Source organism: Furipterus horrens, unplaced genomic scaffold (assembly GCF_987537825.1).
Source record: "Furipterus horrens unplaced genomic scaffold, mFurHor1.1.pri manual_scaffold_12, whole genome shotgun sequence".
NCBI lineage: Eukaryota > Metazoa > Chordata > Mammalia > Chiroptera > Furipteridae > Furipterus > Furipterus horrens.
In genome coordinates this window covers 79,432,186-79,504,274 of record NW_028327182.1, presented here as the reverse complement: position 1 = coordinate 79,504,274, position 72,089 = coordinate 79,432,186, and the positions used below count along the sequence as shown (strand labels likewise).

General features: G+C 39.3%; 1 pseudogene; it reads left to right on the top strand.

The window, feature by feature from the left end:
• The first annotated feature begins 30,119 nt into the window (after positions 1-30,119).
• Positions 30,120-60,116, top strand: LOC149996477 (serum response factor-binding protein 1 pseudogene; annotated as a pseudogene).
• Positions 60,117-72,089: the final 11,973 nt, after the last annotated feature.

The window sequence follows — 72,089 nt, the reverse complement described above, 5'->3', positions numbered from 1 at the left end:
GGCTCAACCTTTGAGAAGCTTACTCTCTTGGCATCAAAAGATCACCATACCATCAACCAAGTGTTATGAAAGAGGTGAGCACACATGGCTAAGAGAGAATTAAAAAGGAGCATTAAAACCAGGTTGTGTTATATGAGGAAAGATTACATGGACAACTTGCCAATGGGCTAAGATACATATATTTTAAAAATAAAAATATATTAATATAGCTATTTCTATGATAGTACTTTGTAACAAACCACCTAATTTGTAGCTTCATACAACCATTTCTTATTCTTACAAAATTCTGCATCAGCTGGGAGGTGCTCCTGTTCCAAGCCTGGCAGTGGCTGAGCCCAGCTGAGTTTACTCAGGTGTCTGCAGCCAGCCCAGAGGTTACCTGCACAGGTTCTTCCAGACTGGGCTCCTTACATGTCCAGGGTTTGGCTAGGATGGCAGGACTAAGCTCATGTCTCATGATTCAAGAGTTTAGGCTGAGTATGTTCTCATGGTAAAGGCAGAGGAAGAGAAGCATACAGAGTCTTTTGAAGTTTAGTCTTGAAACACCATCCTTCCTGAGATACTCCAGTAAGTCAACATAACACAAAACACGAGACAGGAAAATAGTACCTCTTGGTGGGAAATGTTGCAAAATCACAGGACAAAGGGTGTGGATCAAGAAGGAGTGGAGACTTTGGGTAATGGTTTCAATTCCCCCATCTGAGAAGAACTTGTCAGATGAAAACAATGGAGGAAGAGCATTCAAATGGGAAGTTTGGCATTAATAAGCATCTTCTTCAGGAGAGGCGGCCATCTTGCTTTTCGTGCCTCTGGTCCTTATGATCCACGGCATCTTCTACAGCAGCCCTTTCCAAACTTCTGTGCTATGTTATCAGCTACTGATCCTATGGTTAGCCATGTATGGGAAAAGCTGAATTAGTCACCTTTACAGAGCTTTCTTTGTTGCAGGACCTCTCAAACATTTGCACATAATAATCGTTGACACTTGTTGAATATAGTAGCCCGTCCTTATTCACAGGGGATATGTTCATAGAACCCCCAGTGGTTGCCTGAAACTTCGGGTCCTACCCAACCCTATGTACACTATGTTTTTGCCTATAGAAACATACCGATGATAAAGTTTAATTTATAAATTAGGAACAGTAAGAGATTAACAACAAGAACTAAAAATAAAATAGAACTGTATAATGATATGCTATAATAAAGCTATGTGGATGTGGCCTTTTTAAGTAGACTGAAGCTTCCTTGAGCACAATCACTGTGCTCCCAGGACAGTCTCTCTGATAACTAAGAAGGGTATGGATTCATGGCAGGCAGTATATACATACTGCATGAAGACCCTGGACAAAGGAACAATTCACATCCCAGGTGGGACATGGAGATGTTATCATTCTACTCGGAATGGCATGCAACTTCAAACTTAAGAATTGTTTTTTAGAATTTTTCATTTAATATTTTCGGACCAAGGTTGACAGCGGTAACAAATTGAGGAAAGTGAAATCACAGGGAAACTGTGGAAAAGGGAAGCAGGGGACTGTACTTCCAATGTGCTAGGCACTTGAAAGGCAGGAAGTGAATACTATTATTACTCACATTTTGTAACTAGGGAACCTGAAGAAAAGAGAAGTTATGCTAATGTGCATTTGTATTCACTCAGCCATGGCTATTGTTTGCAACATCTTCCAAATATTTATCACCAACTCCTATTTAATGAGCATGTCATGACATCTCCCAGATCACATTTGGAGATTCACTTCTCTAAAGATATATATGTAAGAGATAAATTGGGCCCTCCAGCCTAAATCGATTTAGTCCAAATTTTCTTCAACTTTTTTCTCATTAACCCATTTCTTTGCACTATGCAGGCTTTCTTATCTCTATGCATATGGTAAATCCAGGGCAACCTTTTCAACAACTTAATTCTTGCTTGTGAATGCTTGATTTAACCATATTTTTCTATAGCTAATTACAAATTCACCCTGAAAACTGATGGGAATGGGTTATAAATACTTGCTCAACCTTATAAAGACTACTTTTAGAAGTTGGAGGCATCTTTACAAATAATGCAATGACTTGTAACAAATAACCTTGCTGTCTCTAAGCTCAAAGAAAAATTCAGAAAAATTCAGTGTATCCTGCTTTTCAAAGGTGGGAGTGTGGGTGTCAGCGTGTAGTTAAATGGAAAAGAACCCAGCATAGGTAAAAAAGACAATGACTGAAGAAGGTTCTAATCTTAGCTCTCATGCCTATGAGTAGAGTCCCAGACAATTTTACTTTTTGAGTCTTAATTTCCACATCTGTAAAATCAGCATCATGAATAGTCTGTCTATAGGTGGCTATGGCAGGTATCAAAAGAAATACTGGGGGTTGGAAAAAAACACTTTATATTCTAATAAGTCCTGTGCAGGTACTTTAATAGAATGACTGTCAGTGGTAAACAAAAAATCAGAAATTCATACTTTTAGACCAAATTAGTTGTTAGTCACACATGGAAAAATTCTAAGTGACCTATACTTGTTCCTTCATCTCCTCTGATCCTTGGGTTGAATGATTTTGCTAGGACACCCAGAAAAGTAGAAATGGTCTTTTCTCCTAGCATTGTGTCTCTAGAAATCCAAATACTTTAAGAAAGAGCATCAATATTAGTATGTTTTTGATGTCATAAGTGTTAAAAAAAATACATAAAAAGTTAAAGTCAACTACCCTTTTGTTACCACTGAAAGAAGGGTTAATATTACTGGCTTTAATGTGCCCAAACTATGATTTCTTTTTATTGTCCTTTACATTCTTGGCAAAAAAGAAAAAACAACTTACTGTTTGACTGTACTTTGTATTGGCTTACTACTTTACCCAGGTGTTGAGTTTATTAAAAAATAATATTTATTGACTATCTACTATGGGGGAAGCACCATACTGGGAAACACTATAGAACAGTGAACGAAAGCTAAATACCCCACTGTCACAGAGATTCCACTCTTCTGAGGGGAGACAAAGAGTACAGGCTAAGTAATGAGATATAGAGTAAGTTAGACAAACCAGAAGGGAATGAGGTTTCAGTGCTGTGATTTGGGTTTCTTTTAAGTAGCATTATCAGATGGTGTATAGTGAGGGAAGCCTCTTTAAAGTAGATTCAAGAAAGAAATGGGAAGAGAAAAGGGAGACAGAAACTATAATCAGTTCTTTTGAGGAACTTTACTCTAAAGAAGAAATATTTTTTAAGGAGGTTAGAAAGTAAGATTATTGAGATGGAGATTATGGAGAGGTGTATTTGTTGTAAACAAGAGGTCTATATGGCATTTTTCAGTCTTGGCACTATTGATATTTGGGGCTGGATAATTCTTCATTGGGAGGGGCTGTCCTGTGTTCTGTTGGGTGCTTAGCAATCCCTGGCTTATACCCCCTAAATACCAATAGCGCCTACCAACTAGGACAATCAAAAACTTCTCCAGACATTCCCAAACATCCTCTGAAGAGCAACCACGGTTGAAAACCACTGTATTCATAGGTTACAGTAAGTAGCTGAGGAAGGGTGAGAGATAAAATCATTGCAGAATCAAAATTCAAGGAACTGACAGAGCAGGGAGGCAGAAGAATCATGTCTGTATAATAAAATCTCCAAAATTAAAACAGGAGTATGTGTCATAGAATGACAGCAAGCCAGAAGCTAAGTCTTCAGTGAAAAACACCAACTGACTTAGGCATCGGTAGATTATTGCAACCAGGATAGACAGTGTGGCTGGTATCATTTCAAAATATGAGCATCAAAAATGGAAAATATTAGGGGGCTAGGTGGGAGAAGAGAAGGAGGAGAGAGAGAGAGGGAGAAAGAGACTAGAAATGTCCATGAGAAGGAAACAAGAACTCCTACCCCACCTCTGGGGGTGTAGAAACTACAGAAAAAGAAATAGAAACCACCAAAAAGGGGCTCAGAGGAAGTAGTTTCTTTAAAGAAGAGCCCAGTTTTCGTAAAAGCAAGAAAAAGAAGAAAAGATTCAGAGGTATGATTTGTAGGGAAGGAAAAATCACCCTCTACTCTCTCTGGCTGGGCCTAAGAATTAAACTGATATAGAACAGATTAACAAGAGAAACATACACATTTTATTGAATTTTTACCTGTAAATGGGAGCCTTTGCAAGAGAATGAAGTCCCGAAGGAGTGACCAGTTCTGGAAGTTTTTACACCTTTTAAACAAAGGAAAAATAAATATGTGAAGAACTGACAAGACGGTTTGGGCTAAAGGTGATAAATATCGAAGTAACAAGGTGTGTTTATATAGCCTCTGAGCTCAACATTCCTTGTCTCTGGGACAAAGAACCCTACAGGTTAATAACCGATACCCTATAGGATACTGATAAATATTGGAATAACATAAATTAATATCCTATAGTGCAATTAAAATTAATATTTGTGATTCATTTTTTAAAGACTCTATTTAGAGAGAGAGAGAGAGAAGGGAGAAAGAAAGAGATGGGGAGAAACATTTATGTGAGAGACAAACATTGATTGATTGTTTCTGGTACACACCCTGACCAGAGACTAAACCCACGACTGAGACATGTGCCCTGACTGGGAATCGATCCAGCGACCTTCAGCTTTTGCAGGATGACATCCAACCAACTGAGCCACACCAGTCAGTGCTGTAATTTTTTTGTTTTTCATAGTAGAACTCCTGTATCTGGCTATGGATAAAAAATCATCTTCAGGACTTCCAGTGTTCTCTAGTTTAATTTCTCCCCCTAAGGAGCCGTACTGTAAGCAAGTCAAGAGAAGTCCATCGAAGGAGCACACCCCTGTGGCACTGTATAATCCACAGGCCAGCTAAGCAGCACCCAACACTTCACTGAAGAGACACTCAGTACATTCTTTTGTCCAAGTTCAAGCCTTTGATTTGTTCTTGACAATACTAAATGCATCCTGGAAAGCTGTTGAGAGCCTTTCACCTGTGCGTCATCTCTCAACAGCTTTCCAAGTCACTTGTTTTGTTTCTTTTTTCTTTCTGCTACCCCAAGAATTGGCAGGCTTGTTTCCCTTCAGTAACTCAACATCTGAAGCCACAAGGGGAAGGTGGAGGTTGCTTGGCCTCTCCTACTATCTCCATTCTTGTCTAAATCGAAGTCAATTGCCAATCCTGAACTTGAGAACTGTTTTTTATATTTTATAGTTACTATAAAATAGCAAGCCTGGGGTGTGGGAACAGGGGTGAGCCAGGAGTGAAAAAAGAATCTCTTTCAATGTGAATGTGTGAGGAGGCCCCATCCATCACTGACATGTACCAATTCCCCTCCATTTTTTTTCTTGCCTATTTTGCCCCCATTTTCAATATAATTAGACTCAGAGGGACTTGATACCTGTCTTCAAATCTCTGAAAGTCTGTCATATAGAAAATGGATTAGACTAGGGCTGCTTAGTCCCATGTGGTAGAACTAGGACCAATTTTGTAGAAACTACAGGGAGACTTTTTAATCCTTTTTAGCGAAGATCATGTCCACAGAGCTGTCCAGATCTGGGAGAACCTTTTAAGGAAATTTACACAAGTTTCGTGGCTTTCTATGAAACATGAAAATAGTAGCAAATTCTGTTTGTTGACACAATTTTTACTTGTAGATAAGTCCTTTCCTCCCAGGCTGCCACTAGAATATATACATGTTCTGTTTCTCCCTTCAGATTGAGGTTCTTGGTTCCAGGTCTTCATTCCCTAACCCAGGGATGGGCAAACAGTTTTGGTAAAGCTAGAGTATAAACATTAAGCTTTGTGGGTCAAAAGGTCTCTATTGAAACTACTCAGCTCTGCCACTGTAACAAATGAGTGTGGTTGTGTTGCAATAAAACTTTATTTATGGACACCAAAATTTGACTTACCTATAATTTTTAATGCATCATATAATATCACACATCATTTGGTGTTTCTCAACCATTTAAGAAGTTAAAAACTATTCTTAGTTCACAAGTCATCCCTAAGCAGGTAGAAGTCTGGATTTGGCCTGAGAGCCATAGTGGTCCAATTCCTGCCCTAGCTTCTCATTATAACTTGTCCACAGGACACAATGAGACTCATTGACATCTCAAAGGAGGCCCTGCAGGCTGGACATCTGCTGGGATTTGGGGCAGTGAAAGTCCTAGGGCTCAATCAGAAGTCTTCATAGCATCATGTTTTGTAAATCTAAGGCGACAGTTTTAATAAGTGGTTCCATTTGAAGAGATTCTGTTGGTGTGTATGTTTTGAACAAAATACCTAGAGTAAAAGTCTGAAACTCAAGTAGGGAAGTAGGAGCAGAACTTTATTTGTGAACAAAGCCCTTTCTGAGAGTGGTCACGCAGTGAGAGGGACAGCAGGTCCACATTTGCCAGAGGAAGCTCCTTTGGAATAAACTGCTCTGCAGTCTGCCCTGCAGTGAAGTTTGACTGCTCAGACACCATATTATTGCCTTGTAAAGCCAGAGCATCCCCTTTCCAGTATTACCCATTCCAGGTTTCAAGTAGAACAGATTATAATAAAAAGTCTCTTTATAAGATACTTTAAAGATTATTTCCCATTCCATTTGGTAGCACTTATGTTAATGCCATCAAGGCAGGTCCCCAGAAGGTAGTATCAAAAAAATTCAATAGCACTTACAAGATTTCCTCAAAGGGAGGTTCTGGTGACAACTTTTCAATTTGGAGAAAGTAGTAAAAGGGATTTCTAAGGTACTTATCTCTACTTTTACCTCTGTGTTTCAGTATGTGAGGCTTCATCCATCACTGACATATACCAATTCCCCTACTTTTCTTTCTGTTCTATTTTTTTTTCCATTTCCAATATAATTAGACTCAAGGGGACTTGATATTTGTCTTTAAGTACTTGAAAGTCTGTCATATGGAAGAAGGATTAGACCAGGGCCGCCTGGTCCCATGTGAGAGGATAAGAACCAATCCTGCAGAAACAACAGGGAGACTTATTTATTCCTTATTGTAAGCATCATTTCCATAGAGCTATCCAAATCTGAGATAAACTCTCCAAATTTCAAGTCACTGAAGGTTTTCATATAGAGGCAGACTACTACTTAGAGGGAATTTTATAAAGAGAATTCAAGCATCCTAAAATAGTTGAACTACCAATTCTAAAATTCTAAAAGTCAGTGAGTTGTTGGCAACTACATAATAGTAGCAGCTCCATTATTTGGCTACTTATTATTGTCAGATACTGTACTGAAATCTATATACTAATGTAATACAATAACAGGGTTTATGCTACTAGTATTTAAATGTTATAGTTGATGATACCAAGGCCTAAGAGATTAGGTAACTTGCCCTAAGTAACACAGCTAGTAAATGACAGAGTCTAGATATTATGCTTCTTTAATTATACTGGTGGAATGCAGTGAGCTTTAAGGACTGATTAGTGTTCCATGATAGTTTTTAAGTTAAGCCAGACAAAAGTAAAGGATATAGACTATATGCATGGAATGCCTTGTGGCTGTTAAAGTGAATGTACCAACATATATAAATCACAGGAGCATGTTGAATGAAAAAAAAAAGGTAACAGAACAAAATGTATAATATGACACCATTTGCAAGAATCTCAACCATGCAAAATGAAATCACAAATTACTCAGGGCTACAGATAAGGACATTAAGATATAAACATAGGTGGGAATAAAATATACCAAAGGAAGTTAAAAATCAATAAAATGAGGAAAGAGATTAGAATTGAAGAAAGTTAAAAGAATCTTTAATTACACATCTATAAGATACTCTGGTTCTTTAAAAATGAGATGTGTGTATATAAATATATATAGAGAGAGTGATCTGAATCAAAGATTGCTACAATGATAAAACTTTTCAAAGCAGGTGCAGATAATTGCATTATTTTCTATACTTTCTTGATGTTTGAAATATTACATTTAAAATATTTATGACAAAATTAAATCAGAGAATATTTTATGTAGCCATATGGCAAAGTAAATACATATTAGTCTTCATCTCTCCCATCTCCAATGCCCACAAAAATGACAGCAAAGAAATAAATAGGCCATAAGCCCCCGAAGACAGGAAGAAGAGGGAAGGTTCAAAGAACAAGGGGGAACAAATCTGCGTAGAAGGGTGGTATATGAAGCAGCGTATCTGAGAAAGCTGAAGCCTAGACCTCTAGGGTAGATGTCTACAATCAAACATAAAACATATTCAGCAACTCAAGGCAAATGTAATAAACTCAATCATTTCATTAGCTCAACAAATATTTATTGTGTGGCTAATATGTGCCAAGTGTTGTTCTAAGAGTGGGGATAAACAGTGAACAAGCATGAAGGTGGGAAGGCAGAGTCAGGTAGCAAGCAGGGTTGGGTTTAAGCAATACTTGAAAACAGGCTTTAACAATTGCAGTTAGGATCCCAACATACTTGCTCATCACACCAGGTGACTGCCTGGTGTCCATCATAGAGGATGTTTACTTTGTAGAAGTTGAGCCAAAAAAGCTCTAGAGAAATCTAGAGTTCAAGTACAGCTACAGAAATAAGTGTGCACCATGCCTAGACCAGTGAGAGTGACAGTGAATATATTGAACAGTGTGACCAATATACGCTCCCCCCACCCCCACTAGTCTCCTACAATGCTTATGTCACCCGTGCAGGATATGGCTGGATTTCTCCATGGGGAGATGGGCAAGCCTGAGAGAAAAGGACACTGGACACTGACATTTGGAGGTCCTCACACAGGACAGGTTGGGGCAACCTGATTATTCAACCATGAAGCTCATCCGCCGACAAGACCTGCCCATTCAGAGAGCTTTGGAATGTGTATTTGTATAGGTGTGCCTCAGTGAGAAATATAAATGAACAGTCAGTGATAACCAGACATTCAGAGAAAGCCTCAAGAAGCCAAAAGAAGGATAGCAAAATTGAAAGAGAAAATAAAATAGCTGAGAGAAAAAGAATGACATGAGGGGAAGAAAAAATAAAAAAATTTTAAAACTTAAAAATATGATCAACATTCTAAGAGGGATAAGAAACACAACTATTAAATATAAAAATAATCTATAAAAAGTGTCAGAGAATAAAAAAGGGCTCTGAGAATCTAAAAATGATACCAAAATTTTAAAAATTTTCATAGAAATATTTAGTTTCAACTTAGTGGTTGAGAAAAACTACCAAAACCTAGAACAAAAGATATAAAAATTAGATTAAGAAATTTAACTTGGAAATTTGTATTCAAATAATAGAAATTTCAGAGAGAACAAAACATTAAAAATGAAATTACCAAAGGAATTTTTAAAAATGCAACTCAACTGACAGAACATAAATTGAGAACACCTGTGAAAAACTGAATTAAAGAAAATAAAAGATCCACAATTAGACATCCCACTTTGCTATTTCAGAACACCTCAAATAGAAGCCCTTAAATGTTTTCAGAGTAAAAGAGACAAAAAAAGAAAAAGAAAAAAACCAGCATGAGAAAGGATATCGTTGTACTTCTCTATTCTAAGGGAACTAATTTATAATCTGAAATTCTGTAACTAGCCAAGCCATCACTAATTTAGGCAGACAGAAAAAAAAAATATTTTAAGACAGAAAAGTTCTCAAATTTTTCTTTTCTTAGGAAACTTGAAAAAGATATGTAATGGAAGCAAGAGAGAAAACATAAAAGGGACCAATCTGGACTACAGAGAACAAAGATTCAGAGCAAAAGAGAAGCAAAAGGAACTCCCAGGATGTTGTGGAAGTTCCGAGCAAACCTCCGGTGTGGCAAAGAGAGACCTCATGAACAGCTTAACATGCTACCAGACCGAAAATGTGATTGTGCACACCACATGGCTCAGCTGTGAGCGATTATTTCATAGCCTTGGTAATATAAACACATAACATTTATCTAACAAAAATGTGATATGACTATATTGAAAAAGAGTACACTGGAAGAATAGGGTATTAATGAAAAGACGTGATTGCATTGCATGTGCATGTCACTATGTGTGTGTGGGGAGTGGGTGTGTTAAGTATTTAAGAGAACCAAGTTCTCATCCTACCTTGCAAGCATTCAATGAAGAATATATAAAGTTTAAAAAATAATTCAATAAAGAGTAGTACAAAAATGGTATTTACAGAAACAGAAATATAAAAAGAGTAGCTTAAATAGTTGAAAAGGGTTTCCTCAGGGGACCAAGAATTAGGAGTGAATAGGATGGAGAAAAAAACTGCTATTTTTTAGTGTAAGCTTAGAAATACCATTTAATGTTTTAAAATTTACATGTATATTTTATTGTGATAAAGAAAAAAGGAAAGAGAAAAGGAACTAATATGCCAAAAGACAATGAGGCATTTCTATGAAAAGAAAAGATTTCTCTGGCAAAGGCAATTTACAGTAGAACGAAAGAATAATTACATAATTGGAGTGGAATGCCCTCAGCATGTATTCATTCACTTTAAACTGAAGGATGCAAAAAAAGAAACTTTACCAATCATGTCAATACACTTAAAAATCTTGATTGAGCTGAACAAAAACCAGCATGAAGCCCAAAGTTAACTATGTGATCATCTTTGCTCTTAGGTGTTATAAGTTTCTGCCACTATGTTCAACCCCAAACTCACTTTTACAGGTGCGATTAAAATTATAATGATCTTCAACATACATGGTGCTTTGTAGGGTGTGTTACATGTACTAAGCCTGATTGAAAATATACTATATGTAGACAACTTCTGACACCAAGAAGATGGAATCCAAGTTGGATCAAAGATGTAACATTACTTTAGGCTGTGGGAATTGAGAGTGGTCAGAGCTGGAGTAGCAGAAAGATAAATTGCCTAAAATCACATGGAGTTGTAAACCATAAACACAACCAAGTATTTCATCATACATCAAATATCTCACCATTCTGAATTTTAAAAAATGTATTTCAAGTCCCAGAAGGTGAATGATACTCACAACAGTCTTATCAAGAAACAGGAACTCTGCAAGGAATTAGATCACTCAACAAAATCATCTCTGTTCTTCCCACCATGCCAGGTTCTTTATGAAACAGAGGGAATACATGATATAGTTCCTGCTCTCAAGCAGCATACAGTCTTGTTGGGGATATGTGACTACTATACATCAAACATAAAGAAAGGATTTGGACATTCTTATAATGAATAATAATAGGTAACCAAAATTAAAGTCTTATATGATGCAGGGCTCAGAGCAAGCAAAGTAGGAGCAAAAAGATTCATAGAGAAAGTGGCCTTAAGTGAGACTCTGAGGAATTGGTAGGGATTTGGGCTGGTGATTGGAAAAGGTTTGAATTTTATTTGTAGTTTAGACACTTGAGTTGGAAGCAGTCACATTGTGTTTGGGGTAGGGGATGGAAAGAACAGGGAACTGGTCAAAATTGAGTGTATCATGTTTACTTTTTATCAATTTACTCTAAATTCTGGGTGTATTTCCCTCCCTATCCTTTAGCTTTTTCTTTGGGAGACTATGTCTACAATAATTACATAATATCTACCATCTGCCACATGGTTTAAAAACATTTGTCAGTGTTGTCTTACTTTTAAGTTTCCTTTATTGCAACAATGATTTTTTATTTATTTTTACATTAAAGGCATCTGCCTAAAAGTTATTTTTCACTGCAAATATAGTCTTGAATATATCATTGAATGGTTCATCTAGTAGAAGGTTGGGGGTTGGAAAGTGAAGATTGCATTTGAAAGTAATCAGCTATTAATTTTAAACAAGATAGGGGTAAACCAGCCACAAGTTGGATTGTCACTTCTCCACGGGCAAGGTATTTCCATCAGCAGCAACCTGTGCCACTTCTGCCCATGAGGCCTTTTGGGAACCACTCTGGAAAAGCTGGATTTTTGAGACTGTGCCAGGTGCCAATGGGCCGCTCTGGCATTCCATAAATTTTCACTGGTCACCTTTTCAGAGAGGCGGGAAAAGTCATGGAGGCCCACAGAAGGGAATCATGAATAGTTCCAATCTCAGATTAATCAGATAAGCTGAGTATAAAGAAGAAAGATGTATGTGTCCCTTTACCATTTCGGTCCACTTGTCCTTTGATTCTATACTAGGTTAAGAATGGGTTCAGCTAAATAGGAATAAAGATAATTTCTACTATTCTGATGTTAGTCCATAAATAATACAGAGTTAGAGTTCTGCTTTCTATCATATCCAATTGTACATTTATAAAAAATCGATTTTATATTTGTAAGGATTACTCAAGTCACAAAATAAAATGGCTGCATGTACCTCTCCTGGTGGCTGGAAAGAAGTGACTGTGAAGAGAAGCATCCCATGCTCTTCTTTTCCTTAACTGGGTGAGCATATCATGCCTGTGTAAGCGCTTGCCTGGAGTTGGTTGTTTTTCTTTTACTTTGAACTCTGAACTCTCCCAACTACACAGTTCCTCAAAATGCCTCTCAAGATATGGATCTTTGCCGATCCTTCAGGGCCTATTAGGTTTTCTGATCTGCTTAAGGAATGCCAGGGGCATTATGTAAATGTTAATAAGACTCAGCCTAGAACTCCTAGCTAAAATGGGAAGCTGTATACAGGAGTTTCTTTAAATGTAAACCTCTTACCTTTGGAAATCCTTATGATAGGATGATGATGATTGTTTTAATTATTGAATTTAGTGGTGCCAAAGGGAATCTGGGGAAGCAGGGGAACAAAGCGTTTCTAAATAATTTAATACCTTATGCTGCATGGTAAGCAAAATCCAATTAAACAAACTATCTGAGCAAGAGTGGCCTTCAGAGTAGCCCGAACCAAGCCAACAATAATAATACACAAAATACTCAAAATGCCCAACCAGAAGGGTATTCATATTGACACTAATTTCAACACATAGGTTTTTTCTCCACACCACCAAGGGACTCTCTGACACCAGCCAGGTGTCCTATAATTGAACTCAGTTCTGACTTATCCACCTGGAGATAGCATCAGATCCCACAGGTTAAGGGTTCAGACCCACAAGACTGCCCCCCGCCTCATTTTAGGTGCCAGTTGAAAACCCACTTGTCATCTGTACTTCTACCCACAAGCTACAGATAGGAGGTGCCCCCTCCTTACTTCAATTAATTTGCGGGAACAGCTCAAAAACGTCAAACACTTTACTTAACTAGATTGCTGGTCTGTTATAAAAAGATGTAACTCAGGAACAGCCAGATGGAAGAGATGCAAGATGGTGGAAAAGGTGTGAAGCTTCCATGTACTCTGCATGCGGGGCACTGTCTGCCAACCCCCTCATCTTCACCAACAGGGAAACTCTCCAACCCTGGGCTTTTGGCTTTTTATGGAAGCCTCATCCACATAATCATGATTGATTAAATCACTGGCCAACCTCCAGCTTCTCTCCCTGAGGTGGGGGGTGGGACTGAATGTTCCAGCCCTCCAATCATGCAGTTGGCTGCATTGGCAGCCAGACACTGTCCTTAGGTGCTTTCCAAAATTGCTCATTAGCATAACAAAAATACCTTTATCATTCTAATCACAGGAAATTCCAAAGGTTTTCAGGGCTCGGTGCCAGAAACAGGGACACAGACCAAATATATATTTCATATTATAAATAACAATATCATAAGGAGTAAGATAAGTAGATTTCCATTTCACCTTAATAACAGCTTAACAGGACTAGATCAGACACGATTAAAGTCGATGCAAATGAGAAGTAATGCACTGTGTTTTCATTAGGTTTTGTAGAGCACGTCCAGGAAAATTAGATGACTCTATCAACAAAGTGGAGAATTAAGACTTGGCTTAGAAAGCCTAGCAGATAAGTTTAGAGCTACATAGCATTTTTTAGTGGGATAGTTGTTTATGAAAATAGACAGGGAAAACTAGAAATTAGTTGTTCTAAGACTCCGGGTTTTAGAATTGGAAAAACCTGGATCTGAACTCCCAATCCCTCCCACTTACTAGAGGTCTGACTTCGAGCAAGCTACTTAATCTTTTTAGATGTCATAGTTTTCTTCAGTAATTTTGGGAAAATAATAGTACATATCAATGAGGTTTTGTTTTATTGGAAGACTGAATAAGAGGATGTATAAAAAGTGCCTGGTACAGCTATAGGCATACAGCAAATGCTTAATCAATGTTATTTGTTGTTATTATTATTGGGCCTAGGAAATACCCAGGACTTACACCGTGGCTGTCTTCCTCCATCTTGGTGGCTTCTTAAGAACAATCTAAAGACGTTATTGCCTCTATGAAGTGAAGGTAGATCTTGCTAACAGAATTGTGTTTCTAATAATGTAAAACTAAACCTCATTTCAGGGGGAAATTAGGGCTAAGACTAAGACAATTTTTGTCCTAAGTCTTCAGTAGCATCTATTGTATGTAGAGATCACAATTTTTCCAAGCAGGATCCTGCAGCTAGAGGCCAAAGAACCTGGATTCTGTCACAGCCATGTACCCCAGCATCCACATAATCTTGTAAAATCTTCTTATCCTTCTAGTACCTCAGCTGCTCCAACAGCATGTGTCAAGAATTCCACCTAGCTTACGGACTGTTTTCAGGACTTAATATTAACAATATATTCACCCGTGACTAGAGAACATACGGGCTGCTGAACACAGCTGCAAGTACTATGATGGTATATAAAAAATTAAACTTAATGGAATGCCTACCCTATATCAGACACTATTAAAACACTTAGACACTTCATTGGTATCACTGTCATCATTAGTGTAATATACCATTAAGAGGGAAAGAACATTCAAAAGAGAACCAAACACATTAACACAACCATATAATATACACAGAAGTTAATTTCTGTTTGTTAAAAGGAACACAGTGTATATAATGTATGATAATGAAAGGAGCAACCCTACAGACCTCATAAAACTAAATCATTTACATAGGATATTGTGTTTGGATTCCTCTCTACTCAAAAAGAAAAAGATCATCCTTTGGGTACAGATGGTTGGTAACACCTGAAATCTGATTTCCTAATAAATAAGTCATTATTCTCATTGTTTTTATTATGATTGACACTAAATGAGGTGGGGTACAATGAGGTGAACTTTTTGGCTCTCCTCCATTTAAAATTTATATTTGGACAAGTCAGTCTATCAGTCTGTCTTTCTGTCTGCCTCTTTGTCTCTTTCTCTCTCTCTCTTTAAGCCTTGTTGTTGGAGACTATAATGACTTGAAAAAATATCCATGATGTTCAGGAGAAAACAAAAGTAGGTTATAAATGATTATTCCACTCTGGCAGTGCACACAGAGAAGTTCAGGAAGGAGATTCCTCAACATGCTGCTATTGTTAGTAGTGTCATCTCTGGGGAGTGAGATCTCCAGTGATTTTCATTCATATACTTCCCAATACTCTTGAAAGTTTCCAAATGTTTATAATAAGTGTGCATTATTGTTTTTCCGAGCATTATTGAACTGTTACTCTATAACATATACACATTTAAGGTTTATAACATGATTTGTTACACATAAAGATTTTAAAAGAATTTCCAGAATCTTTGTTAATACCTTCATACTCTCAAATAATTATGAGTGTGTGTGTTCTGATGATATTTAAGATTCACTCTCTTAACAACAATTAAGTATATAATACAATACCATCGATTATAGTCACCATGCAATATGTCAGGTCCCCAGAACTTATTCATATTTAATTGGAAGTCTGTACCCTTTGCCCAACATCTCCCCATTTCCCTGACCCCTCTGCTCCTGGCAACCACCATTCTACTATCTATTAACATCAGTTCAGCTTTTTATGTTTTACAATAAGTGAGAACAGCCAATATTTGTCTTTCTTTATCTGACTTATTTTCCTTAGCATAATGCTATCAAGGTTCATCCATGTTGTTGCAAAAGATAGGATTTCCTTCTTACTTACAGATGAGTACTATTCCATTATAATATATATTGCCTGCAGAACTATACTAAGCAGGCCGACTCCTCTAGGAGGTGTGATTTAGGCATTATTTGGAAGTATCTGGTTTGTAAGAGTTAAGAGCCTTCTTAGCACATATTAAAGATATTAGTTGTTATCAGAATCATAAGACTGTTTAACTCTATTAAGTACTGAGAATCAACACATAACTGGGAAAAAATTCAGATGCCCTTTGTAAAAACCAGATAAAACTGAATAACACATTATTCCACGTGTTGGCTTATTACCATTGTGAATGTGAACCTTTTTCTTCAGCTGTGTATAGACCCTAAAGCCCATAAACATCAAATCCTAATAAGTTCACAATTATAAGAACTCAAATGTGTTTTACTTCTATAGCCTTTCAGCATTGCTTCACTGATTAAAAAAAAAAAAAAGGAAATGTAATAAAGGATGGGCTTTCTAAAAAATGTCGTGTGTGACAATAGACCCTGTTGGTTGACCACTGAACCAACTCTGTTCTGTGGCTTCTTACTGGCAGAGCATCTCTTGTGTTTGGGTGTTCTCTTCCATCCTCCATCTGGCTCAGAGCTAAATCCTGATGAGCCTAAGTTAATCATTGTATCTCATTTCCTTGCCAGCAGCCAGTTAAAGGATAGGTATCTGGTCAATTCTAGATACTATACTAGAAGAGACCCACTGGGGCCTTTCTGGGAGAGGGTTCTTCATTCCTAAAGAGAGAAACAAGGAAAAGATACTTTCTTTTCTTCCGCTGGTCTGGATTCCAGAACAATAGCATATCTTGCAAGATGACCTTACTTGCTTTCCCTGTCTTGAGACTTTTAGAAGACATTTTAATTTAGTTTTTATTTTTATTAAAATACATGTACATACTTGAAAAAAATATCAAATGATTTACAGCACTTGTTCTAATGGTGAATAGCAGTTCCCTACCACATCTATTTCCAAACATTCGTCCTTCAGAGGCAGCCACTTTTCATATTGTTTACTTCCATGTTTCCAAATAATATAACTATTTCTAAATTTTTAGTTTTAGAAAATTGTAAGTTTTTTAAATGAAAGATGAGGATTTAACTTTTATACTACAACTTCCATATAACTTTTACCACTCCTACCCTCCCAACATATTTATCAATTAAACACATATTCAGTGTTTACAGATGAGCCAAGTGGGGAAATATGTTACACTATCTTTTTGTACCATTGGTTTTCCCTGGAGTTAACAATTGCTTCAATTTTTCTCTGTGTGTGTAGTTTTCTTTTAAGATACATAACACCGATTAACCTCTAAGCTCTTTACCCAAACTGGAAAACTGCCCCTGGCAACCACCATTCTCTCAACATAGCCAAGCTCAGTCATCAGCTCCATTTTTCCATGCAGTCATTTCGATATTGGCAAAGGAAGTGATAGCCTACTTAGAGGGATTTAGAGGCATGGCAGCATATTTCACTCTACTCCCCTTAACATCTACCCACTGTCTTTATGGCTATTTTGTGTTTACTTTCAACCCTTCATTTCTTTCCATGAGTTATTGGGTTCTCCTGATGACTTTCTTTGAAAACACGTGCAAAGAAGGAATACTCTGTATAACCAACACAGTAGTGTGGCTGGATCATACACCTCTTCTTCTGTGGCAGAGAGAGGGCGCGGCACACAAAGGCTAAGAAAGGGCCCAGAAGCAATAGTGAAGAAGCTAGATCCTCTTGCTTCCCAGACTCATGCTGCCCAGCTCTGCCATGCGGTCCCTTATGCTCATTGAAGCACCAAGCAAAGGAGGGAGCATTCGAGTTGAGGTAATAACAATTTTGACCTGTCAGTTACTGGAATGTACACTGGGTGTCTTATTTTTAAAGGCTACAACTATTAGTATAATCTCTCTTAAATATTTCTCTTCACGGTGAATGGCAATAATGAGCAGCACATGTGCATGCACACACACACATGCACACTCACGTACATGCATGCACAAACATATCTCCCACATGGAGATCCTCCCAGAGGAGAGCTGAAGTAGAGTAAGTGGCTTGATTTGTCCTGCTGAGTTAGAACAAATGGTGTACCCAGGCTTTGTGCTTCCATAGTAGTGTTGTGAGCAGAACAAGCAACCAGAGTCTAACATTAAACCAGTTTTGTTTCCTGGCATCCACGTAGATACTGTAAGACATATAAAATCATGTTGGAATTGCAGGTGATGCATACAATAGACAACCAGTATGCTCCGTGGGCACATTTTGGGGAGATTAAATTCGACAAATTTAAGAATGCAGTATCTCCATGGTCAATATTAACGTGGCTATTTGGTCAAGATTTAACATCACATAACTAACACTTATAACATCTCCCCTTGTTTAGCATGGATCTTAAAATATCATCTGGTAGATGTCCAGAAAAATCAGTTAATCTCAGGCTGGCAAGTTGCAGACTCACTTGCTTTCTTTCATTTGGTTTTCCTCTAATTCTTTCCCTCATCTAGTAGGTGGTGCCAGCTTGATATCTCAGTCTAGGGTATGCAAGAATGTGGGGTTAAGAAAACATTCTATTGCCCCACCCCTAAGACTTAAACACATTTCATGGTTTGCCTGGGATCTAGGAGCCAATGGTTAAGAATGTAAACCTTCCCCACAACTGGGATTCAGAGCACGAGGGATTGAATAGATCCCGATCCAAACCAGATTGCAGGGAGGGTCTACAGGTGTTTGAGGGAAAACATCAACATAAAGGAGTCTGGACCAATGATAGGGACTGAGCTGGAGGAAAAAGTGTATCATTCAAAACACCGAGGCTATGTTTAAATGCATCCCAATCAGCCCTCCCTGAAGGTGACTCAGCTCCCTTGCTAGGAGAGGTCTGTGAGTTAAATTTCTAATGGCTGCATTCTTTGAGGGCAGGGATGAGCACCTTGCCTGGGAGATGCCCTGCTGCTATAACTGCCCCTCCACCTCCTCAGTGAAGATGATGATGCGTGAAAAGAGAGAGGAAAGAATTTTGACAAGCCAGAGAGAGATAACAACAGATACATGGAGAGATGAGAAAAGAACTTCAGACATCAAAGAGGTGAGCACAGCAGCCCAGGAATCTGTGAATAGGGGTGGGGTGGAAGGTAAGAGGATCGGTGCTACCCATTTTAAGCAGGTACAGGTGAGCAAGCACTAGAACATGGTAGGCTAGCAAGAACAGCAGATGTGTAGTCCAGGGCCAAAATAAATGCAAATCAAATTCCACATCCTGTTTACAACTCTCACCGAACACCTGGAGAAACACAATGAACTCCTGCTATGCAGTAGGAGGAGGTTATCAGTATTATGGATGTAGTCTCTCATGACTATAGCAATCTGACTGAGGACCCATAAGCTGGTAAGCTTAGGGGGCATTAAGAAATTTTATATATTTACTTACAAACACATACACACACACACTCATTACATATGTAACACTTAAAATAAAAACAACAGCTTTATATATGAGCCTTACCTAAAACAAAACCTAGCATTTGCTCTACAACTAAAACACAGAAAATTGAGAAATGAGTATTAATTAATATATGCACATAAATATCAAATATATTATTTTTCCTTTAAAAATGAATTGTTTCCAAGAGGAAACTAAATGTATGCATGCCTTGAATAGAAAACGGTAGTAATATTTTTTTCCCTGGAAGCTTTCACACTGTATAGTTTACATAGTTAATATTAAAATAAAATATTGAAATGTAGAATCTTGTCTCCCCCCCGCCCCTTACCCAACCAGGCAATATGGCTTTAGGCCTCTGTCAAATAGTTTTCACTATATGGTGCTAGCAAAATAGTGTTGTTTCTGCCCTGGCCAAGTAGCCCAGTTGGTTAGGGCATCGTGCTGATATGCTGAAGTTGTGGGTTCAAATCCCAGTCAGATCAATATAAAAATCAACCAATGACTGTGTCAATAAGTGAAACAAGAAATTGATGTTTCCCTCTCCCCCCTGCCTCTTCATCTCTCTCTAAAATCAATAAACACAAATTTTTAAAAATAGTGTTATTTCCATTTTGATGAAGCAGATAAAGAACTGACAAGTATGCTAAGAAGCTGACTAGCTAATAATTCATTCGCTTTTTATCGTATCTGGGTCACACATGTGACCTGCTGGCTTCCCTTCCAAGTCACCATGTTGGAGATCTGAGGACTGCTAATTGTTCCCTGGGGCTGCTTTCTGGCTACAGAGCCACCCTGCACCAGTCAGGACCAGCATCTGTTGTCCCCAGCGTCTTCCTTTGTAATCTTCAGAAAAGTCAGGAAGCTTGGGCGACAGATTCCCCCTTCCCTTTTGGTGAGATAACCAGCTCATTAAATCTAAATGTGAAGGGTATTTTATTATGAAGAGTCAAATCCAAAGATTTACTTGCCCATTTTTCACCTGCTCCCCCCTCCTGCTTATTGCTTTGTAGTCGCTAATGGACTTTCTCGAAGTTATACAGTCCTGTCACAGGTATAAAAATATCACTCCAAGGCTGTGCATGTGGCCTAAATCACTGAGCTGTGAGCAGTGACAGGGCAGGTGCATGAACCACATTGGAGGCAGGAGGACAGCTGTCCCACTTTCTCTACCCGTCGTCACTGGGCTAAGAAAACAGAGATTTTCATAACATCATAAAGAAGAATGACATGCACTGGCATGATAGGTAGTCTTCATTAGCATTCAGAATGCCAGGGAGAATAAATTAGAGCAATTGAGCGGAAATGGGCAATTTGATTATTCAACATTTTTCAACACCAGCCCAAGCAGCAGGACCTGGGCGCTTCTGCTGACTGACCCCCACGCTGTGAGGCTGGTGGGGCGCAGGTGAATGCACCACCATCATTTTCTGCTGCCCTGACTCCGGGAGGGAGAGGCTCGGTCAGTGTCTCACATGCTTGGTGAATGTGAATTGATGATCGGGAGGAGGGAGTCTTCATACATCTTTGCAGTGGAAGTGGCAGAGTTTGGCTGACTTTCTTTTATTGCAATAGGCTGTGCAAAGCGACATGAGAGGAGCCCCTATGCACACGGCAATTTACATCCCTGGCAGAGGGGCTCTTAGTCATCACGGTTTTCCTGTAGAAACTCTAATATAGTGTGAGACAGCCTTTAATATATTCACTCTGGCTAAGGGGCAAAGGGCCAATTTTTCTAAAACTGTTATCAAGCCATGTATGTATTACGAATTATAGGAATTACCTATTATATATTATATTATAAATTATAAACCTTGGGTATACATTATTGGATAGGGCAGTGTAAGCAATCATAGAACTATATATTGAAGATGACATAGGATCATAAGAACATAAATTTTTTAATACTCTTTTGAGTTTCATGGTTGGTATTTTTTTAAATTGGTAGTCCATTAAAAAGAACTAAATTTAAACTTTTTGTTAATAAGAAGGTAAATGAAGAAGTTCATCAGAATTGTGAATGTGGAACAGCTTCCTCAGATATTTTTACAAGCATCTTTGAGGAAGTTTGAATTTATGTTCAGAGCCATATCATGGCCTTATGAGTAACTGACAAAGTTCTCTTGTGACATCTTGTTCCCTTCATACCACAGTTTCTTGCAGTCAAACTAAAAATTGGACATTGTGTGGTTCTACTGCTTTTGAAAGACTTTGATTTTCTTGGTTTATCATCCTATTAATGTTAGATGGTGATCTCATATTTTAGCTTAAATAATAGAAAAACTCCAAAGTATTTAGTGCTAAAATTGATTCTGATGTCACAAGTTAGAAAACTTACCAATTCAACCATAGAGATTCTACATATTGCTATAGAATAGAGGGTTATCATTATCTTGCAGTGACTTTTATGGTAGGGAATCAGTATGTACACATATATTTGTGTGTGTGTGTATACACATGCATATAAACATATACACACATATATATATTTTCATGCAAATTAATTTTGCCTTTTGAAATAGCTTAATTGAGAGACTACCTACCCATCCACTGAACATAAAAATACATTTGGAACTATTCTCCACAGATGTTTTAACAGTCATATTATAAAAATTAACATTATTGCTATAAGTTAGATAGCATCCTGCATTAAATAAATATGTTTCCTATTTCTCTCCTCATTTCTTCTAATTAATTCTGCTTCCTTTCATTCTGCCAGTTCTTCAGGCAACAGGCAAGTCTTAGAGCAGAACACACACCGAGAGACTCAGGAAGAACCTAGGGAATGAGGGTACTGCTTGAGGTTGTGAAATAAAGAAACTTGCAGGGCAGCAGCAGAGGAAGCCTTACACTGAAACATTAAAGAGATGGGCTCTGAAGTCCAGAATGATGTTGAAATCTTGATCGGAGTACTCACGGCCGTGTGACTCTTGACTAGGTTGACCTCTGAGCATTAATTTTCTTAGCTATACAGTTGGGAATAATCATTTAGTTATATTATGGGATTGTTCCATATGAAGCACTTACAGTGGCCCAGGGCACAGTGTCTAGACATTTTGTCTTCTCTGTTTTCACTCATTGTAGTTTCAGGACTTCGAATATCATCTAAATGCTGATGACTCCCCAATTTGTGGCTTTAAAACAGATCTCTCCCATGAACTCCAGACTTGTATATAGAACTGTCTATTAGATACCTCTGGGATGTCTAACAGGTTTCTACAACTTAACATAGTCCCAGCTGAGTTCTTTATCACTATCTCTTCATCAACCTTTCTCCTGTCACAGTCCATCCTCGGGCCAAAATCCCTGGAGATGTCCATGGCTTCTCACTTTCTCTCAAACTCCAAATCTCATTTGTAGTCTTTTGGGAGCCTAAGTTCAAAATAATTCTCGAATCCAGTCACTCCTCATTATCTCCTCTGCTAACAATAAACTTGACAGAGTTGACATGTATAAAGTAGAGTGCCATACACCAGGAGAGTACGCATGTTTTTCATTGCTCCTGAACCATGTGCCAAGATAGACCATATACTGGGAAACAAAACACAGCTCACCCCTCATTACCTCATGCCTGAGGCACTCGCTGCTGCCCCTCGTCCGCCCCTCCCCTCTCCTGATCCACTGCCTACCAAGCTTTCTGTCTTGTGGCCTGGAGGCAAACATGTGTAGGCAATTAGGGGTCAACAAACCTTTTCCGAAAAGGGCTAGATAGTAAATATGTAAGGCTTAAGGCTTTGCCAGCCAAATGGTCTCCATTGCAATAATTACAGTGTGAAAGTAGCTGTTGGGAAAAGAGTAAATGAAATGTGTCTCAGTAAAACTTTCTTTACAAAGACAGGCCAGGCAGGCCAGACTTGGCCTGGGGGCCACAGTGGGCCAACACTTGGACTATACAAAGGATCCCCCTTGCTCTATGGATTCCATTGGTTTCGGTCAATGGGGAAACATTAACAAAAAATGAGAGGGAGAGAGGAGACAAGGTTGGCATGTGTGTGCCACAGGCACCTGCAGAATCCCTACAGCTGGGTGCATCCCGTAAGCAAAAGCTCCACATTCATCCAGCAGCCTATCATGCATGGAGCACTCTCTGTCTCTGAGCTCCTGTGACAATGTTCTCTCTCACCTCTTCAGGCCTAGGGGGGGTGACAGTAAATGCTTCAGTCCTTGTGCTTTCCTGAGATCCTGCCCATTGTTTTGCAATAATCCTTTTACTAAACCATTCTTCAAATTACCCACTTCAGTGTGCTGCTGTTTCCTCTGGGATTCTGACTGATACACTTAGATTACAGCAATAGCCCCGCACCCACCCTACCTCCCTCACCTAGTCTGTTTTTAACACAGCAGCCAGAATGATCCTGCTAGGATAAGGTCATGTCACTCATCTGCTCCAATCTCCAGTGGCTCCCCACTGCTCACCGAGTGAACAGCAGAAGTCCGGACAATGGCCTGGAAGGCTCTGTGCGACTCACCCTCTGCTACTCACTCAGTGTCACTTCACTGTTTTCTGTGCTCCCCTCACTCTATGGCTTTCTCAGAGACACTGGGACGCGTCAGGCTTGCTCCTGCTGCAGGGTCCTTGCACTGGCCAGAAATGTTCTTCCAAATATCCACAGGGCTCCCCCTGCCCCACCACTTGACCTGTTCCCTAACTGTTGCTCAAAAGCCAATGAGGCTGTTGTTAAAAATTGTCTGTCCTCCTTCTCCTTCATTCCCAACTCAACTTCCCCAGCTTTATTTTACTTTCTATGACACTTATCAGCCTCTAACTTACTATTTAACTTACATATTTGCTCATCATCTCTCTCCCCACTACAGTTAAGCTCCGTGAGGGCAGGGACTTTGATCCCTTTCCAGGTACAACAGCATAGGTGTTCAATACATGCTTACTGGATGCATATCAGAGGTGGGAAATCTGGGCTGGAACCCAGTTTCTGCTTCATCCCTTTCCTCCCTCCCTCCTTTGTTGCCCCTTTCTCCCTCTGAGAACCCTTGAAGTGTTTGTTTTTATAATTGCACAGAAAAGTGATCAGACACCCAAATTTAATAAAATCCAACACTATTCTCACCTCTTCAGCCTTTCAGTATTGATCTCAATGTGCCTTTCCAACCATTGTTCATGTGTAGATGCAATCTTAAAATTACAAACATAACATAGGTACTAATTTTGTATGCTCCTGGAAAAATAAATGAACAGTGTATAAAATATGAAAAGAAAAATTTAAATCTCATTACCTGAGATACTATCATTAGCATGTTGAAGACAATCCTTATACACATCTCTTTAAGCATCTGTATATGTGTTTGCATGTAGTTTTTTTTTTTTTTAATAGAAAAAGAAGCAGCATAATAAATGCATTTTAATTATTGGACCTCTTTGAAAATAAATAACCAGGGTATTAATCTAGTATATAATATTTTATCCATGACTTTCTCCAGTTTGCTTCATTTTCAAGTTGAGATTCTAGTGTTCATTTCTTCCTAAAGGAAGAAGTGCAATCGCATGACTACTTGAGTATTTTGGATTCTCTTAAAGTAAAAATAAAATTATTGTGCACCCTGATCACCAACTTCCATTACTTTATTAAAATGTTACTTGATATACACTAACATATAACTTAATCTTTCTAATATTTATAGCTCTCGTGTAAAACCAAAGCAAGTTTATAAATTAAATATAAAAACAACACTGTAAAATCAGTACAATTTAAATTAACAACATTAATATAACACATGACACTATTTTGATGAAACAAAATTACTAATGTTAGATTTAATGATTGAACAATATCGCCTCAAATTTGGGCCTATATTTAATTTCTCTCAATATTTTTACTTCAATAATACAGAAAATGTTAATTTGTAATTGTGTTCTACAAATTAGTATTAATACCTTTAAGGTATTGTTGGCTGGTTCAACTTAATCAGACCACATACTTAATCAAAACTGCCACCAATCAATTCATAACTGCAAATTTTTAATGAAGTTTCGTTCTGTAAAGTGTATATTCAATTAAGGATACTAATAATCTCAGCATTGCTGCATTATCGAAGTCTGCTTTCAAATGGCCAATTTTCAGGAGGATTAAGAATATGAACGGTCACCATTTGATTTTTACTACCACCTTTCTGTCACTGTGCCGATACAAGAGAGGTGGGCGTCTCTGCAGGATGCTGGCTGGCGAGCTGACTGTGACCTAGACAGCTCTGGCACAGCTTCAGTTGTTGGAGGTTGTGGGGCTCAGGATGGCTCTATTTACTTACTCCTTTTTACTACTGATATCAGATTAGAGTACTGATTTGTAAGGTGTTCCCTCATATTATTTGGTTATCACTGGGAAGGAATATGCTCATAAACACAAACTTGAACTTTTAATTTAGATGGTTATTACATGGTTACATTTGGTGAGAAGATGCTCAAAGTGATGATAAAAGTGCTTAGGTTTTTTACGAGGAAGGTCACTATAACTAAACACAAAAATTAACAAATTTTCCTAAAGATCTCACTGGCCTGAGGGAATAGAAATTCTGAGCCCCACACTGAAAAACAGATATGGGTTTTAAAACCTACATGATTCTGGACTCAAGCAATACCTTCACAGTCTACAAGCTATGAAAACTTGGGCTATTTACTTAACCTTTCTAAACCTCATTTTCTTTATTTGCAAAACAGTGGTCATCCTCACTGTTTACATGAGAAAATGAGCATTGTGGTGTTGTGATGAGGATGTAAAGAATTGAGACATACCAAGTGTCCCGCCAGATCTAAGTGTTACGGAACTCTTCCTTGACATTACAAGCAGTGCAGCTGATGGAGTCTCTAGCCCCAGAGGAAAGCCCCAACAGTTCGTTTACCGAGTTCCTAAATCACTGCACTGAGTGTGTGATTATAGACTTAATCACCAGCCAGATATTAAGATCCAATTTTACAACCACAACATTGCATAACTTTTCAACAAGCAAGGAGGATAGTCTTTTTGCATATAACCAGTCCCTGATCTAATGGAAGCATTTTTCTTTTCTTAGATTAAGTCCCAACTCAGTCCAGAGAAAGCAGGCCAGTTTAATATGCATTTGAATTAGTTGCCATGCCCTTAAAGAGCAGTGTTCAGGGCAGAGGAGAATACAAGGCAATTAACAAACTTTTGTGGATGATTAATGTTCAAACACATGCTGTGAACAGCTTTCCATATCTGATGGCAGTGAAATTAGGAACTAGGGTTGATTGTGATGGCTTCCATCTAAAGAGCAGCTTTTAATTTAATTTGTCCAGTAGATATTTATTCACACCTCTTTGTCTTCCAGGCCCTTGGAACGTCATGGAGGAGACTGTAGCACACCAGAACACAGCACACATAGACACATGGACGCAGCGCTGGATGGGATGTGCTACATTACTGATGTCCACTAAATGTTGTGGAGGCATTAAGAGCAATTCTATGGATTTAAAAGAAACATTTACAAATAAAGCAAGCCTTTTATTTTTATTTTCTCACCTAGACACTTTCAAAGCACAGCACACTTACTGTCTTCCCAGACCACTTACATTTTTCTCTAGGGTCAAAAGTGAGGTGGATAATTGCTTGCAGTTGGAGGCCTCCCTGATGCCCCGTACGATTTGCATGTGGGTAGGTGATGGTAAGTGAAGGAGCTCATAGTAGCCTGGACCTAACACTGAGCTAGGAGAGAACCCACTGTCCCTCCTGTGTGACAACCGCAAGCTTGCTTTTTCGTCTTAGAACACACACTGCCTGAGCCAGTGCAGGGAATGAACCGGCTTTTAAAAAGCATCTAGTTGGTAAAAAAAAAAAAAAAAAAAAAAAAAAAAAGCCAGGAAGATAAGGGAGCTGAATATAAACTTCCAGGGGAGGCTGGAAATCAAGAAATGACACTGTTATCCCTGTAGTAACAGGGGCCTCTAAGCCTGGCACCAACTGACAACAGCATGCTGTAAGCCAGGGATTAGATCCAGTGCCAAAGCAAAGAAATATTCCTTTCTCTCCCCATTGGAGCTCTGGACACCTACCGTCATTATTTCCATTATCTCTTCTTCCATGAGGCCACCTGGCCACTGCCAAGCTTTTCTCAGCAGACACCATTGATTGTGTTTATTCAAAGTCCTCTGCATGTCTCGCTCTGCCTACCGTTCCCCCCACTGGTCTGCATGAGGCTGTGGAGCTTACAACTTTCCTTTCAACAGCTGGCAGCTACAAATTAACTTTTTGACTTCATTAGGCTAATATGCTGAATTATGCCTAATTTGGAGCACCTGATGCACTCCGTTTTGCCTCCCTCTCCCCTCCAAACACTTTCTCTCATCAATCAGGGGCTGAGGAGCAGGAAAGCAGCGTTTGCAGCATCAGGAGGCTTGGTCAGAGCTGCAAGTGTGTTTTTCCATCCCTGCTGAACAACCAAAAGTCTCGGACTGCTCCAATCAACACATCCCATCCCTGCAGCCAGGGCTGGCGTGAATACAAGATGCCACTGCAGTGTATGAAGAGTGAACATGACCACAGAGATCAGTCATCCCTCTGCCTTTGGGCAGGTGCCTCTCCTCAACCAGCAATTTCCATCCTGAAGAGTTTAACTCAGAGTTGCCTTTGGTGCTGCTATTTTTTTTTTAATGAATAAAATTGATGTGTAACATTGTGTAAGATTAAGGTGTACAATGTTACTTTGGTACATTTATATATTGTAATAATGATTGCTGATATAGTGACATATAGTCAGTAATATTGTACTGTCATTAGGTAACGTGCATATGGCTACAGAACCAATATTTTGATTTCCTCCAGTGTTCCCAGGAAGTCAGACTAAGTGAAATAAAATTCCTTTTCAACCCTTCCCCACTTCCCCAGAAACCAGATGGCCAAAAGCTTTGGCTTTACTTAGACAATCAGTGAGAAACAGAAACAGCACAAGAACACCAAGTTTTATCATCTTTCTCCAATCACATCTGCATGTACTGATAGGGATTCCTGGCTAGCTCCCTTTCAGGTAGATTTCCTTCAAGGTTCCAGATAGTTCGACCTAGTCTGTGAAGTTGAACAAAGATCTTCCCACTATCCTGTCAGGCTCAAGTGCCAATTTTCTTCCCAGAGAGTTTTCCCTAGAGGGCATTAAAAGAAAACCAGCACAAACAGAACTCTTAAAATCTCTTTTGGATCCATGGTGCATTGCTCCCCGCAGCTGTAGCAGACAAAGCTCTTTTCATCACATGGCTCTCCTGGAGCCTCCCCTCCCTCGAAGACTGGCCTTGAGAACGAGGCTGGGGAGATGAGAAAGGCAGATAAACAAGATTTCCAGGAACAAAAAGGCCAACACATTCCTGACTTAAATCTTATAAGGGGAGTTACACTTTGTAAAAGCAATTCAGATGCACTTTGTCCATGGAGCAGTAGTGGAAATGGTTTCCTGGAGATAGAATTGGAGCTTAGAGAGTGAACATCGATGCCAGAACTTTAAATTGGATATTACTTGATTTGGTTCCCCTTAGGTGTCGTTTTCTGTAAGTGCTTATCTTTTTAGTTTATAGCTCAGGCAATCATATGTCCTCATTTTCCTAGGACAGTCCTTGTTTACACCTGTTATTCAGTATAATTTTCCAAAGGGCCTTCTTCCACTTTCAAAGATATTCCAGTTAGTACGATAAGTTATAAGGTCACTCTCTTTGCTGTGAACTCCCCAATGACCATTTGTCCAATCTCTTAACCTCAAGATAGTGAGCAAATTGGATCATCTAGTTCTTGAGAATCTCTATTAACGTTATGAGAGAACAGTAGTATTTCTGTTCTCATTTCCTCTTTCACCTTTCCCTCCTCATTTGGGGCAAAAAGTGATAGAGAAACCATGTGTTGGAAAGAGCATAGATTTTGGAGTGATTCGGGCTTGGGTGTTAATTCCCCTACTGGCACTTATTCTACCTTTGGTCAAGTAAATGTAGCTCTACATGCACCTCATTGTCTTGGTCTACACAACAAAGCTAATTATAGCTATCTTAAAAGCTGATTGAAAAGGTTACATCAAGATCTTATTCATGTGGAACCAGCATGGTGGCTGGGAGTGGTAGTGGCATGACAGCATGGATGCAGCTGCTCAGTGGCTCTAGTCACAGGGGGAGCAGCCTCAGAGCAGCAGAGGAAAAGGCCCCAGACAGTCTCTGGTTATGCTCTTCTTCTGTAACCACACAGCTACGACACCTTGGACAAGCAAGCCAATCTCCTCCCCTGAGTTTCATCTTAGTTCTTGCCTAAATAGCAATTTCACTCTTTCAATGGTAAAATAGAATAACACTGATGAAAAATTTTATAGACTGTGGAGTTGATAGGTACATCAAGTATAATTTCCTGGATGCTCTCTCAGTGCTACTTTGGGGAGTATTCCTACGTGTTGTGAGAAGGTGGTTGGTGTTATAGTCTAAGTGCTGGAAAATGTGCTTGACTTGAGAGTGAGGGTCCTGGTTTCTGAAGCCCTAGGGTCTGCCAGGAGTGAACTGTGAGCTGAAGTTAATGGGTGAAGGCAGAGCAGCGAACTGTATAGCTGATCTGATTAATTGCTTACCCATGGGCTACCTTCTCTTATTATCTGCTAAAATATCCCCAATTTTAAGATTGAAGGAGACCCTTCATTCCTATGGAAGTCAGCCCAGTTCCTAGACCCAAGGGGTGAACTATGCTTGGTGTAAGTCAGCCATGGTGATTCCATGCCTTGTGCCAGAGATCACCCTGGATATGGGCTCAAGTTTCAATCCTGGCCAACAAGACATAAAATCAGGGGTGGGAGAAGGGGGTGACTTCACCTTCAGGATAAATAGACAGACCCTTTCTAGGAGTAAGCCTTTCCCCCACATTCCCATTTACTGCCCTGACTTCCTTTTAAAGGGGTGCAGATCCGCCATGCCGTCAAGAGGCCACATGCATGAGGATGAGCAGCCAGAATATAAAGACAGTCCCATGGCCACTGATGAACTAATGATCAGGCCAGGAGTATCTACCATTAGTTCACTTAAAGGAGATAATAAATACAAGGGTGGGCAAAGTGGGTTTACAGTTGTGAGTGCCTAAAACAGAGTTTCTTCTTTTTTTTTTACATTTTATTTATTGAGTTTTAGAAAAAGGAAGGGGGAGGGGGGGAGAGAGAGAGAGAGAGAGAGATCTGCTGTTCCACTTATTAATGTATTCATTGGTTGCTTCTTGTAGGTGCCCTGACTGGGGACTGAACCCACAACCCTGGCATATTAGAATGACACTCTGACCAACTAACTACCCTGCCAGAGTCTCAGAGTTTATTCTTGTACTGTTATTTATTAATTATTGTATTTTCCATATGAACAACTGTAAGCTTATTTTTTGCCCCCCCCGTACATGTGTACTGCTTTTTCCACTCCTAGACATACGTACAGTCAGAAGTAGCATTCCTAAGTTACATATCTACATGAGTTAGATAAGTACATGCAAAGAGTACTTTATAGTTTCTTTTTTTCAGTGTTTTATTTCGATTGTCCTTAGCAATCAGCAGTTTGGCTGAGTATCATGCGTGGGTCATGAAAAGGAGAAAATATTCCTATAGAGGGATTTTCTCATATCTGAAGTATTCCTATTTATTTGCAAAGATAAATTTGGAAATCACGGGGCAGCAAAACGATGTTGTTCTATAAAAGGAAGGGATTTTTAGACTCTCAGTCAGTGTGTGCATAAAATTCTGCTGTGATGAAACCATGAATTGTAACTCATTCGATTGGCCTGAACGCTTTGAATTTGTATTATTGGACTCCGGCATTTTTTATGTGTCCAGACCACATAAATTCATATAAAAACTAAGAGCTAAAAATAATAATAAAAATAACTAAATAAAAATAATGTTTGAAACCACACTGGGCTTTCCTGTCAGTAGTGGCTCCATTCTCATGTGTCAGGATTAATATTTCACACACACCAGCTCATTAAAAAAATAACCTTGGAACACAATGTCAGGTGGAGATATTTTTAAAAAGATGTGCTGGAAATTATGCAGCCATAAAGAGCATTTCTACTAATTATCTTGGCACTCACGTTATGCTGACCGGTGTGTCACCATGTTGGGGTGGCAGAGCTGAAAGTCCCCTCCATGCCGTCTCACGCATTGCTTTGCTCCATTTTTCCTCAAACTCATTTACCCAATGTTCATATTTATGCAAGAGAGGGTAATGAGGTAGCCAGAAGTTAGAAGGGGTGCAGGGAGCTTTTGAATGACGAGAGCACTGGAAGCTAGGGAGGCCAGCCTCAGGCTGTCTGAAATTGAAATTTGGGGCTAAATTAATAACTCAACCTGAGCACATGCAGTTTTACAGTATGTCTGTCTCCTCTAAGCTTGACACTATAGAGTTTGACATAAAAGGATCTCTAGATATGATAGAAAAAAAAGATGATTCCATTCCAAGTAGCACCTTTGGGGGGTGGTAAACAGAAGGGGATGGTTGGACACCCACTTATTCAAAATTTCCCCAGAATGTGCTTTCATATTTCCATTTATAGAATGTGTGTATGGGCATGTAGTCTTAGAGATCAGTATTGAGCTTGTACATAGTGCGAACAAATAGGAATCTGTTCTACAATTACTCTCCTCATAATTCCCTCCAATACCTGTGTTTTTCTTTTATTTTCTTTGCATTTCAGGACAGAAGCATGGAGATAATTTCCCTAAGTCTTGTTAAAAAATGGTGGGGTATCTATTTGTATTTTCCACATGGGTATGTTCAAGGGAATGTGCCCAGGGGAAAAAAATGTTAAAGAATGACAGTGAATAACCCAGGAAAATAACACATGGGGAACATTATAGATTGACCCAAAATACACCAGCTTACAGCTGTTCTGTAAACCGAAAGGCAACCACACACAACCTGAGGCATCACTGAGACAGATTAGAATGAAAATGGAAAATGCAATCCTATCTTTTCCCAAACTGTGTTTGCCCATCCAGAATAAGATGGCGATACTTGATTGTGTTTCAAAGTAGGTATCATGTCTTGATAGAATCCACAGAAAAACACTAAGTTAATTAAAAGATTTCAGGGCTTGCTATAAGCTGGCCAACTAAAAATTCTTTACCTTTATGGTGTGGAAAGTCATGGTTAAAACATGACTGATTGGAGGCTGTGCTGGGATAGAAAATAGTAACTTAGCAATTTAAAATATGCAATAATTGGATGAATCAAAAACATTTCTTTGTACAAATGAAGAAGATAGGATTCAAGTAAATTTTTTTTAAATGTCATATAGCAGCTGTGCCAGAACCTTGGTCTCATGGTGTACACTGTGCCATCATACTTTGTGAATGGGTGCAGGAGGTATAGGAATGACATGGTCTCTGAATTCTGCCCCAGCTGTCTGCTGTGATGGTACCATCTCATAATCTGTGCCACAGCATTGATAAGGGCCATCTCTGTCCACTGATAATGCAGACATGGTGAGGTAGCCCGTGCACTTTTTCAGAAAGAGGTGCTCTGTCTTCTCTTTCTTCAAGAATTTATTCTCTCGCCAGTCCAGAAGGAGCACAGAATAAAACACAAGACACTTTTCTCTCCCCTAGCACAACCAAAAAGAATAAAGGTTTGTTTGTTTTTTTTTAATAAAATCTCCTTCATTTAAGATGGTTTGTTTGTTTGTTTGTTTTTAAGCAGCTTTCAGCTAGAGATTCCTTTCCCATTTCTCCAATAAGGTGGCAGAAACAGAAGTACAGGTGTACTAAACTTTATAACCAATGCCTCCTACAACTGGCCCTGGCTTCTACTCCCAGTTTGATTTCCTACAACCCAAACCCTGAGTCAAAATAAATTGTATTTTTTTTCCCCCAAGTGCCCATGTTATGCTCTTCAAACCTCATCCAGCATTCCCTTTCTCTAACTATCCTTTTGCCATCTGGAAATTATCTAGTCTCCAGTTTAACAGAAAAATAGAACCACACATGCTTCCCTAACTTACCACTGCTGAAGCTCTAACCTGATGCCCAGGCCCAGCTTCTCTTGGTTTCCTGTGTTTTGTGTTTTTAATCTAAGGTCATTATATTCCATGTTCTCCAGAGACTACCCACCTCAGCTTTTTATGCAACATTACACTGTTGGTTACTTCCTCTTTGATTTCTTTCTTAATTTATCTTCTAGATCGCTCACATTTCATCCACTATAAAAATACCCTCCCTCAATCCCACTTTCCTGATAAATATGACATTCACTTACCTGTGATATAAGTACCTTTACAATTATAGGTAGATAATTATATAATTAGCTATATAATTTTTTTTTTATTTTTAATAAAATTGTTATAGGGAAGGGACTGAATTTGTCTAACTCCTTACTATAAATCTAGTGTCATGCAGTGTCTCACCATACTAGGGAAGCACTGAATAACTTTTTAATGACTGATTAATAAGTTAATAAAGGAATCTATGAATAATGTTCTTCCTTTGGCTTTTTGTTCATATTTTTCCTTCCCTGTAATCAAATGACTTTCCTGTTACTTTTCTAAAAATCCAAATTCTATATATCATCAGTTGGTATTCACATTGCCCACCTACTCCCATACAAGAACAATTTCCTGATGTCTCCGCAATTATTGCTCTCTCCTTAGAACACTCGTTTTTAGAAGCTTTTGGTACTTACACTGCAATACCATGGATGCATGACTCCTCTCCAGTACAATACAAAGTGCTCACTGAGGGTCGGTCCCAGTACAGTGACATCACGTGTCCTCCATGAGAATACAGCTTTGTACAGGAAAAGGGCTCAATAAGTGCTGAGCTGATCAATTTATTCATTGGTTCATTCACTCAACTACTTCCTGAGCTGCCCCCAAGGCCCAAGCAATTGTGCCAAGAATAAAATGGTGAATAAGACAGTCTCTGCCTTACAAGATGTACAGTAGCTGGTACAGAAGAACTAGGAGGCAATCATGTTAGTGTGGCAAGTGTTATGGAAAGGAAAACTGCGGAAAAGGGGCACGCAGGGCTGGCTTGTTGGATTCAGAGAAGGTGCTCAGAGAAAAGGACACGAGTCCTAGAAGATGAGTAGAAATAAGTCTAGGCTAAAGGAGAAGTAAAAACACACAGAAAGCCCCAAAGTGAGCCAGAGTATGGCAAACTCAGGGAACAAAAAGGGTTGGGTGGTGGAGACGCACTAAGCAGCTGGAGGGAAACCAGAGCTATATCCTCAAAGACTTTATTTAAGTAGGCAAAGGGAACTACAGAATCGAATTATACAACTGGGTTTGTGTTTTACATAGTTCTTTCTGGCTGGAAAAATGAAAGCACAAATAAGTGGCGGGGGGCAGGGAAGATGAGGATGCCCAGTGTGGAAGAGTTCCACAGTAGAATGCAGAAATTGTACTACTCCATCTTGGATTTCTCTCTGTGCGTATACATTTTCTGGGATTAGCATTCCCCCCTGAAGTGAAATGTGTATTGCGCATCTTGTCCTTTGGCCATTTTTTTTTCTGTGCGACTTTAATAGTCTTCTCAGGTTGTTCAGAATTAATGAGGCAAATGTCCTCAATCAAGAAGCAATTTAAGAACATGCTGCTAATTTCAATGAGTTCTGTAAATGAACTAATTTAATACAAGTTGACCTTTTTATTGAGGGAGAATGATTTGTGGCTGCATTTTCTTGATTTGTGCCTATAAGCCTCAGCAGTCTGAATGGACATTTTGAGCCCAGGGGTAAACATCAATCATGGTGCAAGGATAGTGCGTTTCTAAGTGGAGCATGAGACCTGCACTTCAGTTGGGGTAAGTGGAGAGTATCTTACAAGAAGAAGGTCTTCACTATGTTTATTAAAACTGAAAGCCATAGAATAAAAAGTACTATGCTTCTCTAGTGATATAGGCCAGGCAGAAAGGTGCTGAATCACACAGTATGATATTTTAACCACATCCTAGTGATTTTTCTACACTGTCTTTTTAAATATTTTTAACTTCTTTAGAACTGGGATGGTACCCGTTCTTTTTTAATTTAATAGCATTGAAGTTCTTATTTCCCGAATAAAACTGAAGTACACTGAATGATACTTCAATGATCCTGCCATTCTTCTGTCTCTTATTGCTTTATCTGACAAAGAACCAATATTTCTGTAGCATTTCTCTAAGATCAAGCTATCAGTAGGAATGTATCTTTTACTGATAATTTTGTATGAAGGGTTTTGCCTTAAGCCAGCAAATCCACAGGTCCACAAGCGATGAGAACATTGGACAATGCCATCAGTGAAGCACTTTCCCCTTAATGGGAGTATTGTTCTGAGTATGGTGTGGCACTGTTGAGTCAAGCCTGAATCAGCAGCTTTTACGTACCTGGTCAACTCAATCTTCTTGGAAAACTGAGGGGAAGGAGAATTAAACTGACAAAATCAAGATAAGGTAGCACTTTTTAAAAAAGGAGTAAGAAGCGCCAACCATAAAGAAAATAAGAAAATGACAACACTAAAATTAACAACCCCTATTCATAAAAAAGATACCATAAACAGAGCAAAAGACAAGTCACAAAGCAAAAAACGATATTTGCCGCACATAACCTGCCAGAGGGTCTGTATCCAGAATAAACACAGAACTCCTGCAGTCTTGTAGAAAAGTGTCCAAAAGACATAAGTAAGCATTTTGGGAAAGAGGAAATCCAATGGTCATTGAATACTGGAAAAACTCAAAACCCTTATCAATAAGAGTGAGACAATTTAAACTATTAAATATCATTTTGTAACCACAAGATCAGTAAAAAATAACAAATTAAATAATGTCATCTCGATTGGTCTGAACTGGGAAAAACACGAACTCTCATAGACTACTGCGGTAAAACTACTAAAGCCACATCAGAACACAAATTGGCCCTGCCCAGGAAAATTGATGATACTTGTACCATGTGACTCAGTATTTCTACTCCAAAGTGAGTGTCATACACATATGTTTGCTCACGTATTATTTCACTTTAAAAATCTAGAAGAAAGTTTTGTTTTGTTTTGGCTTGTTTGAATGTGAGAGAGACCCTGAAGCAAATGCAAGATGATAGAGAATCAGGGAGTAAACACAGGGACGTCGCCGCAAGAAAAAGCAAAGGAAGGAAGAAGAGACAGAGGAAGAGAAGGGGAAGAAGACAGACAGGAAAGATGGAGGGAACGGAGGAGGGAAGGCAGGGAGGGAGAAAAGAGAAAGGAAAGGAGGCAGGAGGGAAGGGAGGGAAGAGAGAACGAAAGGTACTTTTTGAGGCTCTATGTAAAATGAGGCTTTGATGAAGAAATTGAAAAATGTTTTTATTTTCACGCTACACAAACCAATGCTTTTCTTTAATTTTTATGAGATGCTAACTAGGATAGAAAACTATTTCTTAAATTAGATGTCATGGCCTTATAAACTAATATTGCCCATAAATGTGGGAAAGTCTAGATGAAGCCCTCAAGCATCTTGAATGATAGAGAAAAAGCGAATATTTATGTAGCACCTACTATGTTCCACATGCAAAAATCTTATTTAATCACCATATTATATCAATTCTCACTATCACCCCAAATTTAACTCTAAAACCAAATAAAGTGTTATCTTTGTTTTACAAAAGTAGTCACTTAGGGACGGTAAAAGTTTCTAGGATTACAACACTTAAAGGCAGGAGGAGCTGAAATTCAAATCTAGGTTCATGATTCCTAAAAAAAAAATTATACAGCTGTACACGTGGTCTTTCTTCCTTTGAGCTACGGCCAAAACCGTTGTCAAAAAGGAATGCAGAACACTTTAAAGCCCAGCCTCTACCACTTCTCCAAAAATGTTTTTTAAAAATGGGGCTTTTTTGTTTATGTTGTTTTAACTTGCAAAATAATAACTCTCCAGCATTACCACTCTTACCCTCTCTTCTGTTTAGTGACTTAGGAGAAGGCACTATTTTTGCCCATAGAGAATGAGAAAAGTAGAGGAGCACATGATTTGGCCCTATTTCCCTTTATACGATGTGATACAGGAAAGACATGGTGTGGTCCCTATCCTTTGCAAGTGCTCCAGCAGAGGTAACTATGGCATTTTGGCACTAGGGTAAGCAGATGAACACAGGAAGGAAGATCTTTGCAAGCTGAAAGCCAACTTTGCTGAAGATACAAAATTTACATATTGAACAGCAATTTAATGTCTCCAAGTTTTTTTTCCTTCTTTTAAAGAATGTGTCCATCTTTAAAATAACACACATCACCTAAACTAAAGGCAGTAAACATTGTCTGTGACAGAAAATTGGTAGTGACATCAAGCCTGAGAAATCCATGGCCAACATACAGGAGAAGTCTCTCACATGCCCTTAATCAGGGAGTGTGTGCCAAGTGGGTTATGTGAAGACGTATATTCTTTCTTCAGGAGCATGAATGGAAACTTGTCAAGGGCAGTTCATGTAGTCCCTCTGTCTTAATCTGCTTCAAGTATTCATGTTGAGTCTGAGCGATACAGCAACAGAAATACCTTGGTGATTTGTGTTCTCCACATCTTGAGAAAAGTATAACAAGGCATATACTCCAGAGTTAACATCTAAAGAAAAGAAAGCAAAAGGAAGGCATAGGAATATAAAAATAAGAAGTGTCCAGCATGTTTTACTCTGGGATCTTAACATATTATGCTTAGGGCCTAAGACTGATCTTTCTTTGAAAGGTAATTTCACAAAGAAGACAGAAAATGGCATATGGTGACTTTATAATTTTATATTTTATCCAATTTTTACGTAGGTTTCTAAGGTCCAAGTGATTTCCATTTCCCTAAATTCTTTTTTCTTCTTACACTGACTTTTAGCCATGAACTTGACTTCTGTGTGTCATATTGATATCCATTAGTCAAATAGAAAGAGTAATATCCATTTTTTTCTATTTCCAAAGGAAATTGTTATGAATATCAATGATAGAATATAATTGTATCAATAAACTAACACACTGGGCTCTTTAAAAAAACTTTACAGGTAGTCTCGGCTTTTCTATAACTTTAAATTTGGCTGATATGCTCACCTAAAAATGCTTACAATGTATTTATATTTAGGGTTTGTTGTTGCAGCTTTCTGAACATTTGCTGCTTTTCTTTAATGTGGGGAAAATCTAAGTGAACACTTGGCTATGGACGGCCACCTGGTGTTATTGGGGAGTAACTACGGGTTTATATAGAAGCTTTTGTACTGTTTCCCACCTCATCTGCTTTCTAGTGTGTGTTTTGAAACACGCCAGACCCATCCAGACAGGCTGTTCTCTATCTCCAAAAATTGGAGCCGTTATGTACCTTTTGGTATTGTTTTTATCATGTTAACAAATAATTTTTTATAGGATTTACATTTGACTTCAGAATATGTTTGCACTACCGTCTGACCATGGATATGCCTTATAATTTTAGATTTTATTGTATACTTCTACTGTCCTGTAAAAAATTCTGGCTCAGTTGTTGAATTTACCTATTGAGTCGCCTTGCTCTTCCTTCCTTCCCCTCTTGCCTCTGCAACTCTGCAATTCTTAGGCTTAAGGAGCCATAATTATGTCCCTTGGGACATAGTGCTATATTCTCTCCTTTTAGCCTAGAGGGAAAAAAAGCCCTATTATGTCTTTTAAAAAGAACAAAGTGTCTAATTTTCTAGTGAGACCAACATGCAATTAAACATCTAAATGCAGTTAATTGTGGTAGATAAAATGGAAGCAATGATATCGTGGTTACTTTATATATGTTAATGTGGTCAATACAGTAGACATAGAACAGATTAAGTCATCCTTTATCCTAGGTGAAAAGTTTTAGAAACAAAAATTGCAGAGATGATAACTGAAAAAGTTTTATTTAATTGTTTGAAATGGAAACAAATAGACTTGTTCGGTTGCTCTCATCTCCCCTCATTTGTTTATAAACCCAAAAGGACACATTCTGGATACATATCTATGAAGAAGTGACTTGGAATTTCAATGAACCTGAAATTAGCATTGTTCTCTTTGGCAATTGCTCTCTCCCTCATGATATGATGGATGATGTTGTCAATGATTCGCTCAGTTTTGGGAAATAACTAGTGTCACCTAACTGGCTCTTTTCAGGGCTTTGTGTTTCAGGCCGGTGAATGAGAAAAGAATAATGGAGGTGCCTCGTGATAAGAGACTGGATTTGGGAGTGTCCCTCTTTTGTTCTCTGCTTCCCTCTGAGAGTTCTGAAACCTATGAGTAGAACAATTTCCTGTGGATAATTTAACCTGTAAAACAGACAAAATCAGTGAGGATTAAGAGTCTGAACTCTCCCTTTTTGGATGATCTTGTTAAAGTTCCTAATGCTTCAGATTACTTATAAAACAGAAAATAAAACGGGAGGTAAGAAAATGATAAAAATCTAGTTTAAAAAAAGTGTAGCTACTCTAATGTGGGCGCTGCTAGAAGTGAAGCATTTTGCTGTGAAAATGAATGGGATGCCTTTGCCTTGCTGGAATGGCAGGAAATGTAATTCATTAGTGGTTTGAAAAGTGCTTTGAACTAATGGAATAAAAGGCACTGGAGAAATTTGAACTAATATTATTAAAAATGAAAAATTGCAACATAGAAACTTATTTCCCCTAGAACACAGACATCAATATTGAGTCTAATGTTGCCAAAACAACCAGTTTGAGAAGGAAAAACACCAGTCCCTCATCTGGACATCTTGTCTACACATTTCCAAATTACCAATTTGACTAATTTTGTTTTCCTACTGAACTGCATAAATGTACTTCTTCTCTGAGAGCCTAGATTCTTGTTCATATCTGGGATGCATCAGATTTATATCTACACTATGTGTTATAAATTCTCCAATTATACTACCTTATTTTTCCTTTGGAACTCTATCTTGACCTATAAGGTCACTTATATTCTTCTCAACGTCTCCCCATACAATGCATGAAAATCGTATTTCAGATCAATGCGTGTTCTCATCTTTAGAGACTATTGTATTCATTATAGTGCCATGGTAATTAAGATGGGACATTCCAAAGTAAATGTAATGGATTGCAAGCATTTGTGAAGATTTCTGGAATATGAGGAACATTATTGCTTTGTTCACATTTAGTTTTCTCATAGTAATGTTGGGTTGGGAATTAATGAACACAATTAGGGCTTTTTGATGTGGTAAACCTTTGAAACTATTAATTATCCTGTTAACAGAACCTTGCTAATTTTCTTCTAAATTAATGTACTCCTGTTGTAATGTAGATTATGTTTTATAATGCAACTCCGACTGCTTTCACTTCCCTTTGTTTATTGATTTCAGTGTCTTTGTTCACTGTGTCATTCAGGTGAGTAATAAACTAGAATAACTTTCAATAATCTTTTAGGAAAGAAGCATACTTTATCTTTTTAAAAATTATGACATTATTTAATACAGCAAGAGAAAACCAGAAGAAACATACTTTATCTTAATGATAATTGTTTATCTCCTTTTTAATGTAGGATCCAAATACAAAGACTAAAAACAATTAATTACATGCATTTTTAAATGCACTTACTCAGGCTTTTTTGAAATATGAAAGGAGATCCTAACTCCCTTTTTCCTTTGAAAATTATACTTCATGTCCTCTGTCAAGACTCTTAACACAATTCATATTTTGTCATTATTTTGTAATACAGTGTAAGTGCTAACAGCAACCACAGAGAGTGAACACTAAAGTCTAGACATATATTATGTTGATGTGTCTAGACTAATTACCAAATAACTCCACATGGGGAATGGAAAGGAGCAAAGGTTAAGTGTCTGACTTTCAATAAATTTTAAACCTGAATTAACTACCCTGAACCTTAATGCAAAAGCAGGGTTGGCTTATGCTAATTCATAAATCTACGTGTTAGCAACATCATCATCATCATCGGCAGCCGTCCGTCTCGAGAGACGATGGCGTAGCTTCTTGAGAGTCTATCTGCACCGCCGAGAATGGCTGTGCAGTCCGACTCGGGAGTGACAATCCCTGCCGCACTTGTTACAGGTGAAGGCAGATGGCTGTTGTTGCTGCTGTTGACGCTGCTTCTGCCTCGATCTTTTCTGGGCCGCCTCCTCGTTGCGCGCAGCCTCTGCGCGTGACGTACCTTGCCTGACCGCGAGCCTCCAGGCTAGGCGGTCGTCTGCTTGAACTTCCCATGTGTTGAGATTGATGGAGCATTGTGTCATGTCCTTTTTGCAGATGTCTTTGAACCGCAGTTTTGGGCGCCCTGTCATCCTCTGGCCTTCTGCTAGCTCGCCGTAGAGGAGGTCTTTGGGGATACGGCCTGCATCCATTCTTTTGACATGGCCGAGCCACCTGAGGCGTCTCTCACTAAGAACTGCATGCAAACTGCTCATGTTGGCTCGCTTCAGCACCTCGGTGTTGGGAACCTTATCCTGCCAGGCGACATGCAGGATGCGTCGCAGGCACCTCATGTGGAAGCTGTTGAGTTTCCTTTCGTGCCTTGCGTAGGTGGTCCACGTCTCGCTGCCATAGAGGAGAGTGCTGAGTACGCAGGCTTGGTAGATGCGCAGTCTGGTTTTCTCAGTGAGGCTGGAATTGTTCCACGCTCGCCGGTTCAGTTTGGCCATAACTGTGGCTGCCCTGGCGATTCTCCGGTTGACCTCCAAGTCAACTGACAGAGAGCTCAAGATGGTGGACCCGAGGTAAGTGAAGTCGTTGACAACCTCCAGGGTGTATCCGTCGATGGTGATGCATGGGGGAGTCCCCATGCCTTGAGCCATAACGTTCGTCTTCGTCAGGCTGATGGCTAGTCCGAACTCCTTGCATGCGTGGGAAAGGCAAGTGACTAGCTGCTGGAGTCCCTCTTCGGAGTGTGATGTCAAGGCTGCGTCGTCGGCGAAGAGCATCTCACGGATGAGCACCTCTTTGACTTTGGTCTTGGCTCGTAGACGGGCCAGGTTGTAGAGCTTGCCATCGGATCTGGTGTGAATGAAGACACCCTCGCTGCAGTCCTTAAAGGCGTATTGGAGGAGCATGGAGAAGAAGATTCCGAACAGCGTAGGCGCGAGGACGCAGCCCTGCTTTACTCCGCTGCTGACTGGGAAGGCCTCAGAGGTTCTGCCGTTGTAGGACACCGTGCTGTGCATGTTGTCGTGAAAGGACATGACCACAGCAAGCAGATGTGGTGGGCAGCCAATCTTCCGTAGCAAGCTGAAGAGTCTGCTTCGACTGACCAGATCAAACGCCTTCGTGAGGTCGATAAAGGCGAGGTAGAGTGGTTTATGCTGCTCGTGACACTTCTCCTGCAGCTGGCGTAGGGAGAAGATCATGTCCACTGTTGATCGGTCAGCTCTGAAGCCACACTGGGACTCTGGGTAGACGCGGGAAGCAAGGGTCTGCAGGCGGGCAAGAGCTACCCGGGCGAATACTTTGCCGACGACGCTGAGGAGAGAGATGCCCCGGTAGTTGTTGCAGTCGCTGCGGTCTCCTTTGTTCTTGTACATGGTGATAATGTTGGCATCTCTCATATCCTGGGGGATGTAACCCTCCTTCCAGCAGCGACAGAGTAGATGGTGGAGCGGCAGTAGCAGGACTGGTTTCCCGCTCTTTAGGATTTCTGGAGGGATTCCGTCGCTTCCTGGTGCTTTCCCGCAAGCGAGGCGGTCGATGGCTTTGCCGAGCTCTGCCGCAGTAGGTGGGGTGTCTAGCTCCTCCATGACTGGTAGGTCTGGGATGGCGTTAAGAGCAGTGTCTGTTACGGTGTTCCTCGTCGCGTACAGCTCGAGGTAGTGCTCGGTCCACCGCCGCATTTGCTGTTCCTGGTCAGTGATGACCTCACCTGTCTTGGACTTAAGGGGGGCGATCTTGGAGGGGATTGGGCCTGTTGCCTTCTTGATACCCTCATACATTCCTCGTGCGTTGCCTATATCGGCGGCTTCCTGGGTGGTTCTGCACAGGTTTAGCCAATAGGTGTTGGCACAGTGGCGGGCGGTCTTCTGGACTTTGTTCCTGGCAGCCCGTAGAGCTTGAAGTGTACTGGGAGTGGGTGTGGCCTTGTAAGCCAGTAGGGCCTTCCTCTTAGCCTCAATCACGGGTTCCATTTCTTCCCAGTGAGCCTCGTACCAGTCAGCGTTCTTCCGCTCTTTCTTCCCGTAAGCAATAATGGCGGAGTTGTATATGGCGTCGCGGAGACGTGGCCAATTGGATTCGATAATGTCGTCTGCCGCCATTCCCTCGCCGAGTGCATCTTCCATCCTGTTGATGAATTGCTGGGTCTTAACTGGGTTGCTGGCACAACTGGTGTTGATGCGTGGGCGACCCTTCATCTTGGAGTGGTGCAACCTCTTCGGCATTATGCGCACCTTGCTTACCACGAGGGCATGGTCCGTGTCGCAGTCTGCACTGTGGTAGCTGCGGGTGAGGAGGGTGCTGCCAATATCCGTTCTTCTGGTGATGACGAGGTCAAGCTGGTGCCAGTGGCGGGAGCGGGGGTGCCTCCATGACACCTGGTGGATCTCTTTGCACTTGAAGAATGTGTTTGTCACGCACAGGCCATGGTGACACGAAAACTCAAGCAGTCGCTGACCATTCTCATTGATCTTTCCTCTCCCAAAGTTTCCGAGGCAGGTGGGCCAGGCCATGTGGTTGGCTCCTACTCTTGCGTTGAAGTCTCCAAGGAGATAAAGAGCGTTACTTCTGGGGATCTTGGATAACGCTTCGTCCAGTGCATGGTAGAACTGTTCTTTCTCTTCGGTGGTGGCGCAGAGGGTTGGGGCATACACGCTAAGAATGCTGACTGGGCCAAAAGTTGTTGACAATCGGAGGGTAAGTAATCTCTCTGTGCCTCCTGTGGGTGGCTCTATGGAGTTAACAAGCGTGTTCTTCACAGCGAACCCAACACCGTGCTGTCTTGGTTGGTCCGGAGACTTCCCTTGCCAGTAGAAGGTGTAGTTGGTTTCTCTGATAGTTCCGTTGTCGGCCAACCGGGTCTCCTGTAGAGCCGCAATGTCGATGTTTAGTCGTGCCAGTTCCCTGTCGATGACGGCGGTTTTCCTGGCATCATTGATCCACGGAAGGTCTGCAGTAAGTCTGGGACACATGGTCCTGATGTTCCAGCTAGCGAGGCGAAGAGCTGGAGGCTTCTTTCTTGTTGTTTGCTTGGAATTGCCTGGTGCGAGTGTTTTGTGGCCCACTTTTCAAGAGACGCCTCTCTGATCCCCACGCACCCAGTGGGGCAGGCGAGCCATGGCGAGACGGCACCTAATTGGCTGGGGGTTGCCCAGCTTGAGGCGGGCGGTAGCTGTCCAGTGAGGTGCGATGACCTCTCCCACCGTCAGAGGAGACCCCTGGCGCTCGTTTCCTTCGCCAATCGGATGAGCTTATAACCGGTAACTGTCTCCTCCCGTGTTAAGTCGACATCTTGCGATGACGCTGGAGTGTCCTCTCCAGTGAAGCTACAAAGCCTGGGCAGGGTGATATGGAGGGCCAGCTGTTGCCCATGCAGCAGACCCCCCCTCTCTTCGCAGCTGAAGGGTCCAAGGGAAAGACGGAGTCAATACAGCTTGGCTTCAGGTGCGCCGCAGGAGTTGCCGGTGTTGACTACAACGTCAAACCGCCTTAGGGACTCCGGCTCCGGATTTTCTGTCGGGGTTTACTCCCTTAGCCTTTCCCCTGAGGAGGTATGCCGCAAGGCAGCGGAGGTTTTTTGGAATCAGAGTTTTCCTTCTCTGATGTGCCCTGACTGGAAGATCGAACCAGCGACACTTAGCTCGCAGGCCGACGCTCAATCCACTGAGCCAAACCAGCCAGGGGGTGTTAGCAACAATATTCTGTTATATTTCTCAGCTACAGATAGAGAACCTCTTCCTCATTAATAGATAGCACTGAATATCAGAATTGAAGTAAACTCAGAAAATGAATGACTGCTTAAGCTGTCTTGTATGTAGAAGATGGAGGGAATGCATTCAAGTTCATCCTGCAAAGAGGTATTTTCTGTACTCTTATCTCACTCTTTGGAATTAGAAAAAAAAAAGTGTCATTTACTCCCTGGCCATTTTCTTCCTTGTTTTTTCTCTTGTCTTCCTCCTTTCTTTCCTCCTTCCCTTTCTCCCTTCTTTCCTCCTTCCCTTCTTTTCTTACTTCCTCCCATCATCTTTTCTTTGGTGGGGAAAAACAAAATGCAACAAAATAATCTGCCACATCAGAATCTATATAAATGCAAAATATGAAAATGTCAAGTTCAAACCTTGAGAAACCTTTGCCACAATGTCTTCTGCACTGTTTCCAAACCGCTAAATTTTGTGTGTGGTATGTGTGTGTGCTCATCCGGTTTAGACAGCTTTAATTTCTTGGGATCTCCTACGCCTAATCAAATTGGAGTTCAGTCTGATAGAGAAGTCCACGAGGATTAAGTTGACTGCACTATAACAGGTAACCGAGCTTTTGTTAGTGAACATTTTATAAATGTGACTCTTAGTAAGGACCCAGAAAATTAGGTTTACAAGCATCTTGGAATGTTGCCTTATGGATGTTTGCATCTTTCTTTTATGTGCTGATCTCTAAAGAGACCCCATTAATGTTGAAAATGCCGAGTGAAGCGTCAGAGAAGGCAGGAGGGAGAGACTTTGAAGCCTGGTGTTTTCAAACTGTTGTTTCAAGAGGCTGATGGTGAGATTAAATTGAATTGATTTACACAGAAACGGAACAGAGAATACCAAGTAAAATGTCAAATGCAAGGGAAGAATGACAAAATCTGGAAGCACAATAATTATACAAAAAGAATAACAATGGTTTTCACGGCAAGGGGCTAAGTGCATCTGACTTCAGTTTATTTGCCTCTGTGTCAGAAGGGAAATTAAGGACCAGTGAAGGAAGTGTGTCACTTCGTGTTGTATTTGATAATCTGAAAAATCAGGTACTACCAGAACTTTGTTGGGCAAAGATGCCAACAGGCTTTTCAGAGATATTGATAGTGCCAACCCACACATGTTTAGGGTTTTACACCTTTCAGAACACTTTCACTTCTATGTTTTTAATAATGTTCCCAATTATTTTAGAATACAGTTAATGTAGGCATTCAACAGATGAAAATATTAATATAGAGCAAAATTACAGAAACAAGTACAATTTTTCCCACTGTACCAATAAAGCTGTTTAATTGTGTTGCTTAATCTATATTCACTTATTTGTTCATAGGCTTGAATTTTGTACCTCAGACAATGGGACGTTTGATTTCTAAATAGAGAAATACCAAGGTGAGGATTGTGTTTGGATCTGGAGAGCGTTTTGATGATTGCCAGATGGGAGGGGGTGTGGGGGGATGGGTAAAGAGGTGAGGGGATTGAGGAGTACAAATAGGTAGATACAGAATAGCCATGGGGATGTAAAGGACAGTACAGGAAACAGAGCAGCCAAAGAACTTACATGCATGACCCATGGACATGAACAATGGTGTGGGGATTGCCCGAGGGAGTGAGGGTGCTGGCTGAAGGGGAGCAAAGGGAGAAAATTGGGACAACTGTAATAGCATAATCATTAAAATATAATTTAAAAGAAAGAAAAAAAAGGAAAATATCCAAAATGGTTTGGAAGAAATGGGGGCAGGGTGAAGGTTCCCAGGAGGGACAAGAGACTGCACCAGCAAGATGCTGAATGAAGTGTAAGGAAAGGACGATTTTGAAAGCTTTTTAAATGAGAATCCTCAAACATGCTGGAGATGAACCTGCTTGGGAGGGGGAGGGGATTGGCAATGGGAAATGTAGGCAGAGCTCACTCTAGGTTAGCAGAAACACCATGGTTTTGCAAGCACCACATTTTCAAACTCATTTTTTACAAGTTCAGGGGGTTAAATCTTATATTAGTAATTGTCTTAATGGAATTTGAACTCTGTTCTTCCAGAAACAAATTATCTAGGTGATAGAATAAATATTGATTATGCTCTAGTTTTACTAATTTTAAATCTATGATCACTTGAATAGGGTCTATTAGTTAGAAATTCTGCACCATTTGCAGACAATAATTTCTCCTTAGGCAGATTACTAATAAAGGCAGGCCAGCATTGTCCTCAAGATCTAAAGAAAATTGTTTTTATGTATCTGAAACCATTTGAACAACAGTCAATGACATACAATTAATGTTTAAAAAAAGTTTCATGAATATTAAATTAGAGTGTTTCACAGTCTCCTGTTGGAAACAGTTTAATATATATTATATAAATGTGTGTGTGTGCTTAAAATAACATTAACATTTCTATATGCTGGATATTTCTATTCTGCCTACTTATTCTAAATTAATGTGACTTCACAGACACTGTGAATTTATATATGTATGAGATCCATAAATATTTTTACTTTTCCTAACATTCTACATAGTCAAGAAGGCCTATGTTTAAACAAAGTTAAACAAGTTTAAACACATTCAAACTAGTTCCAGTTTAAATGACTTCAGTTTATTTAGGTATGTTTTCTATCACGGGTGATATAAAAAGAAAGTAAACCAATCTGCTGACCTTTAAGGTTGTTTAATTCCTTTCACTATACCTGAGTCTGCTCTCCAAATAAAATGCAGTCTTCAATGAACACCAAGGCCTTGTTGATTTGATTTACCACTGGGCCTGTGGAGCTGTGGGCAGACTAGGGGTGAGAGGCAAGTCACTGTGTGCTCAACCTATTTATGAATGGCTTCCCCCTGGACTCCTGTCTGTATGAACACAAATTAGGTTAGAATAAATATCAACCACCATATTGTTTGGCGATGCTGCCAGGGTCTACAGCTAATTTTATACATATGTTATAGAAAGAAAGGAACTTGAAAGGCAACCCTTCCTTCCAGTGGTCCCTAAGGTGGTGGCCCCAATTCACTATGCCTGTCATGTGCACACTCTTAATTTAACTTGCTATGATCTCTGCTACAGTTGTATTGAATAACATGATGCTGTTGTTTTCCAGGGTAGTGAGTTGGTCACGAGAGAATCAGGCAATTCTATATTAAAAAATAATGTTGACTTGATTTTTCATGTGTATAAATAGCTTTTTGACTGAATGCCATTCTCTTATACTATAGGAACATCCAAACATCTGCTTGCTAAGGCACTGGAGAATAGTTTTATTTTCTCATATATTTATTTCAAACTTGATTCTTGGCTGCCTATTTTGGTCTGATCCTGAGAACATGTTGTGTATATGATCATGTAAATGTTCACATTTAGATGTTTTTCTTCTTTGATGATTTTAAAATGGAATTATCCATTTCCTCTGGCTTAGGTTTTTGCCTTATTTTTCATTGTAACCAGGAACTTTTATGAAACCATGTCATATTTTCAGTAATGACCTCCCTATCAAACTTTGCTTTGTCAAAATAATTTTATCATTTATAAATATTTCAGTGAAAACCAAAGACTGCTTATAAATGATTGATTCCGTAGAGTTCACTGACTTTTCCTGTGAAGGCTTTTATTAAAATTAGAGTATCCCATCCTAAATCTGACCATTAATTGTTAATAATATGCTGATTGAACCCTAGGTTTCTCTAAAACATAAAAAATTAAACTGGTAGTTATAATGATATATTGAAATTAAGGAGGGTCATTACAGTTCAAAGCTCATTCTTAAGCTTAGCAGTACACTAAACTGTATTTTGGTTTCTAAATTAAATCAGGCAAGCATCATACTTGGAAGTATTCTATGTTATCTGGAGAGTTCCAGAAGCAACAAGGTAAAGAACCCCTTGAGAAGTTGGAACTTAACACAGACAATCACCACGTGGTCCAAGAGCTGAGGTCTTCTGATATTATACAGATCCAGTCATGGATATAGGGCTAAATTAGATATGAAAAAGAAGATAATTTTCTTGCTTTCATCATTGTAAAAAAGAGTAAGATTTAAACAAAATTACTCTTTTTATACTTTCCAAATTCTCTAAAAAAGTATACACTGCTTTTATGAAAATCAAAAGTTAAAAATAAAATAAAACAAAAGCAAAAAATAAAAACAGGAAGCAATTCCACCAGCCATAGATATCATTTTAAAGAGCTCTTTCCTTTTGTTTTTTTTCCATACTTAATTTTTACAGTTTATTCAAGGCAACAGGTATTTGTGCAACAATGCTGCATTTTAGCCACTAAAAATAGAATAGAATAGTAAGACAGAGGCTCTGTCCCACAGAAATTTACAGTACAGTTAGGAAGATAAGTCACTGTCTCATATAGTCAAAAAGGGTACCATCAGCTCCGAATGAGTGGTAGAGGCAACTGTCATGGAGAGAGTTTGAAGACGATGAAGACACTTGGCTGTGGTGATTAGGAGACCCTTGAAATGAAGGCAGCAGACTTGAGTCAGCTTTGAGGTGTTCAGGCTTGTGTCTCCCCTACCATGCAGTGCACTCCCTAGTTATTTAATGCAACCAACTATAGGATATGTACATAATACATCACAGGGCCCACAGGGGCTTCTGTATTTAACATGAGGGCTTGAGAAATTAAGTTCCTCTGTGGCAGATGCTCTTGATCTCCTAACTCTTCCCATTGTCCTCACTATTCCCATGCAATGTGGCTGACTTCCAATACCATGTGCCAGCGCCTTTAGCCTGAGGAGGCTCTTTGATTGCCACCCATGGCTTAGGCCAGAAATACTGTGGAGTTAATGCCCCAGTTGAGGCAGTCTTCCACAAATGACTGATGGAAGAGGGTGGATAAGCACAAGTTCCTCAGCTCTCAGAGAGAAATAGCTCTGGGCATAACCTATTTATACGCTGTCTTTCAGAACCTACCAGTGGGATTGAGGGCTAATTTACAACTATGGGAACTAATAACTAATTAATAGCACGCTCTTTATTGGATTTATCCCTTACCTCTCTCATTTCCCTGTACCTCTATGACATTTTTTGGAATAACCTCCCAGCTAAACAACTTGCATTTGATCTCTGGGGAATCCAAACAAAGACAGCAATTCTACTAACTTTGTACCATCTACTTCCTTCTTGCCTTTTGAAGCTTACTGTATAAAATTCTAAAGATGTAGCGCAAGATCATTCAGTAACATCCCTGTCTGCTAAACAAGTTTTCAGGAGTTGAAGGCATTCAAGGTCATTTAATCCAATTATCTTCTAGCAGATGCTGGTGGTTCTCCTGCCTGTGTCTCCTTGGCTCACCCCAGATGGTTTCTCCTATGCTCAAATGGTTTCCTGCAACTCTCTGTACTCTTGACAGTAGAAGCATATTTGCTTTATACGGGATAGGCTAAATGTCCCAGGAAGAAGTGGCAAGCAACAAGAGAGATGTGTTCATGAACAAATATGCTGGTGGACAATTCTGAGAAGCGATCATCTCAGAGGGTCTCCAGGAGGATTTATCACCAGTTTTCCATAGGGGTAACTCATTAGTTAACTCCCTTTTTCTTTTTTGTATCTCACTTTGTCACTATTCACTGTGCTTCCTGGAGTCATGACCCTAATAAACTATCATGTTATACCAAGTCCCTTAATCAGGGTGTGTTCTGGAGGACCTCAAGTCAGGATACTTATTATAGAGAATAAAGTGAGATAAAGAGACTGAAATTCATTTGCCAATGGGTCTATGCAGTTTTGTCAGATGATAGAGATCACAGTGCATATGTAGTTTGTGTCATCCTTTTGTCACTGAACTATTTTCATAAATTTGAACTTAAGCACATGTATTTTATAATAATTCTTCATCATGTAAAAAAAAAAAAAAAAGCTGATTTCCTTACCCAGTCCCTGATGGTGGGCATTTGGGATGATGCATCTATTGAAGAAATCACGGAAACTCATGGAAGGAAAAACTGTTTTACCAGAGCAGCTCCTGATGCCACCTGAACTGAAGATATTCTTCAACTGCATTTATAAATGCCAAAGCCCACCCTCCTCTGCATGTATTTATGAATACCAGATGGGCTTTTTTTGAATGATAGCACAGTGAAATAATGGCAATCCATTAAGGTCATTAAGGGAAGATGGTGTGGAATTTATGATCAGTGGGTTGCCATTTTTGCAACCAACTAGGATCCATAAACTGCAAGATAATCTGACATTGATTGGATTTCTGATCTGGGCAAATACATAGGGACCTCTGCATCTGTAGACATGCAGTGTTTGCTAAGCTCTTTTCCAATGTTGTCCCTTTTTGTCCCATCGATGATCATTTCCATTGCATTATTCAGGGATAAAATTAATTGCTAACTGCTAGCTTTCCTAAGCATAGTCAGTTAATGCATAAGCCTGTTTACTGCATGCCAGATGGTTACACAGTTACTTGGGAAGGGAAAAAAAAAATCAACATATCAACAAAAGGGTCTTCAGTATAAAGCGGTGTCACCACATAAGTCCATACAGTGGATATCTGAAGCGAGGGGACTTGGAGAAAAGAAAAGCCTCCCAAGTAACTCAGATTCTTTCTTTCTTTGGAAAATAATCAGGCCCAGAAATGCCTGATTCTTTAGCCCCAAAGTTTGGCATGATAAAGAAGAATACATATTTTTAGATATCTTTAAAATGGGCCTTACTATTGTGCTGCTGTTAAGATGATAGAAAATGAGGGTGGAGATGGTACCAGGAAGTTTGCAAAGTGGAGAGGAATCAGGGCCGTGGCAAATGGACTCCCTCCTCCCCCACAGAGTTATTTCTTTTAGCCCATGCAATTTTTGGTTTAGGGTACTCCACCCTGCCATCAATAATACTGAAGGAGTTCTGCTTTGTTTGGGCTGGAACACCTGTACCTTTCACTGGATGTAGTGACACTACATGTGAGTGCCCCTACAGTGCTGTCAGAGTGACAGATACATCTAGACTTCTGCCACTAGTGCTACCGAGGGCTGATGTGTTTGTCCAGAGGGAGTCATCTGAGCAGTAAGCTCCTGCTGCTCAGGGTGGACTCGGCAGTACAGAATCATTTTGAGAAGCTGGCTATTGATTTGTCATATTTCAGAGAAAAGGTGGTAGAATGAAGTTGCTCTTCCTGCAAGTGGCGGGATGTGAGATGGTCTATGCATTAGCCCTGAGCTCTATTATAATCAGTAAATACCATCTTGAGAAGGTCAGGTTTCTTCCTTAAAGCCCCAAAATGTAAGTATGTAAGCATGTTGCCTGGTAGGGGGACACATGAAATTCTTATAAACCATTAAGACGTGCATGCAAATTAGAAAGCTAGAATCACTTTAGCATTGTAGCAAGGTGTCTGGGGAACAGAGAGGCAGGGAAGCAGACACACCAGGAGTTCGAGCAGGCTCTGGGGAGCAGTGGACAGTGAGAACACACTGAGCACCTGGGGAAGAGACACTAATCAGGGCGGGGGTGGGGCAGGGGCAGACAGTCTCGACAGTACACCTTTTTTTTTTTTTTCCTGCAGTACCAACAGAGCTCTCTCTTCGTTGTCTTGAAAATTATAGATGTGTCTATGAATATTGATGAATGATGATGAAGCAGGTATAAAATGTTACAGGATCTCTGGAGAGATTCAAAGAGCCTTTTCTTGATCACATTAGGAAATAGAATGCCCATTAACATTACCACTTTGGAATTGCCTTGTAGACACAACATGAGTATTGAGTTCAAATTAAAATCATATTTCTGCATTTATAATTTGAATAATCCAGTCAATGCCAGAAATAAAAGAAACATTGTCATCTCTCAGCCACTAAATAAAGAAAAGCTGATAGGTACAGCTTATAAGACCCTAACTTTCTTCTTAATAGATTTGCTGAACTGGGCACTAGAAATCCATCTACATTCAAAAGATTGATTGCAGAGCATTAATTTTATCAATACAAGCCCAACAGTTTAAGCAGAGGGTTGAGCTGAATGTTGCACAGGGCTTGTCAGTCCTGACAGTTGAAAACCTAGCAGAATGCAAACAGAACAAAACGAGTCTCCCTTTCTTTTCTAGTCTCTTTCTTTCTCTCTTGGTTTTTTCTTCCTCCATCCCTCCCATCCTCTGCCCCAACCCTGTCCTTCCTTCTTTGCAAGGACAAGTTGTGCCTTTTTATGACACACAGGCTTCACTTCAGGTAAATGATTTTATGCCTCCTGCTTTCTCATGCGTATAGCATCTTTTTGAAGGAAGACCGTAGACAGAGGCCTTGTGTGGTAATCAGAAATGGCTACTAAGAATGGTTTCTCTGTTTTGATTTTAATCACAAATATAAGTATTGGGCCCAACTTGAAATTGTTTGGATGTTATCTTTTAAAAATCTGATTTCACACACACACACACACACACACTTCACTGAAAAAAATCAATCTACGAGGCCTATAGACTTGACTGGAAAAATAAACCTTGACTCTTAGCACACGAGGTGACATTTTCAAAGTTTGACAAATGAGAGTTGAACCAAGTAAATGGTGTTTATTACTCTGTGATTTTTGTTGCTGTTCAGGATCCTGAAAATCAAGAAGCTCTATCTGTTGTGATTGCAGAGGACAAGGCCAGTCCGTGCCAGAAATGACCATCACAGTCTCACTCTCACACCATTCTCTGTGATTTTACAGGAGCTGGCGATTCCGAAGTAGAAGTTTCTCCAATCAGGCATTTCACAAGAAAGTGACAGACTTTTAAGTTGCCTATTATCTCGTTTATTTAAATGTGGGACAAAATATAGTGCTATGGGAGAATAATTTCTGGAAAAACAAGTCAGTAGTTTTCATAACATCTGAGAACTGCAATTTCATTTTTTTTTTTTTAACTTGGTGCATAGTTGCTGCTTTAAAACCCAGAGAAATAGATTCTTAATTTCTCTTTAGTATTATATTTACTCCAACTAAATAAATGTCAAGGTGTGTTAGTTGAGGATCATTAGCTCTGACAATGGCACCATGTCCTCATAATTACATTTGCCTTGATTAGCTGCACATAGTACATAAATCTAGCCATGTTGATACTCAGAGAAAAGTCCAGGTCTCGAGACTTAATAGTGAAATAATTTCAACCTGTAATTGGTCAAACCTCAGAGAATACTTATGTTTATAAAGAACGCAATGATTGGATTATAGAGATTTTAAAAATTGTCTGCAGTTTTAACAGCATTCACACCTGTAGCAAAAAAAGTAATCAGTTTTTATACCAATGATTTAAAATGCAAAATATAGTTTCTAAAGATGTCCAGGAGAGTCAGTAATTTTTTAGATAGAAGAAACACAACTTTAGCAATATTGGGAAGTTTGAACCAGGTAACAGGGATTGGTTATAAATAGAGCTCACATCTCCAGCAGTTAGTTATGCTTTTTGAGAAGCTTGGAGAAGAAAGGGGAAATGAATTATTTTTCCTAAGAACTACAATATATTGTTAACAAAAATTCTACCATTAGAAGAAGTTTAGCCATATGCTGTTGTCAGTTTCTTTGAGGTTTAGAATTCTGTTATGATGTTTTATACCCTGAGCCTTAAGTATATTTGCTATTGATATAAGTTGAGGGAAAATTCAAAAAGGGGAGAATTAATATTTATTGAATATCCAACTGGAACTTATAAAATAACAAATGAATTCTTCCAGCAATACCTTACAGTTGATATTATCTGCAGTAGCTTACAGATAAGGAGCAACTAAGGCTTAAAAGGGCTCATGAGGCTATTGTGTGACAGAGCCCAGGGCTGAAGCCAAGATGTCATTTCATTGTGTTCCACTGCAGTGAGTGAGCTAAGTGATCATCCAAAACACACATGGTTAGCACACGTGGTTAGAACCCTGCTTCATATTTTCACTGCTCTTGTGACTGTGTTTGGAGTTAAAAAATGAGGATATGCTCTATAGCAAATATGAGGAGAGGGAGGAGGAGATCCAGAAGACAGACATTCCTTGGCAATCTACGAAACTACTAAAGATGCAGAATATCAGTAAAGAAGTGTCCAGTACAAAGGGATTAGTAATAATGGAATGGAAGAGAGCTTAGGCTAGCCTTCTGAGGCCACAGATTGCTGTTGAGTGATTTGTGGGCACAGAGTAGGGCATCGAACCCTCCCAATATGGTTCTACTAAAAATGAATATAGTTCTTTTAGTCCTTTGGTTCTGTAAGGCTCTGGAAAGAGAGAGCAATAAAAAATGTCCCTAGAGTATGTTAAATATGTTCATAGAAAGCAAGGATCTAGGATAGAGTTGAGACCCCAAGGTATTTCCACAGCAGATATTAGAGGAGAAAGATGATAGGAGGGAAGTGGAAGTTATGGGACTTCAGATACAAACTAACATCATATGGTGATCCTCGTTAAATGGGCTACCAGATTATTTTAGAGAACAAAACAAATGCATTTGAATATTTTTGACTCCCAGTTGATTTAGCATGTGTTATGGACATACTATTCCAGATCTCTGGCTGGACAGATATAAACAAATAAACAAACAAATATCATCTTATAACTATGATAAAATTCTATGAGCATGAGATATTATTACTAAAACCTAAAAACTAGTGAGATCCATTACCTTCTTCTAGGTTGGATTGTGAAAAGTAGTTGAAAGATTCAAATATTAGTGGTAAGTGACAGGATCTTTCTCTTCGCCTTAGAAAAATAGGGAAAGAGAGGAAAGGAGCTAGTGCTGTCATCATATGACAGATTGTGTCTGACATGGAGAACACAGTCCCGAAACACAGTCGTCAAGTGCTAGGATCAGAGGCAAGATTCATATATTCTGCAAAATGGCTTAGTTCAGTCATTCAGTGAGTCAACACATTCCCCTAAGACATGAAACAGCTGGCAGATGAAGTAAGCTCTTGACTGCTGCCTTGGCCTGTAGTGCTCACGGTAATCTTGTCAACAATGTGAGTATAACAAATCGCATCTGCTTATTTTTGCCATTTTCTAAAGGTGAGAGAAGATATTTAACTTGAGGTCCATTCTCACTTTCTTGCTCAGCAAACCTTTTCTGTGTAGTTCTCAGATCTAGACTCTTACACAAGGTCATAGGAATGGTGTAATGTGCTGGGTGAAAAACACATGGACACAAGAAAACAAAATATGAATTTTGATTCTTTCAGATGTACAGTGATTTGTCTTGGAATTTCTGTCTTTGTGCATGTGTGCATGAGTACGTGTGTGTCTGTTCATGAGAGAGAGAGAGAGAGAGAGAGCCTGAAAGGAACATTTCAGAATGGCTGTGGTTTGGAAATAGGCAATTTGAGAATATTCCCCAGGTATTGATTGATGATTTTCCTTCTCAGCCTCTTAATGATCAGTAATCGTCAAATCCAGCACACATCAGAATCCTGAGGTGGGCTCTTTGGCACACAGATCACTGGCCTCCCATTCCCAGAGTTTCTGATTTAGTAGGTGTAAGGTGGAACAGGGGAATTTGCATTTCTATCAAGTTCACAGGGGATGCTGATGCTGTAGAACCCCCTAAATTCTTGTATGTTGAAAACTGGTTCATGTTCTCAAGTGTTGGCTGGAATATATTTAGTTCCCTTTCAAGTGGGGTTTTTTTTTTTTTTTTTTTTTTTTTGCAGCTTTCTTCCATTTTATGGTTGTTTTTCTGGGGTGGGCCAGGGGCATATTTCTTAGTTATGCAATGAGAACACTGACTTTTTGCCATGCTCTGTATGAATGTTTAATTTTCTTCTTGTTTAACTTTCAGGTGGTATTGGCTGTTTTACGAGGAGGGATAATAATAATGATCCCGTGAGCTTGTTATGAGGATTAGATGAGAAGACGGCAGTAGGACAGGGTGGCTGGGTGCTTGGGTTTAATTCTTTGACTTTGGGCAGGCTACTTAACCTCCTCTGCTTTAGCTCTTCACCGTTAGTTGTTAGATAGGGATGTTAATGTTATTTACCACAAAGCGTTTTGTGGAGATTAAATGGGTCAATACATGGAAAGCCACTTAGGGACAGTACCTGGCACATAACAAGGCCTCATTAAGTTTTTGCTGGACTATAATAATGTACCTAAAGCACGGCATCTGACACATAGTAAGTACTCATTAAATGTAGCTATCATTAATCCATTATGTAATATAATTGTTTATTAATAAGATAGTTGTCCCTGACAAAATTTGTTTAGGAAGCCAAAATTCTTTCTTCCCTTTCTCTGAAGAACTGGAAATAATACAGGGGAAGGTAATTCTAATAGTCACATGGTCTTCACCCACAGCATTGTCAATTACCTCAATTCTCTCAGCCTCCATTTATTTCAGTTATAAAATAAAGTGTTTAGATGATCTCAAAGCTTGCTTGCAGGCTGAAAATGTCCATGGTTCTATAAATAGAATGTATGTGTGCCCGAGTATACTTTATGGAGTAGGCCTGACTTGGTTAAGGGCTATTAATGCTCAGTGCACAATCCTGAGAACAAGTAGAATCTGGGAACTTGTAAGAAATGCATATTGTAAGTTCCACTCCTGGCTTCTCTGGGATGTGATCCAACATCTGTATTTTAATAAGCTCCCCCCACTCCACTTGATTCAAATACACACTAAAGTTTGAAGAACACAGAACTGGAATAATAGAAGAGACTTAATGAGGGAGAAGATCTTAGTGGCCAACTAGGTTCATGCTAAAGCAATGGTTCTCAACCCAGTCCGTACACCTAGAAAAAATATACATTAAATTACAAAATTTGTCTTTAGCTCCAGAAATTCTGATTTGTTTTGACTCTCCCAATAATTAGTATCTTTAAAAACACCCCAGTTGATTTATATTGAGACCCAGAGTTAAATAATTTTATTATGCAAATAAAATAAAGGGGGTCTCTGAAAAATTAAATTGCTTACCAAAGTCACAGAGCTAATTTAAATTTTAACCCAGAAGGTCTTAATACTTAAGCCAGTCCTAAATCGTGCTTTTTAATTGTATTTTATTAATTTTTACAATCACCAATCCCCTTTTGGAATAAAATCACAGAGTGAAAATACTTCAAGTACTTAGTTGTCCAATATATTTGCTCAAATAATGTCCAAATCTTTCCTTATGAGAAGGTCATTGCTGTTTTGTTTTTATTCTACCTATGGTCGTCCAAATACTTCCTTACACATACACATACCACCCAGAGTCCCAATTTCCTATGTAAACATGGGTAAAATAGTCCATCCTTATCTATAGAGAATATGTTCTAAGACACTCAGTGAATGCCTGAAACTACAGATAGTACCAAACCACACACACACCTATAATTTCTATACATACAGACCTATGATAAAATTTAATTCATAAATTAGACACAATAAGAGATTAATAACAATAACTAAAAATAAACTAGCACTATTAGAAAAATATACTGTAATAAGAGTTATATGAATGTGGCCTCTCAAAATATTTTACCTTATTTCATTAATAGAAGATACATTCTTACCATAATCTTAACAACATCAACATAAGATTTTTTATTGTTTTATTAAGTTGAGAACTTCTACCATTTTCTCTGAAAAGATGCCATTTAAGTCTCCTCTAGGGAATATCTCAACTGCCAGCATTATTACCTTTGCACATTGGTGCCACTGTTAAGTAAAGTAAGGGTGATTTGAACACTAGCACTGGGATACCTCAAGAGTGGATCTGATCACCAAGAAGGTTACTACCATGACTAATGGGCAGGGGGCAAATGTAGCATGGAGACACTGAACAAAGAGATGATTCAAGTCCCAGGTGGGACGTTGATAAATTTCATCACACTACTCAGAACAGTGTGCAATTTAAAACGTATTGTTTATTTCTGGAATTTTCCATTTAATATTTGGGATCTTGATTGATGAAGTAATTGAAACCCCAGAAAGAAAAACTGCAGGTAAGGGAGGACTACCATATTCAGGCTTGTTTATGTAGGATATCAACTATATACCTTTATAAAAATAGATGTGCTAAAAGCTGCTGTCAAAGCCTTTAAAGATGCAAGACAAAATGATACTGAAGTTCAGTCTTCAAAGAATGTTTCAGAAGAAAGTTATTCCAAAGATGCTTCACATTCAAATGATGATACCATTAAGTTAGAGCATGAGGGAACTACTGTCACTGAGCAAAAAGACAAAGGCGTCAAAATGTTGGCAAAGAAACCAATAAATATTTCAAAAGAAAAAATAGCCAAGATGGAACATGGACCCAAAACAGTGAAAAAAACTCCCTCAAAGCCTTCTGAAAAGAATTCTGTAGTTCCCTCTGAACCCCAGAAGATACCTGCTAACCCAAAAATGAAAGTGTTACGTCAAAACAAAGAAAAGAAAGAGTCCAATAGCTCACTTGATGGTAACAGTGATGGAGAAGAATTACATGAAGAAGAGAAGGAGTATTTTGATGATAGCACGGAAGAAAGGTTTTACAAACAGTCTTCCATGTCTGAGGATAGTGATAGTGGTGATGACTTCTTCATTGGGAAAGTCAGACGGACACGAAGAAGGAAAGTAGTTGCCATTCTTCAGTTTTTGACCAAAAATACCCCCAAAAGATGTTCCCTGAAGAAAATATACTTGAAACTCATCAGGGTATAAGAAATGATAAAAACAAGCCAAGTATAGAAGCAAGGAAGTTTGAATCAGTGTTTTTCCATTCTTTATCTGGATCTAAAAGCTCTAGAAGAAATTATAGAGAACAGGCTCCGAAGAGCAACACCCCAGGTTTTCAGCAAAATGAACCTCAGCTTGAGACTCAGTTTAGTAAGCATGCACAAAGAGGACCCAAAAATACAGAACAGCAGACACAGCTGCCTCTTCATCCTTCGTGGGAAGCAAGCAGGAGGCGAAAGGAACAGCAATCTAAAATTGCTGTGTTTCAGGGGAAAAGAATTACATTTGACGATTGACTAGTACTTTTTTTTGTGAACTTTTCCACCTAAATTTTTTTTTCTTTTTGTGCTTTTACAGTTCATTATTTAAACTCATATTTGAATAAGTCTCTTGGAGGGGGTGTAGAAATAAGTTTGTTGTTCTCTTTTTTAAGTGTGTTCAAGTTATGTTTACATAAACCTTCCACAAATCAACCGCATAAATTGGCTTTTAAAAATTTACCCTGATAGTTCCCTTTATAAAAGAATGTTGAGTTTATAACTCTCAGATTTCCTCATTTGTGCTTACCATAAAGTATACTCACTGGATTAGGTCTGTGTTTCTTTACCTTGAAAATAAATGTTGAGATATATTTAAAATAATAATGGAAAAATATGAGGAACTTATAGTTATCTAAAATATAGATCACCTTTGCAAAACTAAGATTAAGATAATAATGTTTATTATGGACATACAGATAATAAATCATACAAATAAATACTAATTTTTATTATTGTTTTAACCCTGGCTGGTTTGGCTCAGTGGATTGAGCGTCGGCCTGCGATCTAAGTGTCGCTGGTTCGATCTTCCAGTCAGGGCACATCAGAGAAGGAAAACTCTGACTCCAAAAAACCTCCGCTGCCTTGCAGCATACCTCTTCAGGGGAAAGGCTAAGGGAGTAAACCCCGACAGAAAATCCGGAGCCGGAGTCCCTAAGGCAGTTTGACGTTGTAGTCAACACCGGCAACTCCTGCGGCGCATCTGAAGCCAAGCTGTATTGACTCCGTCTTTCCCTTGGACCCTTCAGCTGCGAAGAGAGGGGGGGTCTGCTGCATGGGCAACAGCAGACCCTCCATATCACCCTGCCCAGGCTCTGTAGCTTCAGCTTCACTGGAGAGGACACTCCAGCATCATCACAAGATGTCGATTCAACACGGGAGGAGACAGATACCGTGTCACTCCCGAGTCGGACTGCACAACCATTCTCGGCGGTGCAGATAGACTCTTAAGAAACTACACCATCGTCTCTCGAGACAGACGGCTGCCGACGACCTTTATAAAGTAACATTTAGCAGGATGATAGCAATGGAAAATTGAAAACAGACACCTCTATGTTGGCAAATATCCAAGAAAGGTGTCCTAAAGCAAAATATAATAGAACCCGTGAACAGTGTTTTCTGGGCTTGTACTAAACATGAAACTCATTGATGGCTTTGGGAATCATTTACCTAACCAGAATAATTTTTTGAAAGTGAATTAATAGCCCTGAAGACACTTGGCTTTTGAAAGAACTATAGGAAGACAATTTTTTAAAAGCTGCAAACCAGTTAAACTAGTACTAGCCACTGTGTTACAGAAACTTGAAGTAAAATAGACTGTGTCTTTCCAACTAAGTTTACACCTCAGGGGTGTTTATAGGTCCCACAAAGGGCTCTAATCTCTCCTTTCACTTTATTTCAGACTATTTTAAAACTTTCATTAAAAAGAAAATCTGCACATTTAAATGTATTATATGAACATTTAGCACATTGCAAATGACCAATGCATTATCTTGAGTACTTACTGATTCAAGTGTATGTTATAAATTTGGAATTGTTTCTATTTGCACATGTGAATACACTAATAAATATACTTTTGTTTTTTATTTTACTTATTGGGAATTTCAATGCATTTCATTACAAAATATGATTTTATTTCTACAAAGCTTGAAAATCAGTGGATTAGAGAAGGATAAACAGGAATGCTGAACAAGTACCAGAGCTACTGGCCACCATCCAAATAAAATAGTCCCCTGGAAATAAAATATTTTTAGGTGTCTGAGGCATATTGACATCTATTTTTTACATAGATGGGTGACTACATTAACTTTACATATATGACGTATGTATGTATAAGTGTGTGTATCATGGATTTTACAAAACTCATCCAGATCTCTATTAGTATCAAATTCTGTAGGTCATTTCCTCTTTTCCTTTTTATAGGACTCTGAGTTGGTGATACTTACCCTTTCCCCAGTGGTCTGTAAATAAAGGATCTAGTACACTTGGTTAGAGAAAATGATCTCTTTACAAAGTTTTTTCTTCACCAGGTATAATCTATATCCAAAGACTGAAAGTGAAAAGATTTTCATAAATAGTAAACCCATAATGGCAAAGGTATGAATATTTAAGGAATGTTTCTACTCTCTCATATATGTTATCACTGATTTCAACAGCTATGATCTCCCACAGACTGTGAAGAGGTATAGCCATTGCCTAGATGAACCAAAGTTTGCTTTAACAGGACAGTCCCACATCAGAGGTAAATTAAACATAGCTGATAGTAACAGATGTGACAGCTCTACCTAAGACACAGAGGCAAACAAACATAGGAGCCTGTCAAGGTGAGGAGACAGAGAAGTATGGCCCAAAAGGGGGAATGGATCAAGGTTCCAATGGGACAACAAGGCGATGAGGACACAGCCAACCTAATAGATGCAGAATTCAAAACACTGGTGATAAAGATGATCACAGACTTGACAGATATGCTTAAGTATGGCAGACACATAAGGGAAGAAGTGAAGGCTATCTTAAACGAAACAAAGGAAAATCCACACAAAATCAATGGTGAAGGGAAAGAAACCAGGGTTCAAATCAATGATTTGGAACATAAGGAATTTGAACATAAGGAAGAAAAAAACAGTCGACCAGTACAGAATGAGGAAACAAGAATTGAAAAAAAAACGAGAAGAGGCTTAGAAACTTCTGGTACAACTTTAAATGTGCCAACACCCAAACCATACGGGTGTCAGAAGGAGAAGAAAAAGAGCAAGAAATTGAAAGCTTATGTGAGAAAATAATGAAGGAAAACTGGCCAGATTTGGTGAAGGAAGTAGATGTACAAGTCCAGAAAGCACAGAGAGTCCCAAACAAGCTAGACCTAAAAAGGACCACACCAAGACACATCATAATTAAAACACTAAAGTTCGAAGATAAAGAGAGAATCTTAAAAGCAGCAGGAGAAATGCAGAGTTACCGACAAAGGGGTGCCTATAAGACTGTCAGCTGACTTCTCAAAAGAAACTTTGCAGGCAAGAAGGGGCTGCCAAGAAATATTCAAAGTGATGAAAAGCAAGGACCTACAACCAAGACCACTCTATCCAGCAAAGCTATCATATAGAATGGAAGGGCAGATAAAGTGCTTCCCAGACAAGGTAAAGCTAAGGGAGTTCATCATCACCAAGCCATTATTATATGAAATGTCAAAGGGACTTACTTAAGAAGAAGAAGATCAAAATTATGAACATTAAAAAGACAACAAACTTACAACTATGAACAACTGAATTAAAAAATAAAAATAAAAACAGAATCTAAGCAAACCAGAATAGGAACAGAATCATAGGTATGGGGATCATTTGGAGGGTTCTCAGCAGGGATGGGGGAAGGGGAAGAAATGGGGAAATGGTGCAGGGATTAAGAAGCATAATTGGTTGGTACAAAATAGACAGGGGGGTGTTAAGAATAATATAGGAAAGGGTGAAGCCAAAGAACTTATATGCACAACCCATGGACATGAACTAAGGGGGGTGGGATTGCTGGAGGAAAGGGGGGTACTAGGCAGAGGGGAACAAAGGGAAAAAAATTGGGACTACTGTAACAACATAACCAATAAAATATACTTTAAAAAAAAACTGTAGCTGATAATCTTCTCTCACTTCTTATGCTTACCCCATACACAACACCATACAGGTTTCAAGTGTACAAGTCAACAAACCTTCAACTACACACTGCACTGTACCACATTTTAAGGTCTATAACTTTCATCTTCTTTCAGGAACCTCTGAGTTTCTATAATTGTGCCAATAATAAAGGGTCTGTTAAAGGGGAATTGCCCTTAACAGAAAAGGCCTGTTCAGTGCCCTTCTTAGCTTTGAAGGACAACGGATAAGAAAAACTCTTCCAAAGAATAATACTGAGAGTTCTAGGTTTCTTCAATAAGGGGTCTGTGCTTTTCTAGAAAGCAGAATACGGTACTAAATGTTTTCCATGTTCCCCTTTTCTACACTGGTGTTTTTAATGTGATGATCCTACTTTTCCCATACTTTGTAAGTTGAAATTACAAAAGAGGGTTGCAGTCTTAGCTCAAAGATTACAAAATCACGGGGAATACAGTTGGATCTAATTACATTTGAACATGAGATGGAGAAGGTGGTCATGCATTTGGCTTTCCTCTAGTGGGGAAAATCTGTATGGTTGTGCTTATTTATATACAAAGCTGCCTATGGTGATAAGCAAGGATATTTTTCAAATTCCATGTATAAGAAAAGGTGTGTGTATTCATGTACATATACACTGAGAAGCTTAGAGATATAAAGTAATAGATAAAAACTGGAGTGGCTACCTGGCTCACAGCACATCCCTGGTGGCTGTTTCCAAGCCTTCTCCCCCTTCTTTAGATAACATCCTGCCCCCTGGCCAGAGCAATTGGTTTAGTGATAAGCGCTTGGACCAAATCAATTCACTAGGTCATCTACTCCAGTTTTCAGGCAAGAACTTGAGAGAGAGCGAAGTTTTGGCCTTTGGTCACAGAGCTATAAAGATGTTAATTCAAAGCTGCCATTTTTATTGTTGACAGTCCTACTCCAGGACATTCATATTTGGTATTCCCTCTGGAATTCTCTTCCCTTGATGTCTGCATGGCTGGCTGCTGCTAAACATTCAGTCCTCAGCGGGAACCTTCTTTTATTTATACACATCTCAAACTGTCTGCCTCACTAGCCAACCCTAAATCTGTAAGCACTTACTTTCTGTTGGGTAATCTTATTTGATTTTCTTCATAGCCTTTATCATTATTTTAAAATAGGTACTTGTCTCAGTGATCTAGTGTTGGCTTCTCTCCTTTTTCTCTGCATGTCTGTTCCCTCAAACTTTGAGCCGTGAAAGAATCATTCCTGTGGCCTCATAACTATGGCCCCCACCTCCAGGTACAGTTTCAGCTTCAGCTTTATCTCCTACTACCATAATTTCACGGTTTCAATTCCCAGGATAATTTGACTGGCCTTCTTTTATTTTTTCTGAAGCCATGTCAGATGGAAACAATCTGTTTAAGTATAATTTAATCTAGGCTCAAGTGCACACTCCTGTGTTATGGGAATAAATCTTTCCTCTTTATTTTCTTGAGTGACTGGTTTTCATTAAAAAAATTAAAAATATCACCAAAAAAATCGCTTGATTTGATACTAAGTACAATAGTAGGCTCTACTGGAAAAAGTTACAAGAAAAAAAGATCAACAACATAGGATGCATGGCTCATACTTTATTGCCTTTCTCTGGAGAGGCACGCTTGATGTTTTTAAAATAAGTCCTTAAGAAGGATGCAATAAGTAGGAGGAAGGCACTGAACTTTGGCAGTTGCTGCTTGTTGAAAGACAGATCTTTATGGCTCTCTCACGTTTCTGCACTCCTGACTAAGGGACACATTGTCCAAACTTCATGCAAATTATCTTTTTAAGGATGTTCTTATAGTGAGCAGCCTTAGAAGATAAAAGTGTCTCCCTCTGTGGCAAAAGGCAGGTTTGATTAACGCCTTGGAAGGTAAAGAGAGTGTTTTCCTCCAGAACAAAGGCTAAACATGCTTATGTCCATTATAGAAGATGGCGTTGCCAAAGCTCTAGGTTTCTTCTTTGGAATACAGCCCCCTGCATATGAAGATGTCCTATGTCTCTCTTTGTAGCACCACGTAGAAACACAGGCTTGGGTAACTAGAACATAGTCGTTCTGACTAGTGATACTGCTGGGAGTAACCAACTGCTTTGTCTCTGAGTTAGTAGTCTCATGTCTTCTACCAGTATCTATAAAAATGCAGCAGGTTAACATGTTAGTTTGTAAGCAAAGTAAAATTTCAGAGCTTTCACAGTTGTAGAAATGCACATCTAGATGATCATGAAATTCAGAATCATTATGGTCAGAATTCAGGCAATTTGTTAGAACACTGAAGAAGGGGAGCCGGGCATGTAATATAATATTCCCTCACTTATCACGGGTATTATATTCTAGACCCCCTCCCCCACAAAGTAGGAAACTTGCATTTATTCTACACTCTTAAACCTACGTAACTTTAGCAACATATATATACAGTACCTCAAAATCCCACGATATAGCAAAAAATCCAAGATAAATAATGAAATATAATATTTTTAAAAACCCCATGATACAGTGAGGCCGCGATAAGGGAACCATGATATAGAGAGGGACTACTGTAGGCCTGTTTTAAAAATTTGGGATTCCTTCTTGACCGCTCTTGGACATATGTCCTTTCTCTTTTCTCTAATGATAACCTCAGGTCAGCTTAGTTGGCACAGCCTTTGAATGACTACCCAGCCCCAAGGGTAAGTTTGAAACTTAATTCCAATTCAGACTTTTAAGAGCATCTTGTTTAATTGGTAGGGTACAAAAATCATAAAGACAATAACCACTTGGTTGAGTATTCCACCTGCTGAATACCCCTTTGGAGGCCATGTGGGCCCAAATTGGGGGGAATAATGGGTCTCTATAGGATTTACAAAAATTAACATTTTCCTCTTGCACTTAACCCTCTTAGACAAAAGTTCTGAGTGCATGTAGGGAACAGACCATATATATATATGGGCACATCAGAGAAGGAAAACTCTGACTCCAAAAAACCTCTGCTGCCTTGCGGCATACCTCTTCAGGGGAAAGGCTAAGGGAGTAAACCCCGACAGAAAATCCGGAGCCGGAGTCCCTAAGGCGGTTTGACGTTGTAGTCAACACCGGCAACTCCTGCGGCGCACCTGAAACCAAGCTGTATCGACTCCGTCTTTCCCTTGGACCCTTCAGCTGCGAAGAGAGGGGGGGTCTGCTGCATGGGCAACAGCAGACCCTCCATATCACCCTGCCCGGGCTCTGTAGCTTCAGCTTCGCTGGAGAGGACACTCCAGCGTCATCGTAAGAGGTCGATTCAACACGGGAGGAGACAGATACCGTGTCACTCCCGAGTCGGACTGCACAACCATTCTCGGCGGTGCAGATAGACTCTTAAGAAGCTACACCATCGTCTCTCGAGACGGACGGCTGCCGACGACGATATATATATATATATATATATATATATATATATATATAGTGTTTGGCAGTAGGATATAAACAATGATCTAGGCACCTGGGGAGGGAACACCTCAGACCCTGGAAGAGATTGGTGGAGCCAGATAATTAATGATCTCTGTGTTTCAGAGTTGCCTCTGGAGCCTTCTTCATGAAGAAAAATGCCCTGATGTGTCTTTCCCAAACTATTGCACATGCCTTGCATTTACCTGATTGTTGGACTACCATTCCTGACCACATGGTCCTGACCATGACTTGATCACATTTCTATGAACCTTCCAGACAGGTGTATCAGAAACAACAGGGGATGGCCCCAGTTTCTCCCTGCCAGCATCTTCTAATGTCTTCACTAAGCTGTTCCCAGTCAGTCCATGGGGCAGACAAATGCTACCCGTAGTGTGGTATTGATAACCAGGACAGATTAGACTGACTGCTTTTTAAAAATTCCTCCATAAACAATTTTTCAAAGTGAAGTGGAAAACCTGAAACCTATTACTAGGAGGCCTCACTCGAGGTACTATCAACCTGTGCCATCAGACTAACATACATTTTACTGGACAGGCCCTAACAATTATAAACTTTTTCAAGTGTCACCATGTGCTCCCTCAGGACTGTACTTCTTGTGAAAAAGCCAGACATTTATTAACTTGCCTCTCTCCAAAACTATGATGATGTGTACCTTACAGATAATTATAAGAGACTTTCAAGTGTTTGAGGAAGCACCAGCAATAGATCATGAAGACCCCAGAAAAGTGCAAGATCTCTCTAAAGTAAAGCTATGCTTGAATACTAGGGGGTGTTCCTGAGAGGTATAACTGACTCATTATTTATGTTCACCCTGCATCCAGTTATCCATATGATGGACACTCATCCATATGATAAGTTCCGTCTAATTAGAAAAGTTGGTGAGAAATTTGTGTCTGATACAAGCTGATGTCATCAATTACACAATTTTCACCCTAGAAGACATTTGGTTTAGCCCTAATTCTATGGCAAGGGTTATTATGGATGATACAACTGCTCTAAACTGGGCCAAGGCACAGTCTGAAGAAATCCTAATACATCCTGCAATACCTGGATTAATATCTCAGGTGAAATGGAAAAAATCAAAACATAAACTTAAAGAGAAAGTCACTTAACTTTTTAGAGTAGAAGCCGATTGCTTATGTAGTTTGTTCGGCTGACTGAATGTGGGATCCTGGGAGGCAGGGTCGAACTTACTAATGCAGGGCGGCCTCATCCTGCTGCTTGGGGTCTTGTTCACAGAAGTCTTTATAAAATGCTGTCTGACACTAATTGAACAGATCTTGTCCTAGTTTCCATTGGTCAGATTAATCAGAGTAGGCATTGGAGTGGGATACTCATGGGAAAATTTGCCAAAAGCAGGGATAACGTAGAAATCAGGGGTAGATATTATTGGAGACAATTCTCCATATGTCTCTTGCATTTCTGAACAGCTTGTGGAGCAAGTCATTGACTGCCCTTCATCTTATACTTGCATAGCAAACATCCTTAAAAGCTAGGAGTTGTGTTTCACTTCACAGCAAATGACAGATTTACTTAAGAGTCTTGGAAGACAGACAGAGTGTCTCCCTCTGGAGCAAAGGGTATGCATGTTTTCTAACCATTATAAAAGATTCCAGTTCCCTAAACTCAGGGTTCCTCTCTTGTAGTGAAACCCACTTCATGTGAGGGTTTCATTGGGCCTTCTTTGTGTTATTGCATCAGAGAATCAGCGTAAATGCTCATACTCTGGCAATTGCTGTTACTGTGTGTAATAAACATCTTTTGTCTCTGATATAGGAGTGCTATGTTTTCTAACAGAAAATCCACAGAACTGTGGGAATAAAATTCTTAATTTTTCATACTGCTCAGAGGAATTACATGACAGAACTAGAAATAGCACTGATCATACTAAAGACTGATCATTCTAAAGATTCTGAAACCTTCGCCGCTAACTCTCTTGCTGGAGCGGGAGAGAGAGAAATTTGGGACACATCGTAGAACAATTCCATAAGGCAAACAAAAACTACATTGTCTGCATTAAGCTAGCACTAAAGAGACTGACATCAGGTGACAATGGGGAGCTCATGAAGATCATTATGCCAGAAAAAGTACGATGAAAGCAGTTTGTTAAGGTAGATTAATTTGTTAGCATTTTGTAAAATGGACTGTAAATCAATGAAACAAATTCAATTCAAGCAACATATTGAATATATTGAACACCTACTAGGTACAAAGCCACAATGCTGAGCTCTACAAACGAGGCACAGATGAGTAACAGGAGAAATATAAGACAGCTTATAATTTAGGTGGGAAATATTTGTCTAAAATCATATTACTAGTTTGAATGTAGTTAGACTGTATAAATACTATAAAAATAAAGAGGTGAAAGAAATAAGGGATTAGAGATTTTAAAGGAAGGAAGTAGGTGAGTTTGCTGTTCTTGCATGGTTCCATATGTGTGAGTTCCGTGTCTCTGATAAATCTGTATGTTCCCAATGGAAAGTCAGTGGACAAACCTCTCCTTGAAGAAGTTTGGACGGGGACATTGAGAGACCATTCATTACGAAATCTACTAGACATGCCCAAGCCTTCATGGTACCGACCTAAATTCACCCAACTTAGACCTTAGAGCTGGAATCACTCATCATTCATTAAGCAAAATGTTATTTGAGTTGGGGAGAGAACAGATGTTGAACTTAAGGTAAGGAGAATATATACATGTGTGTGTATCTATATGGCACCCTTCATCTTCTTATGTAGGTATCTACTTCTATGCTTAAATTTATAGACACAGAGATACGCAGAACCTAGATTTCTGCTTCCGTCTCTATAATTGCTCATAGCAACATGAAGGCATCTCAGAATTATTCCTTCACTGGTGTCACCATGAAGCACCTGTACACATAGATTGTGCAAAATAAACCTATGATAAAGTGATTTTTATAAAATATTTTATTTATTTGTTTTTAGAGAGAGGGGAAGGGAGGGAGAAAGAAAGGGAGAGAAACATCAATGTGTGAAAGAAACATTGATTGGTTGCGTCTTGCACCCCTAACTGGGGTCCTGGACTGTAGCTCAGGTATGTGCCCTAACTGGGAATCCATTTGCACTTGGTCGTGTTGATAGAATGAAGCTGAGCGTCAGTCTGAGCTAAGATCCCCATGGTCCATGAAACCCCACCTGGCTCGCTCCGTTGCTGACTTCACTAACATAACTAAAGTGTGAGGAGCACTGACATACCAATACCCTGTGGTTCATCAGCAGCAATACTTTTTAAAAAAATTACAGCAGAAAAACATTTATTACAAATGTCCGTGTAATTTAGTGGAAGGTGCAGGTGTTGGAGCAGACTTCAAATAAGTGACTTAGGACAAGTTACTTCATTTTGCTGAGGCTGATTTGGGTAGTAAAATTTATCTTACAAGTTTGTTATGAGGAAAAATAAGATAATATATGTAAAAATTTACTACAAAGCCTAGTGCAATGTTAGGTAAATATTAACTTCCTTCCCAATTAAACAAAGTGGACCCGTATATGTCCTATCCCCCAAAACAGACTCTTACTGTATCTTATTCCATCTAATCTGCTATTAGAAGGAAAACATATTTTTGAAGATGTTTGGTAAAGTGTGGAGTGCTATACATATGTAAAATGCCATCATTATCTTTCCCTTGGTATCCTACCACACCTGATCAAAGTTAGCTCCAAAGAAACAAACAGTGATTGATTGATAAAGAGTAAAGACAGCAACTACTCACACACTTCAACTGATGCCAGGATGCCAAACTACTCTTTTTTCTTAAGAAAAGAAAGGAAAGCCCTGTGCTGGCTACATCCACTGAATAATCACCTGGAGGGCGCCCATGCCTGTTGTTGGCAGCGGTGCACGGCCACCGTGGAAAGCCTGGAATGAAGCCAGACAATGTATTTAAGGAACAAGGGATGTTTGATGAAATGTATTTACAAAAGCAGTAATGGCTATGATTTCTAACGAAAGGGAGACTTCAAAAAAAAAAAAAAGGCTTGAAAAGAAAAGTTTTTTCTTACCCTTGATAACAAGGTCTATGTTGATGATGACCATGAATTCAGAACAGCTGACCTGCTGTTAACAAAATGCTTACATGAACTGCAAAGCTGGGAAGAAAACCAGAGAGCCTTGTTTCCTAAGGGGCAATGAGCCTGCTGACATGCCATCTCCAAACCTCATGACAGCTTGGGAAATCTCTAAAGTTACCTTATATTTTTGGAAAGTGGGAAGCCACACACACACACACACACACACACACACACACAGCCTGGGAAACCATCCAAGTTTTAAAAACATCTTTTTTCTTTGTGGCCCTCTGCTGTGATTTCAACTCTGCAAAGAAGGACAATCAATAGTTATTTTTAGATATTTAACACACAATAAGATTGGTAATTAACCAAGGCAAAGATTCTGAGATAGTTTGCTTCTATATGTGAAGGCAATATTTGCATGAAGGTTTTTCTCCTCTACAGCAAATGTTTGCTAGCTCATTGCAAACATTAATCCCTGCCAGGCATGTACAAAGGTTACAGTGATTTGTATTGTAGTAAATGGTTTTCCTACCTTGTACCCAACCCAACGGGACAGAGAAAGGGGAAGGACCGGAAACCTGAGCAAGTGGAGTGGCTAAGAGAAGATGTTTAGAAGCACCAGATCGTTGCCTTCCCCTTTTGGAATAAAAAGATAATACTTGAAGGAAAATTTAAAAGACTGAGAAATACATAGAGGAAGAAAATATAGCAGTTGGTAAGGTGTTCTGAGAGAAGGTGAAAGAAAATAAGATAACGTCATGGATCATTACATTCAGAATAGAAAAGAGGGACCTCTCAGGTAAGAATGTCATGCTTATTCTAAACAATCATACAGGAAATAACAAAGATGCTTATCCCATAATTTAATAAACAGCGAGTGCATTCCTTGTTTCCATCCTCTTTGAAGATGCAATCTTTTAAAATAGATGTTTCCCCACTGAGAATGGGAGGTAGGCTCTCCACAACTCTTACACGTTTTTCTGCGAGAGCCACGCCATTCTCTTATAATTGCAAGATCTGCTTCAGAGGCATAAAATCTATGGGAGAGATATACCAGGACATTAGCACATTGTGAACATCTGACCTCTGATTTGGAGAAATGATGAAATATT